The sequence below is a fragment of the Panicum virgatum genome, chromosome 2K (genome assembly GCF_016808335.1).
Source record: "Panicum virgatum strain AP13 chromosome 2K, P.virgatum_v5, whole genome shotgun sequence".
In the NCBI taxonomy this organism is placed as follows: Eukaryota; Viridiplantae; Streptophyta; class Magnoliopsida; order Poales; family Poaceae; genus Panicum; species Panicum virgatum.
This window is the reverse complement of record NC_053137.1, coordinates 34181117-34252884: the sequence shown is the minus strand read 5'-3', so window position 1 is coordinate 34252884 and position 71768 is coordinate 34181117. Positions and strand designations below refer to the sequence as shown.

The window sequence follows — 71768 nt, the reverse complement described above, 5'->3', positions numbered from 1 at the left end:
AAATCCTAGCTTTTCCAACCCCATCTGCTATTCTTCTTGTGTCTCTACGGTGTTTGAGGGTGTCTTGGGTGGCCTGCCGACCTCAAGACAACCCTAGATCTGCAAGCTCCGACGGGGTCCCTCCCGAGCTTGCGGTTCTAGGTTTTCGCGGCGTCTCTGACCGGTGGGTGCAGCCGGTCTGACCGGTCTACGTGAGGCTTCACTGGTGAAGATCGATTCCGATCTATGCGTGCTAGTGCATTCGTGTGTTGACCGGATTTGCGTCAACATATTTTGGCGACTCCGCTGGGGAAGAAGAAATCACCATCGGCGAGTATGGCCGCTGAAGATCAAGACAAGTTCAAGGTCGACCCCGAGAACGGCGACAATGTCGAGTACGACGATCTGCCTGAGGAGCAACGCCAGGCATTTGAGATTCAGCTCAAGCAGTGGGAAGAGGAAGCCAGAAGGAAGCTGATCTCATGCTGCGAGAGGACTCCGCAAGGCGTGACGTGACTGAGAAGGAGAAATCTGTTATGCCAATTCTCTCATCTACTACTTCATCTACCTCTATGAGCAATGTAAGTGATCTACCTTCTGATTTTGTTGGTAAACTGTTTGCCTTAGTTAAGAAATATGAGGAGTCACAACAGTTTACATGCAACATGCTCATTGGTATTGGTGAAAAAAATTCAATCTTTAGAAAAAGGCAAAGGGGAAGATAATAGTTATTCTACTCAAACCCTTAACTTTAGTTCATCGGCAACACCCACATCTATATCACAATCATTGTATAGTGTGACGTCAAACTATTTTGCCAAGCAGTCACCGCCGCCATGTTCGGCCCTAACAGGCATGGCTGAACTGTCAAACCAGTCCAACTGACCGGTCAGACCGGTGCGATGGTGGCCAGCCCAGCAGCATCAACACCGATTGTGAAAACTGTTTCTTCGGCTAGTCTTAGCCGAACGAATGAATTGGCAAATTGTGGTAGAACCGCCAAAATTAATCCGGCTAAAGTGCGCTAAACCTAACTATTATAGAAGAAACAACTAATACGCACTTCAAACGGAGTAATATGACAATCTATCGAGTAAAATCCCGATAACACCACTGAATATCGGATCGTAACAACATACCTCACTCGAAGGTGAGCCCAGAGATTACAATAATCATAATTTTTATAACACAAACTTTAATAGTAAATATTGTTACAACGAATTTGAGGATTAAACCAGAGTATCTTAGAAATTTGAAAGAAGATAAGTTCTTCAGAGTTTATAAACAGCGGAAAAGATAACGATATCTAACGATGATATATGGCATCATGATAAAGCCTGTACATGACGTCAATCTCACCAAGCATTCCAAAAAGTTACCTGAAAACAATGTTAAAAGCAAGACTGAGTATACTAATACTCAGCAAGGCTGACCCGACTAAGGGTATATAACATCCCTTTAACTAGACATGCAAAGCTTGTGAAGGCTCTGGAGTTTATTTTGCTGAAAAACAATAAAGAGTAGGTCCTTAATTTCAAGTTTTAGCTTTCAGATTCTAGTTGCATTAATTATTCTAGGTTTGCACCTATCTATATTAGCATGGTATAGAAAATTACTTGCGTCCAACAAGATTGAGTATCACCTTTGTTTCACTTCTTACTCTATGTGGCAAAGAGATTAAGCAGTCTCAATATACGTGAGAGGCGGAACTGTTCAAACCGAATTTCAATCCTTGCAATGTAAACCTAACACACACGCTTGGAGCATCGTTGAGTCACTCCCAAGCAACCGTTTGCTTCTCATTCTGGTTCATGGATCAGGGCCACACTCCCCGAGTACAGCGAACAGTCCACATCCTGTACTCGTAGTGATGCATCATAATTTAATTTCCAACATAATTTAACTTCCTATCTCTAAGAGAGAGTGGGGTAAAGTCCACTTGCCGGGCCGATCAGTTGCTAGGCTTGCCGCGTACCATATTTACGACATGTGGCTAGGACTTTCAAACACTTAATCAACACTACCACAACACTGCGGCCTTATCAAATTTTAGCAACACAAATGGATTTCCACCATGAAACTTGTAACCCAATCCGTCCATGGTCCTTATAGTGATTGCAGAAAGTAAACAATCAACTCCTATAAAGCTCGCGAGTGACAGGCAATCACTCGACTTTTATCAGTTCTATTAGCATAGCAGCTATTTCGAACTCAAGTTCTAGTGTTCAAACAATAGGTAACTAAGATTATGCATCTAGGGTGTTCATTCAATTCCAATAACGTAAATGCACAAGTAAATAAATTGTATAATTTAAAATACTGGGATTATGCACCAGGGCTTGCCTTTAGGAAGGTTTATAGAGTCAGTAAGCGTTAACTCTTCCGAATCTGGATTCGGGGCTTCAGTTAATTCTGCGATGTTGGTTGGACTTTATGCAGTTCACTCTCAGACTTCGGGTTCATGTTCAGGTCTTCATTATCTTCCGTAATGTTGACTTGGACTTCAGAAGTATCCTCGTCTTGTTCCTGGAATAGTTCGTACGTTCCGTCGACTAGCGATATTATTTCTATATGCAATGCAGTACTGTAGCGAAAATGGCCTCTCATGCCATATTTCAATATAATGTTTTGGCGATTGATGACACACACAACACTTGGACTAATATATGTGTTAAGATGATCATTATCAGGCTTATAGGTCCAAGGGATGAAAAGATACAAAACCCCGAAGAAATTAGGTCGAAAGGACCAAGACAGAGGTAATTTGCACTCACTGGTTAAACCGACGTGAGGCAAATTACACTCACCGGTGCAATGGGCTCAGAGAAGACTCAGTTAGCAGAGTGCACCGGTTGAACCAACACTGAAGAAAGTTGAATACGTCGGTGCAATGGATCCAGAAGCTAAGGCAAGGTCTATACACTGGATGAACCGACGATTGGATCTTGGTGAACGTCGGTGCAGTTGTCCAGAGAGTTGGTTTTTCAGAGTTCACAGGACAACTACACTCACCGGTTAAACTGACGCAGCATCGGTTGATTGCCCGTACACGTAACGGCTAGTTTTTGAGGCGAGCATTTTAGTATCACCGGTTGAACCAACGATGGCTATTGGAGGAGCGTTGGATTAACCGGTGTTAGCGGCTTTTCAGGCATCTTTTCCCCAACGGCTATATTTGCTTGTGCTGCCCATATATACCCCCTTGACCGGTTGTCACTTATGGTTGGAAGCCTCAAGAGCTAAAGAAAGTGCTACCCAAGCAAAGATCCATCACCAACCATCCTAGAAGTGCTTAGTGTCATATCTAGCTTGTGAGAAGCTTTGAGAGAGTGCTTTGTGCACTTGTATAGGCTTAGTTCTTGAGAGAGCTAGCTTAAGAGAAGTCTTGCTGAGGCAAGCAAAGCATTCCCGTCGACGACCCTCCGACTTGGTGTGGAGCGGTGCCGACACTTTGTACGGGGGAAGAGGAGACCCCCTCCTTGGTGGAGAAGCTCCATAGTGGATTTCGGCCGGGTGACCGAGAGAGACGGTGGCGGTGCACGAGACTCGGTGTCTTGTGAGCACTTGCCTTTGCTTGCCGGTACGCCTTGGTGGCCTAGTGCAAGACGGTGATCGGAAGAGCCTCGGTGTCCCGTGGACGTAGGCGTTTGAGCCGAACCACGTTACATGACTGTGTGTATTTGGGAGTTTGCATCCCTCTTGCACTTACCTCTTTACTTACCGCATTACGTTTCCGCACTTACTCTATCTTGCGTGCCTTTACTTTCCTAGTTAGTTTGATTAGGATTGGTTATACGTTGTAAGTCTTTTGGGGTAAGTAGAGAGTAGCATAGATAAACCTTAGTCATAACTAGCATGTGTAGGACTTGTTAGGTTTATCTTATGCAAGTAGATTGAGCCCTAGGTTAGAAAGCAAATTAGCGACCCTATTCACCCCTCCCCCTCTAGGGTCGGACACCCCGACGATCCTTACAAGTACTCGAAATTAGTGAAGTGCTTAAGTATAGCTTTCCTTCACTAAAAAGTTGTTATCCAATAAAGTAGACATTTAAGACCAAGCTTAAAAGTGTTACTTTACTGGGCAATCACTTATAGAGTAAAAGTAAACACAAGGAACTTCATAAAATAACAAAATTAGTTACACTAAGAAAGCATGGTTTGGAATCAAGGAAAAGCAAGGGTAGTTCTAATCAGGAACATGGGGTGAGTTGAATTCAAATCTAAAATTTGAATTCAAAAGAAAATTCAACAACTAGGGTTTCAAATTAAATAGGGCATGATCTCATAGAATAGCAAAGCAATCTATACTTAAACAAAAAGGATGATATTCTAAATCAAACATAAAATGCAAAACTCAAACTAAACAGTGCTAAAAATTCTCCTAAAACTTATCATAACCTACTTGTGATCAGTAGAGCTCATGATAAAAAGAACACCCTAAGAAATTACTAAAAACATGCTTTAATAAATAAAACAAGTGTATATGCTAGAAATAAACAAAACACATGAAATAATGAGCAAAAGTCAAGCATTTGAGCCATAAATTTTATATAAGACTACTCATGGCAAAAGGAGACTAGGTTTCAAAAATCAAGTATAACGAAGCTATGGTTAAAAATATATAAATAAATTACTCATTTGCAAACAATTAAACTTGAGCACACAATATAAAGTTTCATGGAAACTTTAGTAGCTAAAGTTATAGATCTAGTTTAGAGGAACACAACAAAATTAATTTGGCATTTTTCTTATTTTTCTACATTTTTCTAGGATTTTTCAAAGTTCACAACAAAAGGAAAAACAAAACTTTGCAGAAAAGACCCTGAAAAGAACTTAAGCATTGCAATCGGGTCCCTGGCGCCATTGACAGCCATGGGGAGCTCTGCTCCGACCGGATTCCGGCGAGAGGGTTGGTTGGCGGCGAGAGCTATGGGGTGGAGGAGTTAGAGGGGGCCAAGACGCACCTGTGGGTGCCTGAGATTTGGGTCGGGGTGGCCGAGAAGTGGGTCGCCAGCGAGGAGGTGCGGGCGGCAGTGGACTGAACCGCGGCGGCCAGTAATCCGGCGATGTGTGGGGAAGATGGCTGGGCTTGGAAGGTTCCAGGGGAAGAGGGGTTGCGGTTCAAAGCTTATTTGGGGCAATGGAGGCTCGGGGTGGTGGCTCCACGGTGGCCGGGCGGCGGTGGTTGTTGAGAAAGGGGGCTCGGCCGGGGCTCTTTATAGGCCTTAGAAGAGGGATAAGCGAAGGGGAAACATGGGGTAAGCTTCGCTGAGGCCATGGGCAGTTCCCAGTGGTGGGGCAAGCTTCCCAGCAGCGGACCGGCGGCGTGGCGCGACGGGATGTTGTCGGGGCGGCGTGGCACGCGTGAAAAGGGCCAGCGAATGCGGTGGATAGCGGCGGGATGCTCGTGCACGACGCGTGGGGGGGCGCGGGGCAGCTGGCTGGGGGAAACCGGCAGTGGCCCAAAACCACGGCGACGGCGGTGCCCTTTTTCTTCGGTGAGAGAAGTAGAGAGGAAGAAGAAGGGTGGTTTTGCAATTTCAAAAATTCTAGGGGTTTAACTGAAAAGTAAAAATTTCCCATTGATTTAGGGCTCAAATGAAAACGTGTTCAACATGAAAGTTGTGTAACTTTTCAAGATCTACAACTTTCTTGTTGGGCAAATTTTCACTAGATCAAAGGATTTTGAAATATTTTAAAATCCGTCAAATCTTTTAAAATGCAAAAGAACACAACTTATTTTTAAAATTGCAAGGGTAGCCTTAGGCATAAATACATCTTTTTATGAGGGTAAAAAAATGAAAAACAAAATATACATTTTAACCCCTCATAAATTTTGAAATTTTGCCTTTTGCAAAACTATTTTGTAAAAAGAACTTTGCATTTTTCCAAAATAACAAAAATACCCTTGCTCTGGAAATCATGGTTTAATTTTTTTTAAATCAACACAAAAATTATATATATATATTAACCCCTAAAAACCTAGATTGTCACACAAATCTTGATTCTTCATATAATACTATAGTGTGCAGTGTGCTGCCTATTCCTCTGCAAGGATCGGGTGTCCATCATGGGCCGATTCCGAACAATGTGCATAATGATTTGTTAAGGCGCACACCCGTTAGTTCTGTACAGACGATGGCGCAAACTGATCCTATCACACATCGTCTAGCTTCTAACGTGGAAGCATCGACAAGTAGTAACTACAAAACCGATCTTGCTAGGATGAAAACAGATTTGAACATACTGCTTGGTACTAAGCTTAGTTAATTAGGTATAAATCCTAATAAAAATTGGCCACATCAACGACTGTATCCCGATGCTTTTGAGTTGGTTCCTTATCCTACAGGGTGGCGCATTCCCAATTTTATTAAATTTAGTGGGGATGACAATCGGTCAACTTGGGAGCCCATTAATCAGTATGTTGCTCAACTTGGTGAGGCTAGTTCCAGTGATTCTTTGCGCGTTCGATTGTTTTCTTTATCTTTGGCTGGAACTGCCTTTTCTTTGTTTTCTTCATTACCCCCTAATTCGGACCGCTCCTGGAACGAATTGGAACAAAAATTCCACGATCACTTTTATAGTGGGGAGAATGAAGCTAAATTGATAGAATTGACATTGGTTAGACAAGGCAGGGACGAATCTGTTTTTGATTATTTTAAAAGATTTAAAGAAATTAAAAACCGATGTTTCAGTTTGTCAATTTCTGATAAGGACTCGATAGATATTGCTCTTGGTGGTTTGCATTCATATCTTAAGGAAAAACTTGAAGGTTTTAATTATGACAACCTTAATGATTTACAACTTCGAGTTATGAACCAAGAGTACAAATTTAGGAAGGCCAAAGAGGATTGTGAATCTCATCAGTCCAGCACACATGATGAGTGTGAATCTAATGGTTCGGACGATGAGAGAAAGGAAGTTTATGTGGCTGAGTTTGTATGGCCATCTGAAGCTATGCCATGTTCTTGTCCATCGCTTAAGCCGATTACAAAGAATCGGCGAGAAGAAGCTCGTTTCACATTTGATGTTTCTAAGTGTGATCGCATATTTGATGAATTGCTTAGAAGTGGGAATATCAAGTTATCTCATGTCATACCGCCACTTGAAGAATTGAAGCGGCGTTGCAAATGGCATAATTCATTTTCTCATGCAACTAATGATTGCAATGTGTTTTGTCGACATGTACAATCGGCCGTTAATGAAGGACGATTGACTTTGCCTGAGTTGCAGATTAATGAAGCTCCTTTCTCTGTCCACACCATTGATTTGAATAACGCTAAGGTACTCATTCGGCCTGAACAAGCCGAAGGAGCGAAAGGAAAAAATGTGATCATTGGTGAGTCAAGGCCGAAGAATGTCGATGACACAATTCTGGCTAGGGAAGTGACGCTGAAAAAAACTCTTGATGGTAGGGAGTCGTTGAAAATCACTGTTAAAGCATCAAGACCCGAGGGGCAAGAAATTTCCTCGCGAAACATGAGTCGGCCTGTTGCCCAGGCACGACCGGTCAAACCGGCTTCTTCAACCGGTCAGACCGGTTAGGCACAGAGCCGATCCAGAATTGCCAAGCCTAAGACCCAAGAAGTGCGTACTTGCAAGGTGAATGATTCAAGGGTGCATGAAAGAGTTTTAAGACAGAAATCCACCTTTGATCAGTTGCTGAACAAGTACAAAAAGGCCGTTCCGAAAGATCGGCCAGTAAAAAAGATATCGAAGTCACCTTTGTGTCAAGGCAAACCTTCTTCTCCTAGGGGAGGATCCAGCACGCGTAGAGGTGATGTCACTACAAAGTTTCCTCCTCAAAGCTTGTATATCGACATGTCAAGGGTGTCATCGGCCTCGGATTCTTTTTGCCCAACATGGGGGCATGAAGGAGTTTGGATGCAATGCTATCCGATGCCGCATCCACCATCTCACCAGAGTGGAGGATACTTCAGGAGACCTGTGTTTGATAGGTTTTCACGACCGGCTCACTACCGATTGTAACCACGCCAATCTGGTTAGCAGCAGCATGCTGCACCAGTCAGACCGGTCTCAGCAGAGACCGGCTCAGTCTCATCCACCGAAGCAAGAGTATCGCATCAAGAAGAAGGAGGGTGAAGCTCAGCTCATGCAGGTTGATTTTGGGAAGACTACAACCAGTGATGTCATACAAATTAGCGATGTCAACATGGTTGTCAAGGACATTGAGAAAAGACCGATGATTTTTGATAAATCGGTCGATCCTCGCAACCAGAAGCTTGTCATGACTAATAACCATGAAGCCAGCAGCAGCTCCACGGATAAATATTCTCAACCCAGGTGGTGTCCACCAGGGTTAACTCATACACAAAAGAGGAGGTTGCAGCGCATGCGACGTCAAGAGCAAAAGGAGCAGGAGGCTGAAAGGTTGAGGGATGAGAAATTCAACAAGTACATGCCCATCATCCCTCAGGGCAAAGTATAGAGGGTTAAAATAGCTAACCATCCAGCACGATCGGTCGAACCGCTTTGGGCAACCGGTCAGACCGGTACAGCTGACCGGTCTGACCGCCCCGAGCAACCGGTCAAACCGATTGAACCTTCCGTTCAGCAGAAAGCCGAATCAAAAGTACCCGTTTCGGCTCCTTGCGATGAAGAAACATCACTGGTGCCTTCAATACAAGATTATGAGGAGCTAGTGGATAATGAGGCTATGTCAAGAACGCTACAATGTGGAGCTCAACAAGACTTTAGTACTCGGGGGACAAAAAATCGGCGAATGGTAATTTACCTCATGAAGCTTTTAAATCGGTTTGCAAAGGGATCTCAAAGTTTTGATTGTGTTTTGAGGTCTTGAGCCGATTGAAAATTTTGACATTAGCAAATAAAGCTGAATTGTATATACTTTTTCAATTCGAGCTATAAATTGATATTCCGATGGCTAGATGCTGAAGATATTTAGACATGAAGGTGAAGGATTGATACTCTAAACTAGTGGGCATCAGGTCACCCTGTGCGAAAGATATTCTTTTCAAAGACCGATGCTTTGCAACACTGGGGGGCATATCCTGGACAAACCGGTCTAACCATCATTGACATCGATATGACTAGTAGAACTATTGCTTCGGCTATTGACTTGTTGAGGCTGAAGTTAGTAGTTAGAAAGCTTGTTGTTGGATATTTGCATTATCCATGACGCGTTGAAAGATCTGGTGAATGCAAACAAGAGGGGTTCAAGAGTAATCTGGTCATTATTAAATCTAGAATGAAAGTAAGAATATTGAGCTGAATCGAATGACATGACCGATATACAATATCACCCTTGAAGGCAAGGCAGTTTTGGGCTATGAGAGATGTTTCTTGGTACGCAAGCTCTACCAAGAAATAGGGGGGTGTTGACGGTCACTAAATGACCCATTTTGACCGTCAACTATTGTGCGAAAGTCGAGCATCAGAAGAAATAAATGTTAGCATAGGATGATTATTTGACAAATTCCACAGATGCTGGTATGAGAATGTGTGCAGGTAAATTTGGGTCAAAACTGCATGTAACAAGCATATTATCCAAGGTGTAAATTCCTAGGCCAAGCACAAGGAAGCCCACACGCGTGACACGTCATCGATCCGAAGCAATTCCACCACGACCAATCAGACGCGAGCAAGAAGATCCATGGACCCACCAGGGCATGCAACCGACATAGTTTCGGCCAAGTCACCAAGAACCGACCTAAGGGCCCACTCATCAGTCGCGTGTCCAAATTTGGGGGCAAAAGGCGGTGGCCAGAGGTTGGCCGACCTCTTGGTCGGCCGACCTGGCACTGGGCCCTCTCGCCTCCAGCTTCCACGTGTCACTTCCCTATTGGCTCTAGAAGGCGGTTTGAGGAGGATTGGCTGCATTCCCGGGGTGGCTCCCTCCTATAAATACAAGAGGAGGGGGTGAGAATAGGAACACACACACAACTCACCCTCTCAACTCACCTTTCTCCCTTTCAGCTTGAGGCCTTCATCCTAGATGCTTAGGTAGACTAGGAGATGTAGAAGAAGAGGAGGAGAGTGAGGAGGAGTCGGGGGAAGTGACGGATCTGTCGGCACTCTTCTCCGCTTGTATCTCGACGGATGCTTATTCGGTTGTAAGTGTTTGATACTTTTTTGTTTGTTTATTTGGAATTAGAGTTTAGATCGCAAGTTATCATCTCTGCCTTATATTAGTTGATGTGTATGCTAGCGAGTAGCATTTGATCTTAGCTTAAGACCCCGGATAGAAAAGGGTAGTCTTGGCCAGGGCTAAGGTTAGTAGGGAAAGGCATAGACGTGGTGTCTAGGCTGGACTATACCACTCAGTCGTCTGATAGTCCCACGGTTTGTAGAGGTAGCCGGCAGGTGGTGACAGCCTTGTTCGAGCCCTAGTAATCCTCCACATTCGGATATGGGATAGAGCACCATATTGGAGCTATCGGCTTGTATAAGCCGGTCGATACCTTTAGATCAAAGTATAACGGCGACGTGATCTCTTCTTCTAAGCATAGATTCTAGATATAGAAAGTACTCTCTTCTGTCTTCTCCACACCGGCGTGTGTGTCCTTGGATGAGCCTGAACCTGTAGATAGTGTACTCACGTTCCTTAGTGGATACGATACCCTGGAATACTATTGGGTGAAAGCTACAGCGGTATCCGTGCGCTTGCAGATTTTATTTGTGACGTTGCGAAATACCAACAGGGGGCATATGTTGACACCCAAAATTGGCAAATACTAATGTTTGCTGGACAATCTGGGCAAACCGGTCAGACCGGTCATGTAAACCGGTCAGACCGGTCTGGGTAACTTTGTCAAAATGCCAATTCAACTACACCATTGCGTAGATCTCGTCGAGACGATCGAAATGCATATGTGGAACGTCCAATTTGGAGTCCGGATGAGGAAGTTATGCCTCCCGGAAGACCTGTACCCCGGTCTGATTGGTCAGACTGGTCTAGGGGCGGTCAGATGGTCCAGATACCGGTCAGACCGGTCTGAAATGCATAATCCGAGTCAGGAGTTGTATTTTGACACGAGATTTATTAGGGTTTCGACTCCTAATGGGTACAGACACCAAATGATAAGGCCGGCCCAGGTGGGGTTGGATGAAAAGCCCGATGCACCGATCCGGATTCCGCGAAACCAGCAATCTTAGCACCGGCATCCGATCTGGCCTACAACGCCACTAGGACCTCTTGTTGTGCCTCGACAATTTTAGCACCGCACACCGGCGCATCCACTCAGGGAAAGGCCCAATATCCTTAAAAGACTAGTCTGATAGGGGAAGGGTGGCTCTCTCTTTTAAGGTGACTTCCTCCTCCCAAGCTAAGCAAGGTGGGATTATTCAGAGGCTCACACGGTAGCCGCCCGACTACAACTGAGCCACTTGGCCCATTTTTTGTTGCGTCTTTGCCAGCGGGTAATAGTGGAGGATGTCCTCATCACTAGAATAGAAGCTGCTGCTCTAGCTACTCTCTCTTTCTCTCTCACACACACACCTGCCGCTTTGAAACCCATAGCCTCAAATATTCTATCCTCATCAACTGTAGCATGAGCTTTACCATCTTGCTCAGCCTCATGAATAGTGAGTACTCCAGTCCACAACAAATTATGTCTGCTGAGACTCTTCTTGGGATGTGAATGTGTCACTGCATCTTCAGCATATTTAGGAAAACCTGCTGCACTTGTCACACAAGAAGTGCCAGCTAACCTAGTATTGTTGTGCATCTGCTGGTAGCTTGCCTTATCAACTGCTTCAACCATAAGATTAGTCCACTCTCTCATCCAATCTAGTAGACCAACTCATCTTCTCAAAGTGGTTATTTTTTCTAATCTTCCATTCAACAGCACTATCAGTATCCACTTACCACACCGAAAGAGTTTGAATGGTACTCCATATTATCTTTCTGGCCATATTATTCATAAAATTATCAAGATTGTACCCGGCTCATATCAACCACAAATCATGCCACTGTTTATCCATGTGTACAACACCATATTCCAAATTGGCTTTAAATTTTTCACATTTAACAACTAGTCTAAAAGCATTTCCAGGATCAATCCTAGAACAATCATGAACATAAAACTAGTGTAGAGTTAGAAATTTGCAACCACAATGACTCGACAACTACATTAGACAACAACAATAGTTAGGAGATGTTGCACAAACTTACCAAGGAGGACAATCACTAGGCTCCATCCTTGAACGCTCCAAGCAACCAAACCTCTCGAGCCTACGATTCAAATAACACTTTAGATCCCAATCCTCCTTGTGCAGATCTCCCCAAACCCTATGAGTGAAATGAATGAGAGAATCACAATATCTTACCTTTGATGCAAATCTCCCTTAGATGCCATCTGTCGCTACCATTGCCGAGGACAGCTAGGGTTCCATGGAGCTCGGTTGAGGGAGGGCGAAAGTAGAGCTGGGAGGGATCGGGGTCGGCGGTGGTAAAAAGATAGTGCAGGGACACGAAGGTCTTTTCACATGCTCCCTCCACGCTGGCTGGATGAATCCGTGTGCCACATCATTAAAATTGATAAATAGTTAGTCCCGCATGAAGAGGAGTGACAAATTTGTTTGAGCCAAAATAAGAATGGCTTTCGAAGGAGCGCCATCCGTAAGGATGGCAAATAGTTAAATATCTCGATGGACACTCACAGAGAGTTGAGAAGCATCATTGTGCTATTTCATAGAAGAAATACTGTATATAACTTTGGTGGAATCATGATGAACAAAGTCGAAATTAGAGATGACTCGAAAGAGGCTTAGGTACTTATTAATATGTTGTCTAAAATGTAAATTAATTATGTAAGTATCTTAATGATTTAATATAAAAACCATAAAACTAAAAAGTTGTAGGTCTCATTGAGTACAACAATTTTTATATGCAAAATCATTTTCAACATAGTTTATATAAATATATATATATTTTCTAAGTTGAGAGCTTGTTACACCGGTGTGACAAGTTTTGACATGTGAAATATATGTGGGCAATCCACCCCGCGCGCTGCAATGTGGCACACCCTGTCATGCTAGTGACAGTGTGCTTTTATAATGCCATGCAGATCAAGGTGATCGCTTAGATTTGCAAATATTTGTCCACGGCATTATTTTTAAAATAAAAATAAAAATAATTATAGATAACAAAATTGGTTGGCACAAAGGGAAATATTTCCCTCGGTAGATATATACACTCATTTTGAACATACTTTTGTAATAGCCACGTATATTTTGTAGATCAAAAAATAAATATTTAAATTTATGATTAGATAGCATAATAAGAAACTACTTCATTATTCTAGAAATGCAGTAAAAACGCGAACGTTCACAAACACGTACGCATCTCATCTCTATGAATACATGCACATAACGCTTCCCCTATGATCACCTTCGAGAGGCTGCACTCAAATCCTTCAAGAGTCTGAGCTCAAATCTTCGAGATTGATGAAGTCACTGTAGAAATCTTTTCTGTCAACTGACATGTCGTCTACCACTAAAAAATAACATTATTTTTAAAATATAGATTAAAAATAATAAAAGATAAATAAAATTGGTTCGCACAAAAGAAAATATTTCCCTGGGTAAGATACACTCATTTTGAACATAGTTTTGTAATATTCACATATATTATGTAGGTTGAAAAATAACTATTAACATTTATTATTAGATAGTGTACGGAAAATACTATTTCATTATTCTAGAAATATAGTACAGATGCAGACGCTCACAAACATGCATACACACTCACCCTTTACAAATACATGCATATAACACTTTCTCTATGGACAGATGCAGACTGAGCTCAAATTCTCAAGATTGATGAAATCACCATAAGAGCCTTACTATTGATGGACACGTTGCCTATCATTGAAAGAATAGAGTCAGTTAAATCCTGGAATAAATTCAGGAAAATGGGGGCACCCAGGTCAAGCCTAGGATTCAAACCCATGTGGGCAGGTCAACACAAGGAACCTTAGCAGCTGAGCTATGCTTAGTTCACAATTACTTCATGTTGATAATATGTATTCTTGTTGATAATTTAAATATAAGAATTTCATTTGATGCTTGTAAGCCTCGTTCACGGCTAGGGCTGGACCCCGAGCCAGCTGGGCTCGGTCTAGCTCGTCAGCCTAATGAGCTAGACCGGCTTGGATTGTTAACAAGAAATGAGCAAAAACAACGGTTCGGCTCGGCTCGTTAATAGCTCGAGCCGGCTCGTTATTAGGAGTTGATATAAATTTAGGATTACCATTTTGATATAGGTGAAATATAAAAGGTATAGCAATCATAAATTCTAAAACTTCTAAAATCCATCATACATCATCGAGCATGCACAAATCGCAACCGATCAAAAGTCTTCTAATTCTATTTATTCTAATTATCTAACTTTAATGATAGAATGATAAAATCATAGAACATGAGTTTTAGCTTAAAACCTTAGATGAACAATATTTTGGAGGACGAGCGGATTGGACAGTTTCAGCTCAGCTTTCTTGATCCCTCTAACTTTGGTTAACTCATGAGCACATCGCGAGCTGCCCTCCCCCCCCCCCCCCCCCCCCTCCTTTTTTTTTGGAACAGAGTAGAGCCCGCTTGTTAAAAAAAAAATCCAACAACGAGTCGAGTCGCGAGTTGAGCCGAGCCAGCTTCACGGGTTTTTAGATTGTCGTCCAGCCCTAGTTCGGGGGCTTCCGGCCCATAACCGGCCCCGACAGCAAGCCCTCCACATCCAGGACTCTCCAACCGCCTTCTTCCACCACTTCTCATACAGCGCCGCGCCCGTGCCGGCGAATCCGCCCCCCCCCCCCCCCCGGCTACCCACGGCCGCATGCCTGCGCGCTGCACCGGAGGAGCCTCCTCGCTAGTGCGCGCCGTCGTCGTGGACCTCCTCGCCTTCGCCTTCCACCTGGCCCCTGATCGCCGTGCGGTGTAGATCCGTCCGGTCCCGGGATTCGATTCCCCTTCTCGGTAAGGAGGAAGAACCCTAGCTCTCTTTAAGAATCTGGGTTTTACCCCCAAGGCCCCAACCAAACAATTCCCTCTTTCTCCAACGACCCACTAGTCGCTCGCCGTTTTCTCCGCTAATCTCCGCATGGTGCGGCAGTTAATTCTCCAAGAAATTCGGGGACGCTGACCTGAGGCCGCACAGAACATGGCAGCAGCGGCCGCCATGTTGATGTCCGATGACGACGACGCGGAGCCGCAGGTCAACGCGGTGGAGAACTACCACCTTGTTGACTCCCAGAAGCACCCTGCCTGCTTCTCCACACTGCCGCTCTGGCACGACGATACCAAAGATGTTCCTGAATGCAAGAAGAGGCTGGTGCTGTGGGGGACAGCAGATCCGGGCGTCACAGTATACAGGGAGGTGGTGGCCTGGAGGCTGGTTCTTGAGGGTAAGCAGCCTGAGATTGCGGTGCTTGCTGTGGATGGTAATGGGTGGATACGCCTTGTGAAGCCCAAGAACAGCTATGAGGAGGTGATCAGTAAGGTGCTGATCACAGCACAGATGCTGCATTTCCTCAGGAGGAAGCCTGATGAGCCAGAAAAGAACTTGTGGAGTCACCTTCGGAAAGTCTTCGGGTACTTTCCTTGCATGCTCTATGTTGTGTTAGTCGTTTTTGTTATGTGGTGAACTCTTGAGGCTTACAGAGTTGGCTCTGTTATTCTGCAGCAAGTTTGATGTTAGACCCTCAGAGGTGGACTTCAGGAACCACCGCTCACTGATGAAGCATTTTGCAGAGAAAGATCCTGTCTTAGCAAAATCAGAGGTATTTATCTTGTCCTTAATCATGCTTATGAGGTTTTAACTGGATACTCACACTTGCCTTGACCTGCATGCAATAAACAACATATTTAAGATTATAACTTTCTTGGCATGTCTGTAATCTTTTAGCTGTTGTTCTTGTACCATTGGAGTTGTAGTATTTGATACCTTGGTTTGGACTGCCATTGTTTGATGTTGCTTTGTGATGCATGCAATCTTAGATGATAATGACCTGTATGTGGATTGAGTTGAACATGATGCCAACCATGGGTCCTTTCTTCCTTCCTCTAACTCCCTAATTAATCTAAGTGATTTTTATTTTGTTTGATTGATGTTATTTGTTATGATGATTATTAGAAAGTTTTTTTCTGTGATGATTATTTGACAGATTTTGCGAATATTTGTTGAAGGACAGTCTAGGAAAAATATCAGTGAGGTATGCTGGTTTTGCAATTTCTTGAAAGTTTTTGAAGAGACATTAATCACAAATTAATTGCTTCTCTTAATATAATTTCGACTAGGTTGTTGCACATAATATTGAGATTAAGCAGCCATTCATTGCTGATGATGATGACATAGATGAGATGGTTGCTGAGGATGCTCATAGTGAATCTGATGAAGATGAAGATGAAGATTTGTTTGATTCGATATGTGCCATTTGTGACAATGGTGGGGACATATTATGGTGGGTGCAATCCTTGATAAGATTTAGTAGCTACATGAAAATCTTCTCTTTCCTTGAGAATCTTGGAAGTTTGGTGTTCAGTTAGCTCTTAGTTGTTCATGTCTTCGATTCAACAGTCACACACAATATTACTATAATCAGATTTATTATGCCTGGTTTATTAGCCCCTAGTAGTATCATGAAAAAGGTCCATGAAAGTAGATGTCAAAGGAGGCATTTAGCTTCTATATATAAATGAGATGCCGTGCAGCTTTGGCTAATCAAACAAGTTACCCCATCATAGTTGCTATCTCAACTTAATCTGGGTTTCTCTAGCTGTAAGCCCCTGTTTGACCGCTGCTGGTCAGCTGGTGACACATGCACCCACTGGAAATTTGGTCACAACATCCATTGAACGTAATGGTGGTTATTTTATTGCATGTGTTTTTATCCCTTGAAAAAGCCTTTTGAATAAATGAAATTTCTTATGTGATTGTGTTATAAATTTTGTAGTAACTCTTATTGTTATTACATTGCTTGATACCACTTTGCGAAATCTGGTTTTATCCATTCCCTGCGAATGACCCTCTAGCTGACTTGGTTAGAGGGCTCAAGTAGCACCTCCCCATTACGTGGGTTCAACTCCTCGTGGGAGCGAATTTCAGGCTGGGGTTAGAAAAATCACTTCGCCTACCACCACGCGAAAGCACATGGAGGTTCGGCCTGCTGTCAGAAGGGGAACGGCAACCCCTCTGTAAAGGTGGTATTGAGTTGCATGCACCGACCAGTTCAATCCAAAAGCTTAAGCTGATGGAGAGAGGTGGGCAATTCACTTATATTCCAACACTGCCCCTCACGTGGAGGCTCCCTCAGACCTCAGACGTGGAATAGGAGCGAGCTGCAATTATTTTATTTAATTGCGCTAACTAGGATTCGAACTCGAGACCTCTGGCTTTGATACCATATTGAGTTGCATGCACCGACCAGTTCAATCCAAAAGCTTAAGCTGCTGGAGAGAGGTGGGCAATTCACTTATATTCCAATAAATAGGTGGGGCAGGGGTTCGGGGGTTTTCTCGGTTTTGCGTGGGAAGACCTTCTTCTTACATTAATGCTTGGGGGGCGGCTTGCCCCTCGCAGGCCGAGTTTTTTTTTGTCCCCTGCAATTGGTGTTTGTTCTTATATACAGGGTCAGTATTATGATGTTTTCCCCTGTTGTCTAAGTTCTTCTTATCTACTGTATCTGTGTTCACCTTGTGCTTACCAATCTTCTAGCCATCTATTGCCAATATTCTTATCTTTTTCTTTCCTTGGCCTACTTGTTTTATTTTTCTATTAGCTGTGATGGCCCATGTATGCGCTCCTTTCATGCAAAAAAAGGAAGTGGTGAAGACTCCTATTGTGATACCCTTGGATACACTGAGGCACAAGTTGAGGTATCTGTTAAACTTCTGAGAGATGATAAGATTAAGGGCTTGAATTTCTTGTTAGAATTTTCTATATTTAAATGTCTTTCTATTTTGTAGGCGATGAAAATATTTCTGTGCAAGAACTGTGAGTATAAGCAGCACCAATGTTTTATATGTGGAGTGTTGGAGCCTTCAGATGGAGAAGCAGCTAAGGTATGTTGGCATTGCAAAAAAGAAAAGAATTTATGTATAAGAGTTTTCACAAGTCGGGATCTTACTTGAAGCACACAAAATTTTCACTAGTTTTAGACCTGCAAGGATCCGTGGTAATAGTCTATATCCAAGGGATGGGATGTGAAGGGATGTCAGCTGTTTCCTCGAGTCATGCGTGCAGCGATTGAGGGATTATGCAACAAAACTTGGGTTAATAAGTGGATCACTGGGAATGATTTACCTTTTTAGAAGGGAGAGCCATTGTAGCTGTCAAGCCTTCTTTCTCTCCTTCCCTCTGCCACATGCTGCCTCCCACTACAGCCACTTCCTTGCACAGCTTACTCCAATGCCGGTCACCGACTATCACCTATTTTCCCCCAGGTCACCTAAAATCTTTAATCTAAATCCAGACACACAATAGTTGGCTTATTTGAAAATTTTAGGAGCTTCTAAAAGTTCCGGATGGGGTTTTGTTCATAAAATTAAAGCCATGTCTTGTGGAACAAAAATCAAATCCAAATTCTTTGCATAATTGAGCCATTGGAAGAAAAAAACCTTTTAAGTTGGGCAGAAAATGTTGCAGCATTTTTAAAAATGAATTGTACAAAAATCAAATCCAAATTCTCTGCAAAATTGAGCCATTGGAAGAAAAAAAATCTTTTTAAATTGGGCAGAAAATGTTGTAGCACTTTTAAAAAATGAATTTGTTGATTGTTGATTTTATTCAATGGCTGATTGATCATTGGCCCTCATGCTGACCTTTGATAAGCTGATGGCAGTGAGTTTGGACAATAAGCATAGGAAATTAATTTCTCTTTCCTGGTGAACATTCCAGATCGAGTAATGTTATTGTTCTAGCAGTTAGGAAGTGCTTCACTGCATCTCATGAACCACCACTGCTGATCACTTATTTCTCTACAATTTCGATGTGGCTCCTTTGATTTTCTAATTGTTGCACCATTCAGGTATTTCTGTGTAACAATGCTACATGCGGACACTTTTACCACCCCAAATGTGTTGCAAAGCGACTTCACCCTAACAACAGAAATGAAGCCACAGAATTGGAGAAGAATATATCGGAAGGATTTTCATTTACATGCCCCATTCACTGGTGCTTTCGTTGTAAAGGTTTGGAGGATAGAACACAAGAACCTTTGCAATTTGCTGTTTGCCGACGCTGTCCGAAGTCATATCATCGAAAGTGTTTGCCAAGGTGGTATTACAGGATTTGCTCACTATCTTGTTTTAATTTTATTACTTAGTCCATTTCAAAATGTAAATGGTTATAGTTTTGTCCTAAGTCAAACCTCTTACATTTCGGAATGGAGTGTATAATCTCTTATTTCTCATACATGGAATTATTTTGCAGAGAAATTTCCTTTCAAGATATTGAAGAGGAGGATATCATCACACGAGCTTGGGAGTTATCGAAAAGAATTTTGATATACTGCCTGTATGTAACCTTACCAGTCGTTAAATTCCATGTATATATAGCTCAGACCATTAACTTCTCAAGTTCTCATAAATTGTTACAGGGACCATGAGATTGATAGTGAAATTGATACACCAGTGAGGGATCATATAAAGTTTCCAAAGGTTGAAAAACCAGCTCAGCTTTTTAAGAAGGGAGATAAGTTGCTAGTTAAGAAGAAAAAGAGGACTTTCAGTGAGGCAGTTCTTGATCAACCTTCGAAAAATACTGGAAAAATGGAAGGCATGGTCCATGTGCAGAAAAGCGAACAAACCAGCAGAGAAGTTCCTACGAAGAGTTACACCAAGGACCTTGTTTTTGAGCCTGAAAAGAAAAAAGCCAAGTTCTTGAAAGAGAAAATACAGCCAGAACCACGTGTGGCCAAGGATCCTTCTGTAAGCAGTCCAAAACCTGTAAAAGAGCAAGAACAAGAGTTGGTAGTTTTGCCTTCTTCTGCTACAAGGAAGATTCCTCTGAGTTCATTTCCTGTAGTGGATACTGAAGCTGAAAAGAGGTGAGTCACTTGGCTATATACTTGGGGAATGAAGTCTCTAGTTCACATATTATACGACTATGTGTCAAATTTATGAGCCTGCATTAGTTCCCTACAAGACTGTCCGACCTGGTCAGGGCGTTGAAGTTTTGTTTATCTTGTCATAGATTACTCTCCTGTATTATGATTAGTGTGAGATGATTTCTTATTTTAGTTTCATGTATGTGCATTTATAGTAGATGATGAAACAATGTCTGAAGTCCACACTGTTCAATGAGATCATTCACTTGCAGAGTCATTGCCATACTGAGAAATGCAGCCTCAAATTTGACACTGAAAGATGTTACAAGAAAGTGCAGTGTGCCATCAACTCATGTATACTCTGGCAAACAGATAGACAAGATTGCGCTGGGCAAGATTGAGCGTTCTGTTCAGGTGCTTTTATATTTTCATCATAAAACAATTACAAATTACGAAATTATAATTTTGTGCTTGGCATTATTTTTATTGACATCTTGGGGATGGTCTTTAGGCTGTAGGAGCAGCTTTAAAAAAGCTGGAAAATGGAGGTAATGTCAATGATGCTAAAGCTGTATGTGAACCTGATGTTTTGAGACAGCTTGCAAAATGGCATGTAAGTAAATGCTACTATCTCTGTTCCTAAATATATGATGTTTAGGATAAGAAAATTAGTTCATCTTTGAAGTAATTTTCTTGTCCTAAACGTCATATATTTGTTCTAAACATCATATATTCGCTCTAAACGTCATATATTTGAGAATAGATATTTATCCACTTTTTGGTTATACTGTTTTATGACATGTACTGCAGTACCGCCGTTACTAGATTGAAATTTTTTCCTGTACTGTTTCTGTGTACATGAAGTAAATTTGTAAGAAATGTGCTGAAACAGTTCGTTTTTCCATGTTAATATATATTGTCCTCATGTTTCAATCAGTACTTGGCTTGTTATTTCGTTGTTCATCGTCGTCATCATCACTATATATCTATTTTAGCTAAATGTTGTCCTCCCAGTGCTAGTGCATGGTATGTGGATGGCAAGTTGTAAGTGTCCTCTTCTATTTTAATGGAAATGGTTGAAACCTTCTGTACTTGTCATTTCTGATTGGAGACATGGTTGAACATATTTGAGTAATGGTTGTAGACTTATGATATGTTGCGATCACAAATTTCTCCTCTGTATTATAGCATTCTCTTTGAGTAGTTTGCAGTAATATATTCTCTGACTAAGTTAGTAGCCAATCAATTTACTAACTTATATTTCATTTTCTCTTACCAGAGTAAGTTCAGAGTGTATCTATCACCTTTCATTCATGGCACACGCTACAGTTCTTTTGGTCGACATTTTACAAAAGTGGAAAAGCTTGTTGAGGTATATTGAAATCTGCATATTATGTTGAGATAACATGTATAGTTAGGTGGTTGAATATGAAAAGGTTGATTATATCACTTTTTAAACTGTAAAATTTTATACATCTTGTGAGATTTTGAAATTTACTTGAGCAACCAAGCTTGAGATTTTTTTGAACCTTTCATAACAAATCCCTGTTATAATTTTTTTTTTGAAACGGCCCTGTTATACTTCTTGATCGTGAATTTGTGATGGATCCTCGAAACACATACCTCGAAACGGCCCTGTTATACTTGTGTATTTTAACAGTTTGTGTTTGCTTTCTGCCTCTTGAATTATGATCATGTGCACTTTATGGAGAAGTGGTATCATCGTAGAAATAATCTGCAGACCTTCGAATAAGAATGTGGTCCTTGTGTTTGTTTATGCACTTTGTACAGATTTTCCACTGTTCATTATACAAGTAAAAGGAGTGGGCAGATGTGAAAATATTGAAATGAGAAAAACTATGGAAAAAGAAGCTAAATTTTCTTTGTATGTAATTGCTCCCGTTCATAACCTCTATGCACTGTTATCTGTTATTTCTGCTTACTGAATGATTCGGCTGCCCAAGTTATGTTCATTTCTAACTTAATCACTTACGCAAGTTTTTGAAACTTCTAAAGAATGCAACCCATTTTTTAAAAAAACTAGAGCATAAAGTTCAATCGCAGAAAAATGTGGAGGTCGAAAGGAAAACATACTTAAAAAAGAAAAATAGCAGGAAAAAAACTTGTTCTAAAATGCACCTGCAGAATATAGTGATGAGAGGAGAAATGAGTGGGATTATGGCAATGTTAGAGGGATGTGGAGCTGTATTGGGAATTGAGGATAGGTGATGGAGGTGGGACATGGGAGGAGTGTAAAGTTATTGATTTTTAGTATCTATAGTATGGTGTGTGTACCATAGTCACCCCCTTGAATATTTATTATATATTCCATCTTCATCATTAACTTGCTTGGTTCTTCTTACAGATTGTTGATAAACTTCACTGGTATGTGGAACCTGGTGACACGGTATGTTTCTTTTCTTAGTATGAGCAGCAGTGCAGCACACTGTATCTCTAGTGTAGACATCGACAAGGGTGACAGGTTCCGTTTGGAGCACACTCCTGTCCTGCATTCTCGGCCAGCCTTTTTGGTCAAATTGCAATTTGCTTCCTGTTCCTTCCCTGTTTTGTCGTGTCACAACTTCCCTCTCTTTTCTTTCCCGTGATCTCCTTTTATTTCCTCATTTCTTTTTCCTTTTCTGCCCTGCCTATATCAGATATGTTATGGGCGATGGGCCGATGGCTTCCCTCATTTATGAACTCCATAGATTTATCGCCCTGAGTCCTCCTGCCTTCCTGTTCGACAACACCATGGTTTAATAAACATGTCTTTTTCCAATAGTCTTCCACCATATAACTTGTCCATTTAAACAGGCTCCCATTGCCTTCCCCAGTATCAACAAGAACACTTCTATTATTGATTTTATTATATGATAACAACTTATGTACGAATTGTGTATCAACTTAAATGAATATCAGGCACCAAATTATCTATAGTAACTTAAACTTTACTATGATTTTGAAGTACAGATTTTTGCTAAGCATTAGAATTTACTATGACTTGGTAGCAACTTCAGCTAATATTTTTTATATAGAGATCGTGTTATGTTCCAAACTCGAATTCTAACTGTAGCATTCTTTTGTGAGGACCGTGTGCCAACTTTAGTGACAGTTTGGTATCAGGTTGCATGGAGTATCATGTAACAACTTTAATAAATTTGTATTGGTAATTCATGCAGCTAACAATGTATAGTAAGTGTACTGTAACAACTTTGGTGCATGTTTATAGCAAGTTACAGTGAGGGAGCAACTTTGAATACAGTGTAGTAACTTATGTGGTGATTCTGTAACTAGGGTAACTATGTTAGTTAAACGGGAAAGCTAAATCATGCGCGGGCATTTCTATCCTCACACCCGTTTTTCTGTCCTCTCCATCTCCGGCGAGGTTAGGGTTCAGGGTTGGGGTTTGGGGCTCCGGTGATCTCCATTACCGGACTTAGAGGAAGGTTGGGGGTGGCAGGCCGGCTCGTTGGAGGTTGCAGGCATGGGGGCGGTGAGGCCGGCGGCTCCACCGGGGTTGGGGTTTGGGGCTCCGACAATCTCCATTGCCAGGCTTAGAGCAAGGCTGAGGGTGGCAGGCCGGCTCGGCAGAGGTTGCGGGCGCGTGTGCGAGGAGGCCGGTTGGGTTAGGCCGGGGCGGGGGCAACGACGGCAGGAGGGCAAGCGGAAGAGCTGCGGGCGCGGGAGGCTCGGGCCATGGTGGGGGTGGTGGCGACGGGAGGGGCAAGCGGAGGAGCCGCGGGCACGAGAGGGTCTCCGGCAAGACCCTCCCACGCCCGCGGGGGGGGCGGCGGTGGAAGAAGGTTGAGGGAAGAAGATGAACAGTGAAAAGAGAACCACCGTAAGATCTGGATCCAATGGTGAAAAAATTCGGGTATGGGGAAGGGAAAAAAAAACGCCCAGGTGTGATATAGACAGCCCCATAACTAGCTGGTGCCTATCAAGTCTCTGAAACATATCTAATATGGAACTGATTTTTTAGTGGTCATGATATGATATTTTTCAGTAGTGCAAATGGAATGGAAAACCATCACCACAGGGAAGGATATGACCGTTAAGAGTTACTAATGGTTCGAGACAAATGTACCTATTCAATTCTCCTTGCTTCGGCATCAAAATAACCTTCGCATGTGCTCACATAGCCTACCGTTCAGCCTAGGTGTGAATAAAATAATCTAGGCGAATCACTCCTCCCTAGGCATTATCGTGTGGTCCTGTGTTGAGTACGGAGCACCACTGATCACAGAAGCAAACTTTTCTATCTAATATTGCCATCCTTTGAAGTACTTATTGTTAGTGCGCCCCACCTAGCCAACCCGACCATAAAACCCAGGTGTTATAGTGGGAGGGGTGGGGGCTTTTATCCATAGTCCATCATTCCCCCTACGGCGTGCGAGCCCGGCGTAGCCCGCAGCAGGTCTCAGCACACGAGAGGCGCAGGGGAAATCGCGCAGCGGAAATGCGTGGCCGGGTGGGTTCGAACCCGGGACCTCGGCTCTGGTACCATGTTAGCGCGCCCCACCTAGCCAACCCGACCATAAAACCCAGGTGTTATAGTGGGAGGGGTGGGGGCTTTTATCCATAGTCCATCACTTATTATCTGTTTCAAAAACTCTAAACAAATCCTCAATAGAGAAAAAGGACCTTTAATGTAACAAAAAAAAAAGCTGTACTGATGCCCCATGTTCTTGACCCGTTATTTTGTATGTCCTATGCCTATGAATGATTGTAGTGGAACTGAGGTATTGTTGGATGTTAACATGGATTATACATTTGACATATCATTATAGAGGTCAATTAAATTGCAACTATTGTTCTTATGCTTATCAGTTGCTACAAATAATATAGAGCATTTTTATTAAGAAAACCAGGTGTGAAATTGAAGGTTCTTGATGAAGTTATTGCCTGAATCGTTTTGTATAAATATTTTATAGTGTGGGGGTTTCCAGTTTCCTTTATGAATGCCAGTAAAACTGGTTCCAATGTTGTTTGTTGCACAAGTTTATGATCATCTTAAACTCCAATGATCTTGCAGATAGTGGATTTCTGCTGTGGCGCAAACGATTTCAGCCGGCTGATGAAAGAAAAACTTGACAAAGTTCCGAAGAAGTGCCATTTTAAGAATTATGATCTTATCCAACCAAAGGTGGAACTTAAGACAATTGAATCCTTTTTTCTTTGTTTGATTTTTCTTTTTAAATCATTGTTTCAGTGATCCAATCAGATGTCATTACATTCTTTTAATCAAATGGAACTTTAAAGTTGCACTGCTATTGGTCATCTTTGTTATTTTATGACCAGAAAGTACCTTTACTGACTTCCAGTTCCTTGTTATTGATTACAATTTAATTTATGATCATACTATCCATTCAAAGTTGCAGTTTGAAAGGTTTCAGGCTTATAACTGTTGATCATGCTTAGTTCTTTAAAGTTTGAGGCTTCGTGTAACTTGTATGTGCTTTCTACATTGCAGAATCACTTCGGCTTTGAAAAGAGGGATTGGATGACTGTCAAGCCGAATGAGCTGCCTTGTGGATCTCAACTAGTATGTTCTAATTGGACTTTATCAGACACAATTTAGAGTATCTTCACTAGTTATAACTTTTCATTGTTTGTTGATTAGATTATGGGGCTTAATCCTCCATTTGGGGTCAAAGCAAGTCTTGCAAACAAATTTATCGACAAAGCATTGTCTTTCAAGCCTAAGCTCGTTGTACTAATTGTCCCAAAAGAAACTAAAAGGTATGCACCATATTCCTGTCGGCAGAATATTTTGTTGACAATCTCCGTCTCACATTTCCTTTTGGGAATTTTTTTTTCCTTTGTGCTTTCATTGTCTGGTTATCCAGGTTAGATCAAAAGAAGATACCTTATGATTTGATTTGGGAGGATAGTGAATGTCTTGCTGGAAAGGTAATAAACTTTGATGCATTTTATTGAAACTCGTTGTCCTTCTCACTCTCTAGCTGTTTTGGATTAACATCTTTTTTGTAATTGTGACAGGCATTCTATTTGCCTGGTTCTGTGGATCTTAATGACAAAACAGTTGAAGGGTGGAATGCATCTGCACCACCCCTCTACTTGTGGAGTCATCCTGATTGGACAAAGAAGCACATGAAAATAGCTGAGGAGCATAGTCACACCAACACGGGGAAAATAGCTTGCCCTGTTGACTATCCATCAGATGACCCTGTGAGGGAAGAAGCCGAACCGTCTGACATTATAAAAGCTAGATCATCAGGGAAAGAAAAAGAGATTACAAAGACATCTTGTCATACCAAAGAGGATAATCTATCAGAAGATCTACTGATGATGAAACAAGCTGAGGCTACCAACAAATGGGAGTCCAGGTCAGGGAAAGAGAGAGAGAAAGACAAGACTGCATGCAATGACAGAGAGGCCAATCTACCTGATGACCATACTGCCAAGAAGCAAGCTAGACTTGAAGACAAGAGAGGATCTCAAGGGAAGATTGCAGTCAATGTGAAAGAGGCCAATATGTCATATAACCTTCCAGTTAAGAAACAAACTGAACCAACCAGCAAAGTCATCACAGGAAAACAGAGAGAGAATGTCAGTTACGAAAGCAGACCTGATAACAGTAGGAAGTGGACACCTGATTATATAGAGAGCCTCCCTCCTGAAAAGCAAGTGGAAGTTGCATATGAGGAAACAAAAGTTACTATTCCTAGAAAAGACAGTATTCAGAATGAACACAGAGGTGCTTGCCACGGAAATAGAAGAAATTCTAGTGGAGAGGAAATGAAGAGCACTCGGCACAACTATGAGCAAACAGCAGGAGGGATGAACATCAAGTCCATGGATGGACGGAACTCTGACATGAGTATCTCATCCCCTGATAGCAGTAATGCTCAAAGTAAATCCAGAAGCTATTCCCCTGCTTTACCAACTGAACACGCTTCTGATAGGATAATCCACCCAGATAGTTATCATCCCTCGAAAGAACTTCATGACCCTATGAATAGGGCTACTTATAAGGGAGGTTATTCAGCAAACAATGATGAATACTTTGATGCACACAAGTATGCTGACATTGACAATAGCTCAAGGATGAGGGGCTCCAGCATTGACGAAATAACCAGGCCCTATTTTGCTGCGCCAGCCAGTCTGCACAGCATGCATTCTAGAGATGATGGCAGCTTGTACAGGCATCCAAGCTCAGAATATTTGAACACTACTACTTCTGGGAGGAGCCTAGTTGATGATGTGGCTAAGCAAGGACAGGGCATGAGATATGATGGCCAAATTGGTGACAGTTACCAATCTAGTAGGATCCCGCTAACCACAGGTTCACATAGTTATCTAAGTATGCCTGGTGGTACCAGTGTGGATTACCCGTTGGCAACATACTCCCATGGATCTTTTGGTGCTAGATTTAGCCAGCCTGCTTCATCTACTCCCTCTTTCGGGCTCTCAGGTGCAGGCTTACAACGAGGCTCAGTGATGGACAAGTATGCGTGCGGGCCCTCATTTCCAAGTGGGCCACAGAGTTCCGTTATGGATAAATATTCTCTCTCCTTCGATGGAAGAAACAACACAAGGCCGGAGAGCTCCTTGCATCAACAGCACCCATTCGGACGACCTGGTTCTTATGGTGGTGGGTAGCCGCAGAACTAACTAGAGTTTGAGGTAATGAAGGATATGCAGCCTGAGGATCTGCTGACATGCCTTTTAGCAGTCCTTTTCATTCGAGGCATGGTAATACTGATTGTACAGAAGGTGCAAACCCCCGCCTTGTTTAATCACTCACGTTTAGAAATCTTTTTAGCAGTCTGTTTGACACTGGGGGAAGTAGAATGCCTACTGTAAATGCTGGGTTCGAAAATGTGATTGATGGCATCAGTCAGTTGGGTTCGAAAATGTGAATCAATGATATGTAACGTAACGCATGGTGCCATCTGCACAGAACGAACGACTGAGGTGCAGACGAAACTTCAGAAGGCCTGACAGGCTTCTTTTGTATCGCCGACCTGCTCTGCTCGCTGGCGGCGATGCCGACGGGTGTGTTGAGCAGGACACGGCCGGAGCAGCAGCGACAAGCATTTGATTGCACTAGAACATAACGCGCGCTTTGCGCGCCGTATCATCAGTTTCTTAATTTAAAATAAAACAGATTAATATACATAAGTAAATAGCATAAGATAGCAAATTTAAATATATAAATATAGTAACCTATATAGCAGCAGAAATTGAAAAGAAGCTTACCAACACCAAGCATAAATTAGGAACCGAGCGTAGCAACATTTTTGAACAACAAGCAAGTTTATGAGAATTTTTTAGTATAGTAATATTTTTAAACAGCGAGCAAATTGCATTGCATTGTCTATCGGCAAAAACCAACAGCTCGTGCAAAAATCTATAGTGCCCAACTGCTCCCTGATTTGATTGGATGAGTGAATCTCAGCTTTCACTGTTCCAGGTTTTTTTGATACGAAGATCACACTATACAGCCATCGCGTTGGAGGTGGCCAGGAGCGGGGGTGGCGCTAGCCCCAGTCGCCGCTGCACCATTCGCTTCGAGCCGGGCGAAGCCCGAGTAGCGCATGGGATACCCTATTCCCATCCATGGCGGTTGGAGGCAGGGAGATCAGGGGAAAACGGTGGCTGGAGGTATTGTTGGAAGGGCGGGGCGGCAGCCAGAGGTGCAGATGGCAGGGGGAGCTGGGACTGGCGGCTCGGGGTTCCTAGTCGCCTAGCCTGGCCAGGGAGTTGGCGGTGCAACGGCAGCCGCACGGTAGTCGGATGCGATGACCGGGAAAGGTCGCTTATTTTTCTTCCGCGCATGATAGGAAGGAAATTGGTATCTGCCCTTTTGATTGCTATATTTTGGTTTGGAAGAGAGAAATTAAGGTTGAGATCTAAAAATTTCAGGTATTATATAGTCATCCATATATCATATGCTGTTGGAGTAATTTTTGTTGAGGTTTAGGTGTTCTGAGTTTTTAGGTATATGTATTAGGTATTGTGTTTAGGGGGGCGTTTGTTTCCCTTAGAACTTATTACATTTAGTCCCATCATATAGTCTAATGAGAAAATAATCTAATGAGAAAATAAATTCCATAACCCCTAAAATTTTTCACGAGAGGAATCTATAAAACCTCATGTGATGCTATAGTAGACATATGCTAATTATGGATTAATTAGATTTAATGAATTCATCTCGTGTTTAAACCCTAGATTTATGCAGTTAGTTTACAAATTAGCTTATGCTTAGTCTTTCTAATTGATATCAAAATACTCTTGTGAGACACGGTTTAAAATAACCAAACACCCCATTAGATATGCTGCTGAAGTTGCTCAGATATATTTTCCACACTTCCCACCTCAAGCACCTCGATGGTCTCATTTCACGTTAAATGGCCACATCGACATTAAGGCCAATCTCAGTGGAAGGGTCATGGAAGTATCATAAGCATTAAATTTGCTGATGTGGCATAAGAGAGAAGGGGGAGTGTCATAGAACATGACATTCCTCCGGCTCGGTTACCTAGTTCACAGTCTAGGGTCTTGTTTGGTTAGTTCTTGTGCTAGGAATAGTAATATTTTGACCGCTAATTACGGTGTCAAACAAAGCTAGTTTGCAAAAGCAACTCTAGAACCCCTGCGCTAGGAACCCTGAAGAATCTAATGAGGCTTTTGACCGCGTGATTAGAGGATGGTTACTGTAATATCACTGTAGTCAATTATCGAGTAATTACTATCATTAGATTCGTCACGAAAAGTTATATCTATCACTGAAAAGGTTTTGAAAATAGGCTTCATTTAGTGCTCCATACATGCGAGATTCTCTTTTCGGGAAACATGCGCACTAGGATCGTAGCGCAATCGTCAATTAATTACCGTCATTAGATTCGTCGTGAAAAATTACATATATTTCTGAAAAGGTTTTACAAATTGACTTCATTTAGTATTCCATGCATGCGAGATTCCCTTTTTGAAAAATGTGTAGTGTTTCTCTCACCAAGGAGGTAGCGGCGTGGCTCAAGCGGAGGCAAAGCAGAAGCGTGATTTGCGGACGTGCGTGGAGGAGGCACCTCCTTTTAAGAAACCCGATATCTATGCTCGATTTTACTGTGCATGTTATTGGCTTGTGGCGTTTTTACGTGCTGCCGTACGGCTCGTGCCAGGCATTCAGCGAGCTTACGGATCTGTGTTGCATAATATCAGACGATGTTTGCGAGAACTTTGTGCCTAAATTCTTTTTGAAAAAAAGTCTAAATTACTCTCACTATAGCTAAAGTGCGGATAACCTTCTAAATTATCATTTGGTTCATTTTACCTCCTCCCAAACTATGCTCTTAGGTTCAAATTTTAGGACTGCACATATCATATAGGGAATTTTCACAATGAAATTTTACTTTGTAGAGAGTTACTGGATTTTAGATGGGCCACTTATATCCTAGCTTAGCTCGCGAGCAGTGCAGTACTTTTTTTTAAGAAACAGGTGAAAGAATTATGGTTCCTGTGCATCGTGTCAAAAGTGACACAATCACACAAAGACTAGGCCCAGATCATAAAAATTATGAAATCCAACTTTGATAAAAAAATCTAATATTGTGATCCAGCTTTTTATAATCCAATAATCCATGAATCCAAGGTTGTAGAATCCCACAAGGTGTTTCATCCTGGGCGATACAACCACGTCATAACTTAGGGATTCAATTAATCCGGCTTTTAAGAACAAAGGGTATGCAGAAACATGAAATCCAACTTTCCGAAAGAAGTTTGTACAATTCTTTATTTTCTACCTATATGGCTGATTGAAACATTAATTGAGCTTGTACAATTGCTTGTGGGACACTGATGTATACACTTGCGACAAAAAGCCCTTTATTATCCCTTCTTACATACAATAGCACTGAAGCTCCAGATACTCTGGTCCATCTTCTTCGGCCCTGTTTGTTTCCGATTATAATCGGCTTAAGCGATAATCCCTCAAATGCCTCGCTTATTTTCGCTTCTCTGGTAATCCGCTTCAAAGATTTGAACTACAAGAAGCGAGAAGCGAGAGAATCTTCGCTTCTCTCGGCCCACACTTAGATTATAAGCTAAGCGAAAACAAACAGGGCCTTCATCTTTGTTGATAATCTACCTTCTTTGGAACTTAAGGTACTTGATGCCAGGACAAAACACAACACCGAAAAGTGTACTCATTGCAATGTGTAGAGTTGTAACTAAGGTGAAGTAGTCGTCTTGCAGGCCTAAGTATTCCTTCAAGAACTCACTCACTGGCTGGTCCGGTTGCCCTGGAACACGGATGAGCTCCACGCGGTCGCCAAGTTGAGACGACATGAGTCCGTAGATGGTCCATGCCGCTGGGTCTGCCCAGTACATCCACCTCCACCAAACAGGTATCATCTGCAAGTAGATAGTAGTGGAAGGTACTAGTTTAGAATTTCTATTGCATTCATAAATAAAAAATTCATGTGCTGCCGCCCAAAGTCCCCAAATGTATGGAGACCAATGATCCATAGTGCTGAGGGGATTGGAAAATGAGTTACCTTTCTTGGGACGATGAAGCCAGCGAAAGTATTCCATATCATGAAGATGAAGAAGGACAGGACAGCAGCTATCTCTTCGTTGGGTGTAAGGGCAACCACCATCATCCCAAAGAGTGTAAAGTCTATGAAGCTCAGTGTCATGTATAGAACAAACCAAAACAATTTTGTGACAGTCAGTTCGAATCCAGCCATTGGGTACACAATCGCTGAGAAAACCAACACTTGGACAAACATATAAGGGATTTCAACTGCTATCTGCACACACGATTCCAACATGGATCGATGTTATTTTTTCTTTCTTTCCAAGCCTGATAAGTAATTGAATCTTTTTACCTGAGCAATGACATGCCATGGAGGAGTACATTCCAGAAAATTTTTCGCGGTAGAATATGACTCTCTCCATTGCTATAGTAGGCTGAATAGTGGCACAGTTCATGTATCCTAGGAACAGCGCCGATGTGTATGCAGTTCCCAGTATGTTGAGCACATCCTGTTCGTCCTCGCTTTTTGTGCCAAAAAAGGGAAAAGATGAGTTTTTCTTACCAAAAATGGTAAAGTAACATTTACGAAATTGACACTGCTGAGTGCTGAGGACTCATCCATACTTACATGGTTGAACCAACTTGCCAGAAGACCATGCCAAATGTGATCGAGACACCAAGTAGGCAAAGAAAGCGGGTGACATTTAGTTCAGGGTTTTTCCAGAAAGAGCAATTCTGCTTCCATAGACATGCTATGCACTGTGCCTTAAAGTTCGGCCAATATCTGGGTGGAAAATGCAAATATCTCGTGCCTGCTCGTGGCTTGCTTAATTCTGCAACTAGATCCATGTTCTCCCTGCAAATACCAATTTAATCAAGTGGCATGATTAATTATACATAGTTTATCTGAAAACATCATCGCTGCATCTGGTTTACCTGTGCAGTGATGAGTTTCGGTAAATTTCAGAATAGTCCACTCCAATTGCATATTCCATGGCATGTGAACTGATGTCTAGTGCCCATGCCGCTGGGTTCTGACCCTCCTTGATGCTGGGCACTCCTGGAATGGCCTAATATAAAAAGAAAGTAATTAGTTTTTGCCCCATGTTAAGTTTGAAAGTGTGACCTCAAGAATGTCTCACCTCAAAGTAGTTAATCATACTGCTAGATAGTGGGCCTAGCGGCCCACTATAAATGGGCTGACCCCCTCTCTTCATAAGTAGCATCTACAATTGATAAAAGGAAATTAACTCGATTGTTTACAGTCAAGGATAATAATACATAAGCCTTTTTTTTTGCAGAACATGGATTCAGATTTTCGTTGAGAAACTTAGTGATTTGAGTACAAGCATAATAGAAACTTGTGGCTAGAAATCGAGCTTCCTCTTTTAAATTTTAAATACAAACGTCATACCTCATCGAAAGATTCGAAAATCTCAATGCTTGGCTGATGAATTGTGCAAACCACCGTGCGCCCTGTGTTCACTGTCTTTCTTACTGTGCGCATGACAATTGCGGCAGCACGGGCATCCAAACCAGTTGTTGGTTCATCCATGAAAATTATGGAAGGGCTAGCAACTAGTTCCACCGCTATAGTAAGTCTTTTTCGTTGCTCAGCTGATAGTCCAGTTACTCCAGGAATGCCCACCATAGCATTCCTCAAGTCAGTTAGCTCTACCAGTCCCATAACTTCTTCTACAAACATCTGAAACATGGCAGGAAATATTGTCAGACACCATGGGCTGGGTCCTGTTACTTCTTCAAAAAATAGTTTAACTATTATGCATACATCTCTTTTGTGTGAATTAACTTCTGTAGGCAAGCGAAGGTATGCAGAAAATTGGAGGGACTCATAGACTGTGAGGTAAGGAGAGTGAATGTCCGTCTGCTCGCAGTAACCTGAGATCCTTGAGAATGTCTCTTGCCTCTTCGGGTAGCCCTCTATGCTAATAGTTCCTTCAATGTATCCTCCAGTTTTCCGTCCTGCCAAAACATCAAGCAATGTTGTTTTCCCAGCACCAGTGACCCCCATCAGTGCTGTTAGCACTCCTGGCCTGAATGCACCAGTGACCCCCATCAGTGCTGTTAGCACTCCTGGCCTGAATGCACCACTAACATCACGTAATAGTTGAAGTCTCTCTTCGGTTGCTCCATGCTTTCTCATTTCCTATCATCATTTTTGCATTTGTTAGACCAAGTGATAGAAAAGAAATGAAACTTGTATTTTTTTTAAAAAAAAGAAGTAATAATGCAGAGAGTTTACTCTTGGCATGTCAATAAAATAGCTGATTTGACTAAACACAAGTGATAAGGGTTGGAATGGAAGATTGCCCATAGTCACAAAGTTTCTGGGTCGACCGGGTCGAGGAACGGGGTCGAGGGTCGTCACTTTATAAAATTATGGTACGAAGGGGGTATACATCTATGGAACGATAAATTATTATGTGGGACGCGACCCTGATTCATCGGGGTCGATATCTTCGGGTCGATAAAGACAAAAACTATATATATGCTACTAATGAAGAAACTAATCTGCACAAGCATATAAGAAACATATAAAAGAGTATATTTAGACCATGCTACACGTACTAAGCTCATTGTCTAACAAAAACCATACCAATCCACTGTCCTTAACCTCCTTATCCCAATTAAATCTGCTAGCAATGGGGCTGCGACCCTTTTCAAACCGGGACACGATCCAACCTTGAATGGGACACTGACCCACTTCGACCCCGACCCTTGAATCGGAACGACGTTCCCGGGTCGAGGGACGAGACATCGACCCCGAATTCTGTGACTATGAGATTGCCTCGATCAGTTGAGTCCCTCCAACCTCCACAAACTTGATCTTTGCACTCTATATCCTGAACCTTTCGTGGTTTGGCTTTTAGATGATGTTCTTTTGGAGCTACAAATGATTGGGAATCAGGACAATTGTCTCGCTTACTTTTGTGAAAATGAATAGGATCGAGCTTGTTAGATGCACATACAGTTCAGCAATGCCAAAGCAAATATACTAAGGACGTTGAAGATTAAGGAGAAGCCAAATAAAACAGCAACACAGACCCAATACCAGTGCCACTCATTTATTAATCCCCTGACCTTCAGAACTGCCTCTCCGGTGGTATTAACATTTTCGAAATGAAAAACCTGTCATGCAATTGACCATAGCTTATAATGTGCAGAACTTAAATGTATATTGTCAATATGATAATGTCGAGGAAATGAAAAGTTACCGTAGCCCATCTCTTATCAAAAAATCCATTCAGAGCGACAGCATTAAGAGCATAGGTGAATGGGGAGGCCCAATAACCCCAGTGCAGCCAATGGTTGGAGGTCATCTGATAGTCAAGTTTGAAATGGAAAGCAGGTGTTATTGCATTCATGACTTTAATGTAATCGTAATCTCCATGCACTCCTCTTGATGCAATGATACTCAGCTCTCCTGCATATTCGAGAAAGAAAAAAAAATCTCCTTGCACCGTTATGCTGTTGAGCAATTTGGTGGCAGTAATCTTACCTTTGGATATGATGAAGCCTCCAAGTATTAAAATTGCTATAAGAGTTTGAATTCCTAGCATGTTTGTCATTGCCTGTGTTCTTCCAATGGATGCTATCAAGTGATAAAGACTCATTGACATTTGATGCATCGCGAATAGGACCAGGAACTGCTGGAAAAACCTACATCAAGCATCAGGGCTTTTCTTGATTAGCATTTTTCAATTTCTGAGCACTTCAGTATAATGGCACTATTTTTAAAAAAATCAATGATACCTCATAGGTGAAGGGGCATAGCCAATGGAGTAATAAGTTGAGCAGGTCCAAAGGCCTGTCTCCATCAGTGACATGGGTATGTTGACTAGAAAAATTGAGCATAGGATAGCCCAGCGTGGCAATCCTAGCACTTCCCTTTGCTTATAGAATGTTGGGAGCCTCTTTATGATAATTGCAAGTTCTGTCATGCCATTGAAGTTTACCACAGCAATACCCATAAAGAAGGATCCCATAAACTTATTCCCATCAAACACTGTATTATGGTTCATCTCTGTTCTAAAGAAAATTGTTGCAAGCACAAAGGAGAGAAAAATGATCTGTATGGCCTTGAAAATATGAACAGCAAAATTTCTTTTTACTAGGAGTACTTCTCTCAAGAAACAAGCTTTAAAAATGTTCCATTTTGTAATGATTTTGCTGTCAGCTGCTTCAGATGCCTTGCTGTCTTGTTGGTTATCTGTGTGGTACTTTTTGTCTTCCAGAAGTTGAGGGAGATTGTAGGCTCTGAAGCATTTTTCAAAACTTTCAATGGAGTGATATTGATACTCCCTTTCAGCACCTGCCCAATACTGCTGTTGATCCCGTTTTGAAGTTACCTATCCAATGTGAAGAATCGATCTTTCATATTGATGATTTCAGAAGTTTCATTCAGTTATTTTGATGGTCGCATTGCTGCATTAATGGACACTCTGAATAATCCTATACAGAACACTTTTGATAACTTAATGTGCTATTACTTGGTCAACGTTTTGAGAAAATTTCGTTAGACAACAATCATTTCCACACATAACTACAATTAATTTGATACTTGATATTTTGACACTTGGTATTGTGGAAATAGTACTAGTTTTTTGAGAAGGTTGTAGTTCAGAAGAGTTATAAGCGCCTAGAGGTATCTTCTTGTGTTTCTTTTATTTATTACTTGAGATGGATGCCAAAGGATCAATATGTCCGTAGAAAAAGATATACATGTTCTACTTTATCATTTTTCAATTGGCTAGTCCTTGCAGTGAGTAACCTTTTGTTCTCGGTTTGAGGTATCAGCTTATATACTAGATGATTTTCTTGCATTATGCCAAGTTAATAAAAAAGAAGGTCGAATAGACTAAAATGAAAATGACATTTGATCGGTAACAAAGCCTTTTTGCATACAGGACCTAATACAAGTAAAGTAAAACAAGGTTATGTTGGAAACATGGGCTAGATTACTTCAATAAGGAAGCAAGGTGACTTCTTACGTATCCACCTAATTTTAGGTTGTTTGGTCTAGTCCTGGTCTTGTTCAGCGCACACACACACACACACACACACACACACACACAGAGAGAGAGAGAGAGAGAGAGAGAGAGAGAGAGAGACTTTGTGTGATTTAGGGAGTGTTACAGTCCCTTTATATCTGTAACCCCTTGGGGGTACCCCTTCTTTCTTCTTAAATATAATAATGTGCAGTTCTCCTATGCTTTCGATCCACAAATTGGGGTCCGGGCTATAAGATCTCACTTTGGTTCAATATTTAAGTCACGTGAGTCTTACAATATGTATTCTACCATTTCAAGACACTTTAATTTCTTAGTGAATGGAGGAAGTCTCTTTTTTAACTGAACTTTACAACAAAGATCTACTTGCAAATGTCATGAAATTATATTGATATGGTTTACTTCAAATCTTGACGAATATAGAGATCAATATTCCAAAAATGAATTGCCTTTTCATATTTTGGTACGTTTCAGTGTTCTACTCTGTAAGTTCATGAATCGCTTCCAGAAATTAGAATAATTTTGAAAATGTGAGATTTAAATAGTATTGATTTATATGATATCTAAGTTTAAATGGCTCACCTCTTGGAGGAAGTCTGCTACATTTTTCCTGCTAGGACATGTAAAGCCAATGGTGTTGAAGAAACTAACAACATTTTCCCGAGGACCATAATAAATAATCCGACCCTCACATAGAAGAATTATGTCATCAAATAATTCAAACGTTTCTGGAGCTGGTTGGAGCAACGAAATAACCATTGTAAGATCCATAAGATAGGTCATTTGTTGGAGAAATGTCATAATCTCAAATGTGGTAGAGCTGTCCAGGCCTGTTGATACATCATCCATAAAGAAACATTTTGCACGACCAACTAGCATCTCCCCTGAATTTTTTGAACAATGATAGCAGAAAGTAAGTATTGGGAACACATAAATAAAATAATTCTTCAATCAGTGCACTTTTGTAGGAGTACATGTGTATGAGAAAATTATCCCTAACCATAATAAACTCATATGAATATTTGATAATAAAGTGGCAGTAAATGGGTAGGTGAAATATTAGTACTTTTTTTTCCTGAAAGGAATTTACTTACCAATTGTTGTTCGCTTTTTCTGCCCCCCCGGAAATTCCTCTAAGGAGCGCATCCCCTACTATAGTGTCAGCACAGTCAGACAAGCCAAGAATCTGTATCCAGTCAATTAACCTTTAAGGATCAGGGAAATATTTATGCAATAAGGAACAAAGTTACATTGAATTCTTTTTTCATATATGATACCTTGATAATATAATTAGTTTTTAGGTTCCTTCCCTTGCTTCCAAGCTTGGTTGCCTACAAGAAAGGCATCTTAGATATCGTTAAACCTAAACAAGCTTAACTTTATAGAATAATATGACTAAGTAGCACCTTGGAAAAAAGTTCCTTGTACACTTTATTAGTATCTGTATTTCTTTCTATTGCACCTCCCAGTATCTCTATGCAGCAAAAAAGTAAGTTTGCGTTAGTATACACGGATTCATCCAATTGTTTGAGGATGAATATTGAGGTTTGGGCCTTTGTGTCCCATTTATCCTTTAAACTTCAGAAGGCAGTCATGCCATCTACCTTAGAAAATAGGAAGTACGCTTTTTATTATACCAAAAAAATACAAGAAGAATAATATCATACCAAACTCATTGTTTGATCCAAGCAGGTTGGAAGAGAAATTAATTATCTCTCTCACTGTCATCTCAGCGTGATGGAGATCATGTTGACTGACATAAGAACAAAGGTAGTGTGGTGTAGAAGGTCTTGATTTCCCATTGTAGAATACCTTTCCCTGCAACTGTAAGCAAGAAATAACATGATACCAATGATATGCACACATGGTTTTCATTATCAATGTTATATATATGTGTGTCACCATCTGTTACTTGTTCTGCTATTTACACTGATTTTCAGGAATGAAGTTGCTGCAAAATTCGATTTACCTTCAAAGAAGAATCTAATTTTCCTGCCAGTGCCCTTAAGAAGGTCGTCTTTCCAGATCCAGGTGCTCCAAGAACAAGTGTCATTCTGGTCAGAACAGGAGAAAGAACTCGCTGCTATCAATTTCGACATAACCCACATCAATGCTTGCCTGTGCAGAAATATTTCTTGCTATGTGCCATTTTAATGTTTAAACACAGTGTATATTATATTTGAAAAGAAATTTTGATAGTGGATCATGTAATTATACCTGGATGGTCTTATTGTTCCACTCACTTCATTTATTATCTTGAATGTTCCTTTTTGCGTTGCACACGTGTTCATAGAATCTACTATAGCCTGCACAAGAAAATAGCTTTTAGTTTTGCACATACACATATGTTTCTAAATGCCCCGGTGATTAATTAGTTATTTGAACTTCTAAAGTAATTAAACATGCGAATGCATTTCTATTTAACTGTCATGCATACATAAAGCTTTGTTTTGAGTGATATCTCTTGTCTTCATTGTTAATTTCGGATATTTGTGTTTTTTTCCTATAATTTAAAGTCCAGATTACTCCCGTAAAGTTTAGTTGAAATCCGGATGACCCTCTAAACTATTTCTTGTGTCATTTTACCTTCTTAATTATTTCTTGGTTCAATTTATCCTTAACTAAATGACATAGTTTAGGGGCAAAATTGAACCAAGAGATAGATAATGGGGTTATCCGGACTTTGGCCTTACTTAAAGGGAGTAATTTGCACTTATTTTAACTTTGCGATTTTAACTTTACTATTCACAAGTCAATGCTATTTTATCCCTTTTCGATGGTCAAAATATGGGCAAATGTGCAGACTAAGAGAAAAATTGCGTTGACTTGTGAAAAGTAAGATGAAAAATCACAAAGTTAAACAATAAGGAAAAAACAACAATTGCACTCCAAACTAGAGGCAAAGATAAAAAAAACTATTTTTTCAATTTATTTTATCTGCCATTTTTTTCACTAATCCTAAGAGGTATCCAAATTTAGGACAGCAACCGTCACAAATTGCTGCAACTTTTAACCTTCCATATGTTAACCGTCTCAAACTGATGCAACCATTCAAAATTCTAACAGCTCCGGACATGAAAATTTTCCCCGTACATACGGAGAGTTGCATGCACCAACCAGTCGGAGTCTCAAACTGATGCAAGCATTCAAAATTCTAATAGCTCCGGGTATGAAAATTTTCCTCATACATATGGACCAAATATATTGAGTTGCATGCACCAACCAGTTCAACAAAAAGTTTAAGCTCATAGGGAGAGGTAGACAATTCACTTATATTCCAACACACCCCTCACGTGGAGGCTCCCTCGGGCCTCAGACGAGGAATAGGAACGAGCAGCAATTATATTTTATTTAATTGCGCTAACTAGGATTTGAACTTGAGACCTTTAGCTTTGATACCATATTGATGAGATGGACAATTCACTTATATTCCAACAAAATAAAATAGGGAATTGGACACTCTGGTCTGACATAAAGATTTTTCTTTTGTCCAGGTGAATGGTGCTTTCCACATCCGTCCACTTCCTCTGCTCTTCCTCCAAACCTTCTTCTCTGCCCTTTGGTCGATCCAGCTTGCTCCTGCTTCCCCAACAAGTCTGCTCTTACCGTTGACGGTCCGTTTCCATCGCCCTTCCATCCATATTTGCTGTTTTTTTTCTATAACCATATGCGCTCGTTTTGGTTCCCAGTTATCCCGCTACTTGTTCACATCACGGTGGTAAAAATATGAACATATAAAAATAGCCGAAGGTTTTTCCGCTCATCCTGCAGAATTTTCGGTTTTCCAATCAAATTTTGTTGCAGATGTTGTTCTGGATTCTTGTAACCGCAGTGAAAGGATGCTGCGATGCCTTAGGCCATAGATATATTTTATCCTCATTTTATTTGCTGATTTCTACAAAATCTTTTGTTACTATGTCGAGTTTCTTTATCTCATAAAATTCGGCCAAGTCTGAATCTGGACGGTTTTTTGGGAGAAATTTTGCCGGATGATGTACACCTGCAAATGGTCTTTTTCTGAAAAATGGAGGCGTCGTTGGCAAGTGCGTGCATACTCTACGACAGAGTGCCTCACGTACCTTGACGGCGTTGAAGACGGCGTTCGGCAGCGTTGGCAGCGCCCTCCGACCGACGCGCTCCTCGGCCTCGACGCTCACGCCGTCGAACACGACCTCCACCTTCTCCGGAGGCTCTCGCCCCACCCTGCACGCCCATGGCCGTGGGAGAGCTCCGTAACTAGCTCATATCTAGCTCTGTTCAGAAAGATGCACGGCCACCACAGTACCATTGCCTGACGTCCCTAAGGACGCGAAGGAACTCTTCGTTCTCCGCGTGCGTCAATGGAGGAGCCTCCTCGCGGACGATGGCAGCCATGGCCAGCAACCTCGCTCGCTCGACAGCTGCAGAGGCGCACAAGAATACAAAGCTAGCTTGGTATTGTCTGCTGTCAATACACGGATATATATGAGGCTCATTGATCTGGGGCTACGCATTGTTGGCTGCCATATTTATACAAGGGAGCAGGCCGGGAAGCCCTCTCTGGATCGAGGGTAGTTTGGTAATTCAACAAGACAGGCCGCCATCACGTCTGTATTGTCACAATGTCACGTTGATCATCATGAAAGTGGACATTGATCCTACATTGTATATATAGAGAGCTCCAAATTCTTGTGATCAAGGGTTGTTTTTTGAAATTAGTTTTCCTAAGGGTTCGTTTGTAAGAAACTGTTTTAGAAAAGTACCAAATTGCAAAAAATGTATAGTATTCGGTCCTAAAAGGAACCAGTGTCATTTATTATGTACAGTATGAGCACAAGCTATAGGGTTACCTTCATAATTGTTGTAAAGAAACAACGGTTTTTCTATTCATCTCTCGAGTGTTTTCTTGTTTCTTTTTCACTCAGATTTATGTGGCTGTGATTTAGTCAAGATCTGTGCATTAGGTTGTGTGAGATACTATGTTTTGCATTGCAGATTGTGACCTCTGGTTGGTTTTCAGCAGGAGCGCTGCACCTCGGTCGTTTAAGACATGAGTAGTTAGCACATCTGTGCCTGTGTCTATGTGTTTGTTCCGCCTGTTTTACGTTTACTTGTAACCTAAACTGTCTTTGCGGATGTCCATCCTTTTCTTCTTCTTAATACAAAGATGCATAGGCACCCTAAGGGATGTGTATTTTCTTTAAAAAAATACAAAGATGCGTAGCTCTCCTGCGTATTTTAGAGAAAAAATATTCCTTCCGGTGGGGATCGTTCCTAGTCATTTTGGGTTCCCTACAGTTTTTGGATATGTTAGAGCTTATTGTTTATTACATCATATAAGAGTCACAAACTCAGATTGATGTTTGATTCCATTTTGCCCCTTAATCTTATAGACCTTTTCTTGTCTTTTTTTTTTCATGCATTGGCAAGAGCTCTTACTCCCTTCATCCTAAAAAGATTGTTCTTATAGAAATTTTAGACACATTACTCATCTTAAGAAATGATCTTGCTGCTTCTGTATATTTGGTTTTCTAGATTCTCAATAAATGCATATGCATTGGAGCTAGAAAAGTAGAATTTACTAAGCATTTGATTCGTTTTTATACAATTTTTTCTTGGTGCTTGGCATTACATTAATTGGATGGATTACTCTTTGTGGGATAAAGATTTAAAGGCTAAAACAACAATCATTTTAGGGCGAAAGGAGTATACTGTAATTGTTAGCAATGCAAAACAATCTAAACCTCATCAATCCATATAATGCTGATATTTTTTTAAACCTTTTTCTTCTTCAGCGACATGTGGTTTCTTTGACGGCCATGGCTGGTTTTTGGGCACAGCTCGTCGGCAAGATGTTGAGGGAGCACCTCCCCTTCATGAATCTCAGCACTAGAACGTGCTCTTCCTAAGTGCGCTCCAGCGATCACGAGCCAGCGTTCAGCAGCATGTTGTTGTCGTTGGCAGCGGTGGCCGCTCCTCGTCACTGTCGTCATTGGCGCAGCTGCTGATGGATCGGAGTGGCGGGACGCCCTTGCCACCTAGTTTGAGTCCATACTCCATAGACATGGAGTTCAAGCTCCATGCTTACTTGGACTGCAACCAGGGGCAAAGCCAGTTGGGAACGACATCGGGGTCGGCAACAATAGAACCATATATGGTGTCAAATTTATAAATGACTAAAAAATATGCCCATGCGTCGCCATGGTCAGAATATCTGTACAGGTCGCGGTAGGTTTTTTTTTTCTTTGATGGGTTTTTCGATGCAAATTTTGTTGTATTTTTAGGTTTGTCGGTACCCTGTAACAGGGATACCCACTCTTACTGCAGCAAGACAGGACCCGCGTAGTTATCCGTAGCTGCGCGGGAAAGACGGAGTAGCCAGGCCCCACAGGTCAGGCTCTTCCCTCACTAGGCCAACGGCCCCGGACCCGCTCCCCGCCTGGGGATGGGTCCGGAGACGCCACGTGTCTCTAAAGAAGGGAAGCTCCGAGCTGACCGCCGAGGCCCGGACCCCCATAGGGGTCCGGGACCTCCTGCGCCCGTCCGGACTACCCTCACCGTGTAGGGGTCCGGAACCGCCACGTGTCCCGAGGGCGCGGGATCGTGCGCGAGTCTTCTGCAGAGGGACTCGCCCACCCACCGCATTTAATGTGGTGGACAAGGCGTGCTCTGCCGCCGCGGTACGCAAGACAGCCTTTGTCAGGCCTCGCTGAGCACCGCGTATTACCAAGGAGCACAGTGCAGCCGCCTGTGCCACACCCGCGCAGAGCCCGCCTGCAGCATTAAATGGATACGACAGCACGGCACTTTTCCATCATGCCGCCTACACCGCAAGCTACACCACCCGCTTAAGCAATGTGGCGGGCGGTGCCACTAGCTACGACAGGCCCGACCTGACAAGACAACGACAGGACATGATGGACGAAGGGCTCCGGGAGCAGGCGAGGGAATCCAAGAAGAGAGATCTCCTTTGCCTGCGACGCCATAATGTATGAACAGTACATTATTTTATACTGCATCGTTGGACCCACCTGTCGGGGACCCAACGGCTGTGTACGCGCCCCCTTGAGATATAAAAGGGAGGCGCTCGCTGTGCACAGGGACATCCAGACAGACTCAAGCTCTCGCAACCTTCTCACTCTCGTGGGAAGGCAATACAACACACAGTGGACGTAGGGTATTACGCTCTGGCGGCCCGAACCACTCTAAATCCTGCTGTGTTCATCGTGTTCTTGAGTGAGATCGATCTAAGACTAGCTAACCCCTGAGTACACACCCTCTGTGCTAGGGCGGGTGCCTTCCGCCACCCGGCTGTGGTTTGCAGCACCACGACATTTGGCGCGCCAGGTAGGGGCACTAGCTGGTCGCATTTCATCATCTTCTTCGTTCCCATGGTTCGTGTGGACGACGTGGAGATGACGGAGGGGGTGGCGTCCTCCACGCCACATGTCTCTCGCGTTCCTGCTCCAGGGGCAACTGTGCCTGCGGAGCAGCCACCGTTGGCGGCGATGCGCGCCGCTCGCCGGCAAGAGTCAGGGCGCCCATCAAGGGCCCCTTCACAGGCTGCGAGCGGCGGAGCGCTGGCAGCGGCTAGGGAGTTGCTTCGCAACCCCCCGGCTGAGGCAGCCTCGCCAGACGCCCTGAGGCAGTGGCGGGATGACGTCGACCGTCTCCTCGACCTGGCTCAGGCCTCCCCCAGTTCAGCAAGGACTGAGCAACGACCTCCGCCCGGCAACGCGGTGGTACCTTACCGCCAGCGTCATGGCGGTGCATCGGCATCCGTGCGCTCCCCTACTATGAGGGGTGCACGAACAGAAGACCTGCGGGCGGAGCTCAACCGCCGGCGCGCGGGAGAGGATGCCCGCATCTCCGTCGAGAGAGCGCGAGAGCGCCGTCTCAACATTGAGGGTCGCAACCTCAATGTTGATCTGGACGCGGCGGCACCCAGGCCTCCGGTGAACGCCCGGATTCAATCAGGCGCACCGGTAGCTGGGGTGGGCTGTGCTGTGCTTGCAGAGCACCTCCGCGCCGTGGCGTGGCCACCCAAGTTCCGCCCCCACCTGCCAGAAAAGTACGACGGTACTACTAACCCGTCGGAATTCCTGCAGGTGTACGTTACCGCCATCACAGCGGCTGGTGGTAACGGCGCCGTCATGGCAAGCTACTTTCATGTAGCCTTGTCTGGGCCAGCCCGGACCTGGCTCATGAATCTCACACCTGGGATGATCCAGTCCTGGGAAGAGCTCTGTGCAAGGTTCACAGCGAACTTCGCCAGCGCTTACCAGCAGCATGGTGTGGAGGCACACCTTCATGCCGTGAGGCAAAAACCCGGGGAAACGCTTCGGGCTTTCATCTCGCGCTTCACCAAGGTACGGGGTACCATTCCTCATATCTCAGATGCATCTATTATTACTGCTTTCCGCCAGGGGGTACGTGATGAGAAGATGCTCGAGAAGCTGGCGATGCACGAGGTGGAAAGCGTCACTACGCTTTTCTCCCTGGCAGACAAGTGTGCCAGGGCCGCTGAGGGCCGTGCGTGGCACTCAGCCCCCCAAGACGGAGACACCAAGGCTGGTGGCTCCAGTGCTACCGCTCAGGGCGGTGGCAAGAAGAAGAAGAAGAAGAACCGGGGTCGCGGGGAGCCGCATTCTGGCGGACCAGTCGTTGCAGCAGCAGCGCCAGCAGCGGCGCCGGCTGCGGCGGCAGCGGCTGGAGGCCAGAATGCACACGGCAAACGCCCTCGCCCGCAAAGTGGAAGCGGAGGTTCATGCCCAGTGCATCCCACCGCTCGCCACAGCGCCGCTGACTGCCGCGAGATCCAAAAGCTCGCGAAGCGTGTCAGTGGGCGGCGTGAGCAGTCCTCTAAGGATGGCTCACCCCCTCCTCGCCAGCGGGCCGGCAAGGAGAAGGCCTCTGACAGCGGAGCCGCGGCCGGGGAGAAGGAGCTGGGGTACCAATCCCCCGCTCGAGAGCTGAAGGGCGTCTATCACGACGACGACTCCGACTCCGACAACGGCGACCGCCGCAAGAAGCTGTACGTAATGTATGGCGGAAGCTGGGAGCTTGTCTCCCGGCGGGACGTGAAGACCCTTCGCCGGGAGGTCCTTTCGGTGAAACCGGGGGTCCCGAAGGCGGAGCCGCACCAGAGGTGGATGAACACCACCATCTCTTTCGGGCCATCCGACTGCCCGGAGAATATGGCTGGAGCTGGTGTGCTACCTTTAGTCACTGCTCCTGTCATATCCAACGTGAGGCTCTACCACGTACTGATTGACGGAGAGGCTGGCCTCAACGTCATCAGTTATGCAGCATTTAAGCAGCTGCAGATCCCAGAGTCCAAGCTGACTCCCTCTCGCCCATTCTCCGGAGTGGGCCCACACCCGGTGTTCCCTCTGGGGAGCATCACATTGCCGGTCACGTTCGGGACCGAGGAGAACTTCCGCACAGAGAGCGTCATGTTCGATGTTGCGGAGGTGAACCTCCCGTTCAACGCCATCACTGGCCGACCGGCACTCTACCGCTTCATGGCCATTGCCCACTATGGGTATTTGGTCTTGAAGATGCCTTCCCCTGCCGGAGTCCTCACCATGCAGGGCGACCGCACCGCTGCCGTCGCTGCAGTTGAGAGACTGCATACTCTGGCGGCAGAGGCTGCACGCTCCGAGGAGGATCCGTCCACCTCGCAACCCAGGGCGCCTGCAAAGGCTCCCAAGGTCCAACCGTCTGATCCGGACCAAGTCCCCGTGAAGACGGTACAGATTGGAGCAGACTCCACCAGGACCACCCGCATCGCGGGGAACCTGGAAGAGAAATAGGAAGACTGCGCTCATCGCTTTCCTCCGGGCAAATGTCGACGTGTTCGCCTGGGAACCGTCACAGATGCCCGGGATCCCCAGGGAAGTGATCGAGCACAATCTGAGGATCTACCCTGACGCCACGCCGGTGCGCCAGAAGCCTCGGAAGCAGTCCGTGGAGCGGCAGAACTTCATCCGCGAAGAAGTCCGCAAGCTCCTACACGCCGGCTTCATCGAGGAGGTCCACCACCCCGAGTGGTTGGCCAATCCGGTCGTCGTCCCAAAGGCCAACGGGAAGCTTCGGATGTGCATCGACTACACCAGCCTCAACAAGGCATGTCCAAGAGACCCCTATCCTCTTCCGCGTATCGATCAGATCGTGGACTCCACCTCCGGGTGTGACCTTTTGTCTTTCCTAGATGCATACTCTGGTTTCCACCAGATTCAGATGTCTAGAGAGGATAGGAAGCATACTGCCTTTGTAACAGTGGATGGGCTTTATTGCTACATTGTCATGCCGTATGGTCTGAGGAATGCCTTACCCACGTTTGTACGAGCTATGAACAAAACCTTCTGTAATCTAATTAGAGATATTGTTGAGGTTTATGTCGATGACATTGTGGTCAAGACTAAGGTAGGGTCAACACTAGTGGAGGACCTGTCCCTCGTCTTCGACCGACTCCGCGCCACGCGCACGAAGCTGAACCCAGAGAAGTGTATCTTCGGCGTCTCAGCGGGGAAGCTGTTGGGTTTCCTGGTCTCACATCGAGGCATCGAGGCAAACCCAGCCAAGATCAAGGCGATCGAAGCAATGAGGCCTCCTGGCCGCATCAAGGACGTCCAAAAGCTTACTGGATCTCTCGCTGCTCTTGGCCAAGGATGGTGAGCCGGGCCCCGGGCACGGGGGCCCGTCAGCCTCACCCCAGCTTGAAGGTCCGGATCCCGCACAGGCAGGTCCGGAGGAGCCTCATCCTAGTGGGAACCCAGAACCACTGGGAGCCCAAGGACCAGATGTGGTGGACAAGGGCGAGCCGGACCCGGGAACTAGGGTCCGGACCGTCCAAAAGCCAGTCTACTACGTCAGTGAAGTCCTCCACGAGGCAAAGGCCAGGTATCTTGAGATGCATAAGCTTATCTATGCAATACTTATTGCGTCCAGGAAACTGCGCCACTACTTTCAAGCACACCGAGTTGTTGTAGTGACCTCTTACCCATTAAGAGCGATCCTGCACAACTCCAACGCCACAGGCAATATCGCCAAGTGTGCAGCAGAGCTGGCAGAGTTCCAACTGGATTTCCAGCCACGCCATGCGGTCAAGAGCCAGATCCTGGCTGATTTCATAGCGGAGTGGACTCCTTCCCCAAGCAACCCTGGGGGTCCGGTCATAAATGCGGGACCCCCGGAGCCGGAAATCAGGACACCGGTCTTCACCGAGCCTCACTGGACACTCTTCTTTGATGGGTCCGCCCGCGAGAAGTGGGCCGGGGCTGGTGTGGTCCTCATCAACCCAAACGGAGATCAGCTGAAGTACATGGTGCACCTTGAGTTCAAGGCCACCAACAACATGGCGGAATACGAAGCTCTGATCTTCGGCCTGGCGCAAGCCCTCTCATTGGGGGTCCGACAGCTTCTGGTGAAGGGGGACTCCCAGCTAATCATCAAGCAGGTCCAAGGGGATTGCAACTGCAACAATCCCCAGCTCGCGGCATACCTCATGCACGTGAGGAAGCTCGAGAAGGACTTCGACGCCTTGGAACTGCAACACGTTCCCCGCGAGCACAACTCAGCAGCAGATGATCTCTCTGCGAGAGCATCTACCTGGGCATCTGTGCCCAAGGGTGTCTTTGAAAGACGGCTGTTGAAACCTACCGCCCAGCCTGCCGAGCTGGGTGAGGGGGATCAAGCTGGCACCTCGAGGCTAGCGGTCCCGGCAGCATTCCACCTATGGTGCCCGACCTGGGCTGTGTGTTCTGTTGAGGAACCTGGTGACCTCACAGAGCCACCCCCACCTGCTCTAGGAGCTCCCGATGCATGGATCTCCGAGATCCGGGACTACCTGAAGGATAACATCCTCCCTGATGACGATGTGTCCGCTGAGCGCATAGTCTGATTGGCTAAACGTTACGCGGTGGTAGAAGGGGATCTCTACCGCCGTGGCGCCAACGGTGTCCTCATGCGGTGCATTTCCCGGGGAGAGGGTCGCGAATTGCTCGCGGAGATCCATGGAGGCGAGTGCGGAAGTCATTCATCCTCTCGCACGCTTGTTGGCAAGGCCTTTCGGCATGGCTTCTACTGGCCAACAGGACTCCAGGATGCGGCTGAGCTGGTAAGGTCCTGCGAAGCATGCCAGTTCCATGCAAAACAAATACACACCCCAGCTCAATCTCTGCAGATGATTCCACCCTCATGGCCATTCGCTGTGTGGGGTGTGGATATCCTGGGGCCTTTCCCCCGGGCTGTCGGCGGATACCGGTTCCTCTATGTCGCCATCGACAAGTTCACCAAGTGGCCGGAAGTTACTCCTGTGGTGAATATTACTAAGAAATCAGCAGTCGCATTCCTCAGGTCCATTGTGTGCAGATTTGGCGTCCCAAACCGCATCATCGCGGACAACGGGACCCAATTCAAAAGCAGACTCTTCCAAGAGTACTGTGAGGACATCGGCATCCAGCTATGTTTTGCGTCCGTAGCACATCCCCGCAGTAATGGACAGGTTGAGAGAGCGAATGCAGAGATCCTCAGGGGACTCAAGACCCGCACCTACAACTGCTTGAAGAAGCATGGTGCCAAATGGGTTGACGAGCTTCCGTGTGTACTATGGGGCAACCGGACCACACCCAGCCGAGCCACCGGGGAGACTCCGTTCTTCCTGGTCTACGGGGCTGAAGCATGCCTTCCCCCAGAAATTCACCTGGGCACACCACGGGTCCAGGCCTTTGACGAATCCATGCAGGAGCAGCTGCGGTGCGACGACGTGGACTTCGTTGATGAGCGAAGGTGGCGAGCAGCAATCCGAAATGCACGCTACAACCAGGCGCTCCGGCGCTATCATCAACGGTTCGTGCACAGTAGGGAGCTCCGGGCTGGCGACCTCGTCCTCAGACGGATCCTGAACCGAGCGGGGCTCCACAAACTCTCCCCCAGCTGGGAGGGGCCCTTCAAGGTTACAGAGGTATGCCGGCCCGGATGCGTTCGCCTCGCCACAGAAGATGGAGTGCCGCTGCCCAACCCATGGAACATAGAGCATCTGCGTAAGTTTTACACCTAGGCAGGGCAAGGAAATAACTTTTCCTTTGTAATAAGATAGAGTTAGCGTGCGGCCCAGAGCGGTTGGGGGCTACCCTCGTAAACCCGACCTCTGGCATCCATCGCACTAGCGGCTAACGCGCGGCTCAGAGCGGTAGAGGTCCGACCTCGTAAACCCGGCCTCTGGCATCCATCGCGCAAGCCATGTACATCGAGATTGCAAAGGAAAGATTTTCTCCTAGTTCTGTCTTTGTGTCAAGGTTAAATTACGCATTTCGATTCTCGGAATTTTCGCTTTTTCTAACCCCCGCGGGACCTCTACTCTTGTTGCTGCAACTAAGATCTGCATTGAGCTGCTGGACTGCCGTACAGATCCGGACCCTCTTGCTGCTGGAGAGGGGTCCGGGCCCCTAGGGACCTACTCTAGGGAGCGGGTACTTGTTTCCTGGGGAGGTTCGGAGCCCAGTGTAGCCGCTTAGCTGGTTCCGTACCCAAAAGCCTGCACACTCCACCACCCTGTAACGAGTGCCCTAGTACCTGGAGCCGGGTAATTGGGGGCCCGGATCTTGCCCCAGCTCAAGAGCTGACTTCCTAAGTCCAACACGGCATGTCCAGCACTATATCTCAAAGGATCGAGCACAGCAAGGTGACCTCACCCACTGCTGCGAAGGGTCTGGGACGATGAAGCCAGGTCCGGAAAGATCGTGCTGTTTCCTGGAATGGTCCGGAGCCCTGCGTAGCGCCTTAGCCTGGTTCCGACCCTAAGCCTACGCACTCCCCCACTCTGTAACAAGCACAGAGCTACCTGGGCCTGCGCATCTAGAGTCCTGGACCTGGTACTAGCCTGGGATTGGTCAAGAATAAGTCCCGCGGGTCTGCTACTAAGCTATAACTTTGAAGTGGTACACAGGTTAAAGCCTGGTTAGTGGTAGTCAGTTTCAAACCATTGAGCCTACCTACCAGGGGGTCCGAGTATCTGCTTCAAAGCTTTCATGCAGGATAAGAGCCAGTTTCGATGGTAGACAGACTCATAGCAACTGAGTCTCTCTCCCAGGGGGCCCAGGGCATCCGCTTTGTCCCAGACATCATGGATGAATTCTGCATGCGTCAAATAGCTAAGATGCAGTATCGTTGCTACTATATAAGCGAACTTGATTCTTCTATCTGTACTCCTGTATACTACACAGGGAACAAGGCGCTTGATCGTCTTGCAGGCTATGCAGCCCTATGCCAAGGAGGTCCGGAGTATCTTCTACGGCTCAGATGGCAGACAGGTCGAAGCAACTGAACCTATCTGCCAGGGGGCCAGGGCGCCGGGGTGCTGCATATTGCAAATCAACAACTAACAAACAGCTAAGTTGAAGTTTTTTTCTGCTTCAAAAATTTCAGCTAGTACAAAGTTTGTTACATAATGCAAAAGGAAAAAGATACAATGCCCAGCTCAAGGGTCTGCAGGCTCTCGCTTGAAGTAGGCGGCGACGAAGTCAACGACCTCCTGCACGCTGTCCCGAGCGGCGGCCTCCGTCTCCGCTATAGGGCCATCCACCACGGGCGCCAGAGAGATGGTCGGATCGTGGCTCTGGAGGCAGGTCAGGATGTGCTCCGCCACCAGCCGGATCAACTCGCGGCCCTCGGTTTCAAGCTGTCCAGCAAGGACTGGCCCCAGGCGCTGAAGCCTATCCGAAGCAGAACTCAGCACCGGGAGGGCGTCAGCTATTGAAGCTGGCGGCTCCGTCACCTGGATCGGGCTCAGACCAAGTGGCACCAGCGCCAGGATCGCTTCGGTTGCCCAGTCAGCAATCCGCTGGGCCTCAACGCGCTGGTCTTCCTGGTGCTTCCGGACCGCCTCCCGGACCGCCTCTTGCACCCGGGTGTCCAGAGCCGCCTTGGCCACCTCCACCTCGCGGGACCTCTCCTCGAGCTCGCGGGATCTCTCCTCGAGTTCGCGGGACCGCTCCTCCAGCTTGGTCTCCCTCTGCTCCGCATATACCTTCCGCTTCTTGAGCGACTCTCGCTGGCGCCCAAGCTCCTTCTCTATGCCGGTGGCGTGAGCCTCCCGCTTGGCGAGAGACTTCCAGCCCTCCTCCAAATCCGCCTCGTCGGCAGTCAGCTGGCGGGCTCTCTCCTGCAGTTGTTCACGCCATCCCTGCAGAGTCGCAGAGAAGACGTCGAGCTCCTGCCTCCGGACCTCGAGGTCCTCGCTGCGAGTCTCCAGCTCTGACTGCTGGGCTGCGAGGTGGGCCTCGAGGTCGGACCATTGAGCAGCGAAGCCAACAACTTCCAGGGTGAAGTCCCGCTCCCGCTGCGCCAAGGATTTCTCTCGGTTTGACACCGCGAACTCTCGATCAAACACCTTCCTAAGGTTGGCTCGGTAGGCCTCTTGGTCCGCCTTGAGCTTTGACCGAGTTTCCGCGGCGTGGGAGGCTTCAGCCTTCGTGTGCGCCTCCAGGCGGGTGTGCCAGTTAGAGAGGCGCTGACGCTCGCTCTCCAGAGCAGACCACTCCCGCCGGAAGGCCTCCTCGGCGGAGGAGGTTGCCTCCTCGATCGAACGCCGAACTTGCAACAGCACCTGAGGAAGCGGAGTCGCATCCTCCTCCGGGAGTTGAAGCTGCAGGAGCCGCCTGCCAAAGACCACCTCCAACTCCTCCTCACAACAGGACCGGAGCTGGAGGTAGGGGCTACTGCTGCGGCACTTGTCTCCGGCGCCTCCGTTGCCGCCGAATCGGGCGCGGCCGGGCCCAGCTCCGGCGCCTCCGTTGCCGCCGTGTCGGGCGCGGCCGGGCCCAGCTCCGGCGCCTCCGCTGCCGCCGAGTCAGGCGCGGCCGGGCCCAGCTCCGGCGCCTCCGCTGTCGCCGAGTCGGGCGCGGCCGGGCCCAGCTCCGGCGCCCCCGCTGCCGCCGAGTCGGGCGCGGCCGGGCCCAGCTCCGGCGCCCCTGCTGCCGCCGTGGCGGACGCGGCCGCGTCGAGTGCGGTTGCGGCCGCCGCGTCGGGTGCCCCCGCCACCGATACGTCAGGTGCGGCTGCGCCCTGCACCGGCACCTCCACCACCGTGTCGGGTGCGGCTGCGCCCAGCACTCGCGCCTCTGCCGCTGCGGCGTCGGGGGCCGTGGCGCCCAGCACTCGCGCCTCCGCTGCTGCGGCGTCGGGGGCCGTGGCGCCCAGCACTCGCGCCTCCGCCGCTGCGGCGTCGGGGGCCGTGGCGCCCAGCACTCGCGCCTCCGCCGCTGCGGCGTCGGGGGCCGAGGCGCCCAGAGCCGGCTTTTCAGCCACCACGGCATCGGGCGCGGCTGCACCCAGTACCGGCGTTTCCGCCGCCGTTGTGTCGGGTGCGGCTGCGTTCAGTATCGGCGCCTCCACCGTCGACGCGTCGGGCGCGGCTGCACCCAGCACCGGCGCTACCGCCGCCGCCGCACTGAGCACTGCAGAGTCTAAAAATGGCACACCAGTCAGCATCACGTCACGCACCATGGGGTTGGCACAGGACGCCGTACCTGAGGGTCCCGCACCTGCTGCCGCCGTCGTTGTCGACGCCAGGGCCGCTACCGCCTGGGCACCTGCCAATGTGCCAGCGATGGTAGAGGAACCGCTGGGGCGGGAAGCCCTGGTTGCAAAGCAGAAAAGCCATCAAAAAAAAAAAACAGAGCACCGGCACAAAGGAGGAGAGAAGAATGACACTTACCCGGAAGTACCGGGTACCCAGCGTCCCCGGAGCCCGGGCCTCTTCTCCTGCGGCTGCTGCTGTTGCTGCTGCTACCCCTGCAGCTGCGATGCAGGCGCGACCCGGGCTTGCTCCCGCTGCTGCTGTCCCTGTGGCTGTGGCATGGGCGCAACCCGTGGTCGCACCTGTTGCTGCTGTTGCCGCCCGCGTGCCTGCTGCCGCTGCTCTTGCGGCTGCTCTTGCTGCTGCTGCTCTTGCTGCCGGCGGGAAGAATTCCTTGGCGGCGATGGTGGTGGTCCAGTTGCGCCAGAGGACCCATGGGGGCCGGCAGCCCGGGAGCTACCCTGGCCAGCGCCCTCAGAAGACCTCTGGCGCTTCGCGGCGGGCTCCGAGACCAGGGTCCCGTCGCCCCGGAGTAGCCTCTGCCGGCCTGCGTCTCCCGACGACGCACCGGAGCTGCTCTGTGCCCGGCTGGAGCCGGCCGCGACCGCACTGCTAGCCGCGGCCCGCTTCCCCTTCGTGGTGGCACCGAACCCCGCAGCGCTCAGCGTAGCCTGATCCCCGGACGCGCCAGGGATCCGGAGCCCACGGTTCGGGTCACCTCCGGTCTGCCGTGGGGCCAGTCCCCCGTCGTCCAGGGTTGGTAGGGTAGCCAGCACCGCCACCCTCGCCGGGTCCTCGCAGAGGGGGACTATGCTCTGCGGAAGGATCAGGTTCTCCGGGATGAAGGTGTCTCCCGTCACGTTCCGCACCAGGACCTCCAAGGCCTCCTGGGTCAGGTCGCTTCCCTCCCCGCGGTGGGTCCTGCTGCAATCGTTGAGGCCGGTGAAGCTCCACGCCGGTCGCGGCCGCTGCTTCAGGGGGGTGATCCGACGCTTCACGAAGTCGCCGAGCACGTGCCACGAGGTGAGGCCGCTCTCTGCCAGCGACCTGATCTTATCCAGCACGGAGTCGAACTCCGGCTGCAGCGACGGCTTGGCCCTCCAGGATGCTTTGTCGGAGGCGGGCCCCGGGGTTGGCAGGGCAAGGCGCTCGTTGGCTTCGGTGGTGGCGATCACCCAATCCCTGCGCCACTCCTCCCACCTTCCGCCAGCAAGGCCGGGAATGTAAGGAGTCGGCAGGTCGCTCCTTATTTGGAAGTAGTACCCTCCCACTTCGTCCCTGCTCCTTCCGGACCTCACCAGGATGAAGAAGTAGCAGAAGAGGATGACACAGGGACGCACTCCCACGAACATCTCGCATAAATGCACGAAGATGGACGCTAGGAGGAGGGAGTGGGGCGTCAGATGCTGAAGCTGGAGGCCGAAGTCTTCCAGCAGCAGCAGCAAGAATGAAGAAATCGGCAGTCCCACGCCGGCGGAGACGTGCGAGGTGAATAGCACGAACTCCCCGGCGCGGAGGTTGCCAAGGGGAACCGAGCCTGCTCGCACCCCCCAGCCGGTCCCCTGAGCACTCCACCCAAGCAGGCGGCGCACTGTGTTCAGCTCTCCCTCGGTCTGAAAGCGACGGGGATGAACAAGGGATGCCATCTCTTGGTGGAGTGAGAAGGGAGCCTGTGTAGGGGGGAGAGAAGGCAAAGGGGCGCAAAGGCTGGAGGAAGAAGACGAATGCGGGAAAGCAACCGCGGGATGCGGTGCACCCCGTTATAAAGCCTGACTCAACCAGCGCGCCCCGGAACCGTCGCCGAAACTCAAGCGACGCCCGCGCCTAGAGTTAACCGCCCAGTCCATGACGTGGGGGCCCAGGCCCACCTGTCAGGGAGAGCGGGTAATCAACGGAGGTGTGAAAAGGCGGGATCCGAACCGTCGCCCGCGCGCGTGGAGCAAGGCGGAAGCTGAGCTGACGTGCGCGCATTAATCGCAGGCGTGGCCGAGCTTTTCGGGAGCTGCGCCGGTGGTAAATGATCCGTTTACTCCGGCCGCAACAATGCCGAACGTCGCGCGTGTGACTAGATGAACCACTGATCGTGGGGCCCATAGTCAGTAATCCGTTGCGATGTGATGAGGCAGCAACCAACCCGACGGGTAGTCAAAGCCGGTCAAGACCCCTGCAGAAAGGAACTTCAAGCTATACAGAGCCAAATCGCAGAAGTGGCCCCACCTGTGGGTTCGTACATCCCCCAAGGTGGGCCCGGGGGCCACTGTCGGTACCCTGTAACAGGGATACCCATTCTTACTGCAGCAAGGCAGGACCCGCGTAGTTATCCGTAGCTGCGCGGGAAAGACGGAGTAGCCAGGCCCCACAGGTCAGGCTCTTCCCTCACTAGGCTAACGGCCCCGGACCCGCTCCCCGCCTGGGGATGGGTCCGGAGACGCCACGTGTCTCTAAAGAAGGGAAGCTCCGATCTGACCGCCGAGGCCCGGACCCCCATAGGGGTCCGGGACCTCCTGCGCCCGTCCGGACTACCCTCACCGTGTAGGGGTCCGGAACCGCCACGTGTCCCGAGGGCGCGGGATCGTGCGCGAGTCTTCTGCAGAGGGACTCGCCCACCCACCGCATTTAATGTGGTGGACAAGGCGTGCTCTGCCGCCGCGGTACGCGAGACAGCCTTTGTCAGGCCTCGCTGAGCACCGCGTATTACCAAGGAGCACAGTGCAGCCGCCTGTGCCGCACCCGCGCAGAGCCCACCTGCAGCATTAAATGGATACGACAGCATGGCACTTTTCCATCATGCCGCCTACGCCGCAAGCTACACCACCCGCTTAAGCAATGTGGCGGGCGGTGCCACTAGCTACGACAGGCCCGACCTGACAAGACAACGACAGGACATGATGGACGAAGGGCTCCGGGAGCAGGCGAGGGAATCCAAGAAGAGAGATCTCCTTTGCCTGCGACGCCATAATGTATGAACAGTACGTTATTTTATACTGCATCGTTGGACCCACCTGTCGGGGACCCAACGGCTGTGTACGCGCCCCCTTGAGATATAAAAGGGAGGCGCTCGCTGTGCACAGGGACATCCAGACAGACTCAAGCTCTCGCAACCTTCTCACTCTCGTGGGAAGGCAATACAACACACAGTGGACGTAGGGTATTACGTTCCGGCGGCCCGAACCACTCTAAATCCTGCTGTGTTCATCGTGTTCTTGAGTGAGATCGATCTAAGACTAGCTAACCCCTGAGTACACACCCTCTGGGCTAGGGTGGGTGCCTTCCGCCACCCGGCTGTGGTTTGCAGCACCACGACAAGGTTCTTATTATATTCGAATCCGTTTTGGTTATAATTAGTGTTGTTGTTTGGTTCTTATTGTATACACTTGGGACTCACCCGTCGATGATATACGTTGGATCAAACCAAAATTTTCGGTGGAAACGTTAGATGATACTTAGCTAAGAAATTGCAGGATTTTATCAGGGTCAGTTCACCCTGATAAAAGTCTCTAGATCCACTCCAACTTCAGTGGCACCACCGCTATCTGCATAAGGATCCAATCACTCGGAGATTTCTTTGGTTGAGACCAAGTCTGGGTCACGTGAATAGAAACGTTCCATAACATCTAACCAGATGGGATCTCAAAATTTGAGTGATTTCTTTATTGGTTATCACTCATTTTTATTCTTTTTTCCTTGTTTCTTGATGTGTCACTTAGTTTTCATTTTACTTATTCATTTGATGTGCTATTATCTCATTGATCTAAAAAGTGATTGACAACAGAGAATAAACCTGAATGATGTGTAGACACTCCCCAAAACAATGCACATACACTTGGCAGGTGAATCATATACTAAATGCATATATTTAGAGGAGGCATGCTTTGATTTTTTTTATATTTTGGCGACTAACATATTTGCAACCTCATCCTTTGCAATCTGTCTATGGTATATTCCTTTTGATGGCATTGTACGAAGAGAATGTTGTTAGCTCTAACAACTCTACGATGTATTGATGTTGAGATTTCGAAATTGATAAAGTCACCATAGACGCCTCATCGATAGATCTCAAGATTGTCGAATGTTGGGTTCGACTCCCCATGGGAGCAAATATTCTGGGATTTAACATCGTTGTGCATTCAGTGGTAGGCGACGTTCTCGTCGACAGCGATGCGCCTGTGGTGACTTCGTCAATCTCGAGGATTTGTCGGCTCAGTCTTCGAAGATGCTCATAGGGGTAGGATTTGCGTACGTGTGTTCATAGGGGTGAGTGTGCGTGCGTTGTGAGTGTCTGAGTTGTACTGTGTAATCTAAAAAAAATCCTGAAAAAAGATTTCTATTAACTCAGAATCTGGATGAATTGGTTCCACCATAAGAGCATCTCCAGCAGTTTGGCAAATCGAGTTGCTATCTTTGATTTTTGGTAAAAATGTTAAAAATACTCCTCCAACAGTTTGGCAAAAGACTTGGCAATTTTTGGCAACTTGGGAAAAACCAGCCTCCAGCGCGTAAATATACGCGCGCGGCGCGCGGTTGGCATCGTGGTTTCTAGTCAGGTGGGAGGGTGAAAAAAGAAATAAATAACAGAGAAGGGTTCCTGATTTAAGTTTTCAAGAGGTGGAAGGGCATAAATATAATTTTGTTTCTCCCTCAGGGTTCCTGATGTAAGTTAGATCTGGATTTGGCAAGTGAATTATGCCAAACTGTTGGAGATAAGCTCTTTTTTTACTTGGTATATCTTTTTAGAAGTTGGCAAAACACAAGATATGCCAAGTAAAATATGGCAAACTCTTGGAGATGCTCTAACAAACCATACCAACAGAATCCCTAAGGCACCTTTTTTCATTCACGTACGCATGTCATTCCTGAAAGGAGATAATAAAGGCCTTTTTCAGCTATAAAATAAAATCTGGGATCTTCAATGACGGGTTGCTATATATGGATGAAAAAGGCGATCTCATTGAATGCTAATAAAATCAGAATGTTGGCCTAGTAATGGCTATTTAGTGACCACTGACGAGATTCTTTAGAGATTGAGTGGTTAATCTGTCGCTGCTTATGCTTATTATACGATTCCCCTCCAAAGTCTTTATTTTTGCATTGTCCCTTCTCTATCCGCGACTGATGCGAACTGCTGAGACATGGGTTCAGAGACAATGTAATCTATAGATTGTTCGTATAACTATGTGGATATATATTATTTCCTTAATCGGTGGCTAGAATAGGCCAACGTCACACTATTCCAAAATAAAACAAAGAAAACATCCTATTCATTCAGTGACACATAATTGAGCAGTGTCACCTATGTGATATTGTTGACCCTTCGTAACCAGACACGTCGTCTATATGTTTGCTTCCCGAATAAAATACGTCGTCACTGATTTGCGTATATCGTAGACACGGTTTATAAAAACGTGTCACCAATGTCCACACCACCCATAGGTGTCGCGTTCTGTTCATCAGCATCACGGTTGTATAACAATATAGATGATGCGTTTGAATTAAAATTCATCACCTATGTTAAGCATAATATTGGTGACACTTACTGTCCATCTGCATCACCTATATCAGTACCCTTTGGTGACGCGGATCCGGTAAATGCGTCCCTGACGAGTTTTGGACCCAAACATTTTATAAAATATGATGGAGAGTCCTGTCACATCCTCTCTCTCCCTCTCTCCCGCCGCCGCCTTTCTCGCCCTTCGCACCACCAGCTGGGCAGCTCATTCGATCCCTGCTCTCACATTTCTCAGATCTCCCCCATTCCTCCCCTCCTTCTCCCTGTTGGCTCAAATACCAACACCCGAGAGCACTACCACATGCAGCGAGCAGAGGCACGCGTTGCCGCGCCACCGCTCAAGTCCGGTCAGACTAGTCAGGAAGTCTGGTCAGACTGGTCTTCGTCGAGAGGCTGTCAAAGATCCAACGAACACACCCAGGAAGGATCCTATCTAGGCAAGTGCATGTAGGGTTGTTCTAGAGTTGGCAGGCCACCTACAACGCCTTCAAGCATCCTTGAGACGAAGGAAGAACAATAGATATGGGGTTGGAAGAGCAAGGATTTGAAAAAGAAAAAAAGTGATGAAAACAAATAGATTGATAAGTTTTTTGATCGATTAGATGCCCTCAATCGGCTGTACCCTTTATATTTATAGGGATGAAAGATTTTGCCCCATTAGAGAGCAAACCCTAATTAATATCATATCAAAATACAAGTCTTAACTCGGACTGGGTTGTCTGGACCGGTCTGACCGCCCTAGCCAACCAGTCTGATTGGTCTAGGTCTGGGTCAAGTCTTCCCGAAGTCACAACTCTCTCATCCGATATCTAAATTGGGCGTTCCATATATGCATTTTGATTATCTCGATAAGAGCTATACAATGGTGAAGTAAAATATATATTTTGATTATGTCACACAAAACAAACCGGTCCAGTCAGACCAGTGTGCATAGCCGTGCTAATTTTGGTCGTCAACATATGACCCCTACTTTTTGACAAAGATTGCATGCCAAAAAAAAAACCTTTGGACCAAAATTGACTAAGGACGATGATGATCAATTCATCGGCCATATATTTGTTTTAAGGCCGACAGATATTATCAGCCATACAACTTGATTTTGCTCATGTTGATGCTAAAATTGCCCTTTTTTTTGGCCTCCACTCTTTCCTGACTAGTGCAGATCTTGCTGGTTTTGTATCAGATTGATTCCCCAATGATTCTCGCTTGTGCAATCATTGCAACTTTCTTTTTTTGAGTATGAGATAAGTCTGAGGGACCCTAAACTCGACTGTAAATATTTTGAATTATGCTTCGCTCTTCTCACCCGCTTTACTGTCAACAAGCTCAGTTTTTACCAGATTATTATTAGCAATAACCGGCCTTTGTGAGGAATCACAATTTGGATATGTAGAAAGATATTGAATGATATATGGTTGCATATGCATTCTACGATAATCCAACAGTCAATAATAGCAAGGATATGACCAAAATCTTAGAATAACTGATCCAAACAATGAGTATTGTGGCACTATTACTTTGATGTAGGTAAGAATCAGGTTGCTCTCGAGGTTTTGGTGACGACTTTGTGCTTTTAACTGTATTTGGCTGATTCTTTTGCTTAGCAATAGCCCTTTTCTTCTCATATTTGGCCATGTGTTCTTCGAAACTCGGCTTTACTGTATTCTTACATTGGGATTTGTTTTTAGCATTCCTAGGGTGACTGGTCAGACCGGTCCTACAACCAGTCAGACTGGTTCGTGTAGAACCGGCACCTTTGTTTCTGTCTTGCCTCCCGAGTATCGAAGTCTTTAATGACGATTGAGGGGTCTTTCCTGGTGATACTTTTGTAAATTTCTCTAAATTCGTAGGCCATTCTTCACCAATTATCACATTTTTCCTTTGGCTTTATCTGCTTGGTCCAGCTGAATCAACACTTTTGGATTCATCAACTCAAGTGTATGCATGGAAAAGAATCTTTATCAACTTGCATTGTAGGAACAACCCAATCGTCCTTCAGTTATGGTTGATTGTATTTGTCTGCACGAAGAATATTGCAATCCTTAGTAGCATGAGAGAAGGTATTATAAAATTTACAATAAGCACGCCATTTCAACTCATCCATTTATGGAATTGTGTGAGAAAATTTAATCTTCCCAAGCCTTGCTAACTAATCAAAGATCCTATCACACTTAGACATATCAAAAGTAAATTTAACTTCATCATGCCGATTTTTGGGAATCGGCTTTAGAGAAACACTAGTGCCTGGCTTATCGTTAGATGACCATACGAATCTAGCAGCATAAACATCATTACTCTTATCGTCTGAAGAATCACCATGTAGAACATGCATACCAAGATGATCAATTTTAGGTTTAGAATCTTTACTTTAGCTTTCTTGAGCCAAAGCCCTTTGCAGCACTTGGTTAATGGTTAGGAACTCATACCCTTCTAGTTTTTTTTAATCAAAGAGCTAATTCAGCAACATCCTTTTCAAAAATAATCAAGCTATAACATTGGTTTTTTGTATCTCTAAACCTTTTAATGTATTCGGCAATAGGCTCATCAAGCTTTTGCTTAAGCGATGCTAAATGACATAGCCTCAATTCATTATCACCATTGTAAAAATGCTCATGAAATTTACACTATAATTAATATCATGTATGTATACAATTAGGAGATAATGCTGAAAACCATGAGAAAGCAAACCAGACAATGACAAAGGGAATATTCTAATTTTTGGATGATCAAGACTACCGTGAATACCCATTTGGGCATTAAAATGGCTAACATGCTCCCATACCATGAATACCTTAAAATTGTGAGGATATGGTATAGCATCAAAACTCTTAGAATAAGGTTTTTGACACACAAGAGTTTTGTCTTTAAGTTCTACGCCGAAAGTTTCTTTAAACATAATAGCCAAATCTCTCTTATGTTTTCCAAGAATTTGGTTATAATAAGGATCATTTGGCTTTTGTGCAACAAAGTTAGAATTATTCGGCGTATCATGTGGTGCATGGTTTGGCTGTATATACTATGATTGCTGCAAATAACTATTGTTTGGCACTGCACCGTATGAAAAACCTGAACTTTGGGGGCGCATGGATATGCATTACATGTCATAGCAATAACGTATGGAGGAACACAATAACCAGTAAATCCATTTGTTCATCTAAGATCAGCCCGAACAAGAGGTATACTAGCAATTGGTTCAGGAGACGATTGATATGCAACCAAAAGCACCAGAAGCAGTCAGACCGGTTAAAGCAGTCCCTCATAACCGGCCCAACTGTTCTATTCGCATTGTATTGTTCTGGAGTTTTTTGACCTTCGCTTCATCGGCACGTTATATTGAGCTGTAGGTGTTGACGATGGCTTGGGAGGCATAGCATTATGTTGTGAAGTACTAGCAACATTAGACTTAGGAGCATTACTATTATCGGCCAAGGGTTGCTTTCCTAATGATCTATCAATCATGCTCTGAATAGTAGCAAGCATTTTTTTCCTAAACACTAACTAATAAATGACAAACTTGCTCCAAAGTAACATATGATGCTACAGTACTCACATTGGTGTTTTCCTTGGCTTGCTCATCATCTGCTCAAAGAATGACCACCTCCTTGGAACGCCTTCAAACACCCTCGAGATGAAGGAAGAATCGTAGATATGAGGGTTGGAATAGCTAGGGTTTGGAAAAGACAAAAAGTAGTAAAAAGTAATAGATCGATAAGTTTTTGATCAATTGGGTGCTATGAATCGGCCATGGCTCTTTATATTTATAGGGAGGAGAGGTCTTGCCTCATTAGGAGTTGAAATCCTAATTAATTTTGTGTCAAAATACAACTTCTAACTCAAATTGGATTGTCTGAACCGGTTTGACCACCCTAGCCAACCGGTCTGACCGGTCCGGGTCTGGGTCAAGTCTTCCCAACGTCATAACTCACTCATCCAAAGTCCAAGTCGGATGTTCTATATATATGCATTTTATCGTCTCGACAAGAGATACGCAATGGTGAAGTCAAATTTGCATTTTGACAATGTCATCTAAACTGGATTGACCCATCTGACCGGTTTGTACGTACCAATCTGCACAACCGTGCCAATTTTGATCGTCAACACCCCATCCCCAAACCCTATCTCTCAGCCTCGCCGGATCTGTTGTGATCCGGGACCCCGTGACATGAGGGAGGAGGAGCGGTCGACAAGGCCCCAGCGCCGTCGGCCCTCACATCGAGGGGAGGGGACCTCTCTGCCTGGCCACCATCGTCAGGGAGGCTCCGCCGGCCGGGCGGCCGGCCTAGGGCCTCGCACCGGTCTTGCTCAGACACCATCTCCTGCCCAGTTATCTTCTCTGCGACCGTCATCCTCCGTCTGCTGCTCTCCCACCTGCACCGCTGTTGACGCAAAAATCAACACACTGGAATCCGAGGGCAAGTGTTCGCCAAGCTCCAAAAAGTCAACAAAGCGTGCCAGTCAATTTGACAAGTGATAAAACAAAGTCAAATTCGAGAGCGTATCAGCTGGGATTTCGAATATCTCTCACACAAATGTATCAGCAAGCTTTGCCGATACAGAAAACGACAAAGGATTAAATGCGGGTGCGTAATAAACGAGCGTGTCGGCAGGATCAGCCGATGCAGAAAACGACAAAATCAGCTTAGGATAGCCAATTGCGCGTGTATAGCAAGATCTAAGCTATGAATGTGTAACTCAGATGATGCAAGCTTGAAATAGATCTAAACCAGCTTTTAAGATAACAGAGTGTTATTGCAAAACCTAAAGCCGATCTAATATGCTTCTAAGCAGACAGATATGATAATGGCAAAAAACATAGGAAAAATCTATAAATCTGGCCGATATCGATAAATTGTGAATAAATCTAGACGAGAAAACAGCGATGCACCTGAGATCAAAGCCTAGATAAACTCGATAACTTTTGAATAGATTTGAGCGAAGCCACAGCGATACGCCCGGTAGCTAAAGTTCAAATATACTCGGTAAAACAAAAACTCACCAGCAAACCAAGTCGCTCGAATGTGAGGCGTCCTTGATCAACTTGAAAGAACTCGTCGAAAAGAAAAGAAGAAAGGCGAAGTCACCGAAAAAGTACAAAGGAATTGTAAAGTGTTTGTTGTATTGGATGTGTATCAAGTTTTTCCAGTCCCGTACAACTGATATTTATAGTCTATGCTAACAAGTCCTAACCGATTACGACAAACATATTACTTGACCTAAAAGATAGAAAACCTCCTAATTTAAACTATATTAAAATATTACAACCGAATCATCAGAATCCTCATAGATTTCGACTTCTTCTTTCTTCCTTCTGACTCATCGGCAACTCTTATCAGCCGATCACCAAACCGCGCGGATCAGCATCTTTGCAGAATATTCATTCTGGCCCATCGGCTGCACTCCATCGGCCGATTCTGATCCTGTGCATCTTTTGGCTTCTTTCAAATCGGCAACCTTTCCTTCTTCAAACCACCTTCCTTGACACATGTCAAAAAAGGTGTCAACACATGCCCCCCAGTTTCGGAGGAATTTATTTTGCTCCGAAATTAATTTCAATCATGATTGCCAACATTCGAAGAGATCTCTGTTCTCCAAACGATTCATCAAATTCCCATTCTGCCCTTGGAACCAAGGCTATAAATATCTCCACCTTCTCCTTCACTGGCACATTTCCTGTAGCACCTCTCTGCCTCCTTTCTCATTCAAGAACACACCGGCACCGCCGCCACCTGCACTAGGGTTTGAAGACTCAAGTTCGAGAATCACCGGTTTCAGCAATGGCGTCCATCTCTGAGATCCCAGAGGTACATTCAACTTCTTCTCCCTCACTTTTGCTTTTAATTCCTCCTCCGATTTCCTCATACGGATCTCTTATTTCCGCCTCTGTTTCCAGAATCTTCGGGGTAATGTAATCATTTCGCTGGAAAACTAATTTAGCATGGTTTGCTTTGGTCCTATGGGTAACCCAGATCCTATCAGCATAATCAACCTAGAGACTAGGAGAATCCCTCTCAAGTCTTCCAATATGAATCTGGATTGGTCTCAAGCTTTTAGATCTTGGCCGAGTGTTACTCCGGGATGGAGGAACTGGTTCCGCAGGATAGCCTCCCCCCAAAGAACCAACTGGGAACAGTATGATATCAGCCAGTGCCTTAATTTATCCTTATCTGAGATGGTTAGGAAAGATCCGATGCTCATATTGGCTTCTTACTTTTGGTCCGATGCGATCAATGCCTTCATGTTCAACCATGGACCAATGACATCCACTCTGATGGATGTCATGATGCTTACTGGTTTGAACATTCACGCTTCCGATAGGCCTTTCCGCCTCCAAAAAAAAAGCTTCTTTCGAGATTGAAACAAAGAGCATTGGTGGATGGAAAGGGTACATCGGCAAGAATATGAACACTGGATCAGTGTCTGCCATGGAACACATAGCTTTTCTCAACATGTGGCTTGAGAAATTTGTCTTTTGTGGCAAAGCTGTTGGCCCAACAAGCAACAATCTCAAGCTGGCAGAAACTTTGGCCAATGGAAATTTTATCCCTCTTGGCAAGCATCTCCTGGGATCAGTTTATCATCTACTCCATCAAGTGTCGACCAGGCTCAGAAATAATCAGCCAATCACCAACCTTGGAGGCCCTTAGTGGTTTATTCAGTTGTGGCTGCACATGTGTATGCACAAAACCATGGTAGTCGATTTATCAGAAATGCAATTTCCATCAGAAGAATCCTCTTAAGTGGAGAAAACAATTACTCGCCGATGCACATCATTCAGCGAAGCAGCCATAATGATCGCTAATGACCCTAAGACTTTGAGCATTACTGACTTCTTCAAATGCTTCTATCAAGGATTTGCTGAAGATTCTACCATCTGGTTTGCATACCATGATGAAAGTACCAGCTATGACAATCCCTTCAAATTCCAGCTTGATACTTGGAAGACTGATGAAGATGCTACAAAGAGCATGAAGGAAATGATTTCCCCAAGAATCTTGCTAACCAATTTCACATCTGGCAAAGAAATTTCTAGTTATGAATTCTATAACCCTTCAATAGTAGCCAGACAATTGGGATTTGGCCAAGTGCCATCCTTCCCCATCTTTGCAGGCAAAGTTCAGTTTAGGGGAACTATCAGCAATGCTCTTTCGTATGATCGGTTGAAAGATCTGGAGCCCAGTGTTGACATGGCACTCCTAGCCGATTGGCAAATTGCCTCATTTGTTACCACCCCTTTTACTCAATGGTGGTCCGAATGGCAAGAGCATCTTTTCTGTAGAGCTGTCAACCTATACAGCACTATTCTGAATAACAACTATCAGACAAGCGAGAATGAGGTACAAACCAAATCAATCTTCACAACTTTTCTTAGTATCTTCTGTTTGCATCTTTTAATCATCACTCATTGTAGGATGATGATCAAGATCCTCCAACAATCAATAGAAGCGGTCATCCGATCAACTATGCTCTGCCGGCCGATAAGCCTAACATCGGCCACAATGCTCCATCTCTTACAGATGTGACCACTGGGAGAAAACGCAAGTTACCGATTACCAAGGTAACAAGCCGCAAGAAGAAGAAATCTCCAGGCCAATCTTCAGCAGCAGCAACATCTCAGATAGATAACCTGGCAAATCTCCCTTCTTCTTCCTTAGAAGGTAACTCTCTGGATCCTCTTTATGCCTGCATTTATCTTGATACTAATCACATTATCCATCCCAATCATCAACGCACACCCAAAGATCAATCTGAAGGAGAAGAAGAAAATCTCCAAAGCACACTTCCTCCTTCATCATCTACCATTCAGTTACAAATCTATTCTTTCAACCAGTACTTAAACTTCTCCACGATTCTGGATCTGACATCCTCTTTGACCTGATTAGGTGCAGCACTCACCTCCGGCTCCCAGGAAACCCAGGGCAGATTCTCCATTGATCCAGGTATGATCCCAGAATTTATTTATAAAAGTATTTTGCGCACTACTAATAATTACCTTTCAGCTTGCCGATCATGCATTGACTGAATCATCTAACCAGCCGAAGATCATTACTCTGGCTTCCACATCTATGCCTCCTATTCCTGCTGGCTCTAATTTTGATGAGATAAACTTGAAATAGGTAAGCACCTCTTTTCTCAGCCGATTTCACAACATCTCTTGCCCCCATCGGCATCCTAACTCTTGTTCTCTTCTTAGGCACAAGAGTCTCCAGACAACAGCCTGTTTTCCTTTCAGATTGGAGCCATTTCCCAAGAGGAAGGAGAAGAAGCAGAATCGGCCGAATCGGTTGCATTATCTGACAAAATCAAGGCCAAACTTGAGGAAACACTCTAGTTTCTGAATCAAGGCATCGGCCAACTAGTTAAAGATGCTAAGCCGATTCATGCCATTCTAGAAGATCTGGAAGGCAAACTCCCAGAAGTGATCGAAGAGGCACTAACTCCTGTGGCCTTCATTGAGAGCCATCGAGTACAAGTTCTCAAGGCTCAGAAATAACTCGCCGATCGTCTTCAGCAAGAGGAGATCATGGGCCAAAGAGACAAATCAAAAGCCCTTGTAGATTCAGTCTGTGGCGAAATCAAGTCCATGAATAATACCCAGGCTGCCATCCGTAGGAACAAGGCTGAATTGGAGGCCAAGTGCGATCGTCTTCTGCAGGAGCTCACAGCTTCACAAGAGTCTACGGCCAATCCCTGGCTCATCGGCAGACGATAATCAAGTAATTGAAAACGTTGATCAGATTTGCCTGCGTGCGATAAAAGTAATCCGAGAGGCCCTATGATTACTGTAAGAACTTCCTTTAACATTCCAATCTTTAGAAATCGCTGTAAGGATCGATGGACCAAGAGGGGGGGTGAATTGGGCCTTTTTCAATTTCTAAAACGAAGTAAAGCAACCTTAACCTATGCAAAGCTAGTAAGGCACCAATTCACCAACCGGATAACTAAGCTACTTACACAAGCTAAGAGAGATAAAATGAGAAGTACAGCCTAGCAAGGTAGAGCTAAGTTATGATCTCTAAGTCAAGCACATCAATAAATTGCATGAAAGAAAATGCTTGAATAAAGAGAGTGGACAAGAGACGACCGGATTTTTTCCCGTGGTATCGATGTGTTGGCACACACCCCTAATCCACGTTGTGACACTCACAAAGAGTCTTGTCACCTCCCAAGTCACCGAGACGAGGGTGCTCACTAAGAGTCTCCGTTCACCATCCCGGCGTGGTGGAGATCAAGCCACGTACAATCTTCTTCTCCGGGCTCCCACAATCCTTGGCAAGCTCCGCGAGAAACACCTCGATCACCAAGATCGCCTAGGTGATGCCAATCACCAAGAGTAACAAGCTAAGGCCTTCACTTGAGCAAGAACCGATCACCAAGAACGGATGCACACAAGCTTCTCTCTACTCAAGTCCTTAATCTTGCTTCTTGATTGATTGAATGCACAAGTATGTGAATGATGAAGCTCAAGGTGGCTCTTGACTATAGTATGAGTGTTTGGATGTTTCCTGGTGTCAAGAGTAGCAAAATGACCCATTGGAGGGGTATATATAGGCAGCTCACACGAATAGAGCCGTTGGAGAAAAGCTGCCAGAAAACTACGTAGCGCCGGTTAATCCGACGTCCCTCCAATAGTTATCGTCGCTTTAACCGGTGAATGTAAACCGCCCCTTCTGAAAACTAGCCGTTACAACTTGGGCAGATTAACCGACGTATCATCGGTTTAACCGGTGAATGTAGTTGTCCACTGATCAACTGAAAAACCAAGTCTCTGGACAACTGCACCGACGTTAACTCAATCCTATCGTCGGTTTAACCGGTGAGTATAAGTTCTGAAAACCTTTTTGAAAAACCATCTCACTGGTCAATTGCACCGACGTCTTGATTCAAACATCGTCGGTTTAACTGGTGTATAGAACTTGAAATACCCTGGAAAAACCAACTCTGGACTAATGCACCGACGTTAAATTCAAACACGTCGGTTTAACCGGTGTATTGAATTTGTCCAGACTCTGCTGGCTTTGTTTAACCGACGTATAGAAAATTGAGAGCGTCGGTTAAACCGGTGTATAGACTTTTTCTGATTTTGTCTTTTCTGATTTGAGTCTTGAATGAAATCCAAATATTCTTGAGATATAGTTTGAGAACCACTTATTTGAACTTCTAGAAACCTGAGTGACCATAGTGTGCATCCATTTTCAAATGACCATGTTCATGCTCAAGTTACTTAGCCTTAACCCCTCTTAATAGTGCGATCACTACAAAACTATAAAACCTATACTAACCTAAGTGTCCTTCTCAACCTTGTGACACTTAGGACTAGAAAGATCCTTAGCCTTGACATATATAAGTTGAAAACCGAGATTGCCTTTTTGAATAACCGAAATTTAGGGGCCTCTTTTGACATATGACCAAATGAGCGATAATGATCTATTAAGCTGCGCAAACTCATTAGTCACAATAATGGTTGTCATTAATCACCGAAACATACCTTGAGGGCCTAGATGCTTACAATCTCCCCCTTTTTGGTGATTGATGACAACACAAACATAAATAAACGAGAGAGCGAGAAAGATAAAACAGGATAAACACAAGCAAACTCGAAAAAGGACCAAAGAGCTCAACGGCTCAAACGAAATCCATAGATATGTCTCAAAGAACGGCATACTCAAGCGACAAATGTACATATCCATGAATTAACACCAAATGTGATACAAAGAAGATAAGCAAGGTCCTGAAACTACGAACTCTCTCTAGCTCTACCCTCCCCCTAACTCTGTGGCTCCCCCTAACACCTCTCCCCCTTTGGCATCAAAGCACCAAAAGGCGAGCTACGGGTCGTGCTGTCGTGGTACGGCGAGGAAGCGGTCCGGGTCGTCGTCGTCGTCGGACGGAGAACCCTCACCCTCGGTGATAGACGGAAGCTGCTGGTCTGGGTCTGAGCTCACTGGGGGAGTGACTGTTGTGGAGGCTCTCGTGCTGGCACTGCCTGGTAGAGGATCCGTAGAAGTCGTAACCGGGTCAGCAGAAGAAGTATCAACATCTGAAGAAGTGACCGCTGAGGCTGCCGGCTGCGTCGACTATGGAAGCAGGGACTCCTCTACTGCTCCTCCCCCTGAAGGTGCTGCCTGAAGTGAGGTAGGGAGGGCGACCGACTGAACCGCTGACGGTGAGTCCTGAAAGAGTGTGGTCGCTGGCAGTGGTGAAAAGAGCGGACGACCGGCAGATCCAAAGAGTGCGGACATCGAGAACGTGGTCTCCGGTGTCGCTGTAGTAGCTGGAGCTGCAGTAGGGGCTGGAGGAGGAGGAGCTGGTGTGACTGCAAGCTGAGGTGCTCCAACACCCTGAAGTCCGGGCTGCTGCTGCTGTGGGGCGAGTCCGGTGTGAGAGTAAAGCTGGGAGATCATCCCGAACATCGCCATCATGCCCTGCTGCATCTGCTGGAACTGAGCGTCTGTCCTCTGTGAAACTCTGTCAATGAGGCCGACAAAATGCTCCTCTGTCGCTGCACGCTCTCGGGCTGCCTCTCTCTGAATAGCTGCAATCTGAGCCTCATGGGCTCTCCTGGCCTCCTCCTGAGCAAGTCGGTCCTCCCTCTGCTGAGTCATGAGCTGCTGTAGTAGTGCAGTGAGCTCGGACGGTTGAGTCACCTGGGACTCAGAGACTGTAGCAGCTGCTGAAGTCGGAGGAGCTGGCTCTCCGGACCCTCCTGCCTCGTGGTCGTGACTGGCTGGGGCAGCTGGAGGAAAGTACTCTACGTCCTCGGAGGAGTCTGACTCAAGCTCAGACCAGTGAATCTCATCATCTCCCCCGGGAAGCTGTGCCTCCGCTGCCAGGAGTGCCTCATCCTCCTCTGCCACTCGTGCCTGAACCTCCGGTGACAGTTGTGCCATCGCAGCTCTATCTGCGTGTCTGCCCCTCCTCCTGTCCTGTGGAGCTGTGGGTCGGTAGACAGGGAACCTGGGAGCCTCGTCGTGACAGTAAGGGGTGCTGATGGGTGACTCTGCTGGCACTATCATGGAGCATATGTAACTGATCCAGTGCGCATAAGGAAACTGTCGCACCACACCCATCCCATCAGTGATCACATCCTCGATCTCAGCCAGAATAAAGTCAACTATATCAAATGGCTCGTGAGTGAGGATGTGTAGGAGCAAAAGCTGCTGCAAACCTGTGAACCCCTCTGGGTAGCCACTCCTCGGTAACAGAGTCCTCCGGAGTGCCATGTGAACAGCGTATGCCTCTGGAGTCAGCAAGCTCGGCACTCTGGCATAAGAGGCTGGGAACGGCTGGCGGAAGCACTGAGAGATCGCCTCGTGAGAAGGAGCAATCCCGCCAACCATCGCCCTGCGGGGTGGATCTGAGTCCCCGTAAACCCTCTCGTGCAGCGAGACGTCGACCAGGTCAACTCCAAGTATACCAGCAATGGTCGCCCTCGACAAACCAAAGTCCTGCCCTCCAAACATGAAGTGCACGGCTCTGCGCTCGGGTGCTATCCAAGCTGTGGCGTAGAACACTCTGACCCAGTCCTCGACATAACGGTTCTGCTCCATCTCTAGCAGCCTGGGCAGTCCTCTGAAGTGAGCGAAGTGTGCTCTCACGTCTGTTCCCCCTGCGGCTGTCCTCAGTGAGACCCAGTCAAGAACCCTGTGCGGGAAGATCCGGTGGCCCCTCCGCTGGTAAGTCTCGTAGAAGCTGGCCTGTAGCAGAGTCCAGAACCTCCTGTCGACTCTGCTGTCTTGGGTCACTGGGAACCAGACCTCCTCCTCAACACTCCACCTGAGCCTCTTGACCTTGGCCGCATTGGCTCGGGTCAAGTTCTGGAGCATCACACCTGGCTCCAGACGCACAATAGTGTCCATACGGAACACTGCGCGCTCGGCCTCTAGGGCCTCGGCTTTGCGAGCTGATGCTGCTGCTGCTGCGGACCTGCGGGGCTCCTGTGGCTGGTGTCCTCCCCGAGTCCTCGGTCCAGTGCGACGCTTTGTCGCTGGCGGGGAACCTCCCTCAGACGACTGCTGTGGAGAATTCTGCCCCTCTGACTGTGCTGCCTCAGAATCAGAACCATCTGAATCTGTCGCTGCTGCTGCTGCTATCGCGGCTCTGGTGGCCCTGGCACCTCTGACTCTGCCCATACCCCTGCCTCTGCCTCTGCCTCTGGGGTCTTCCCTGA

At 45.9% G+C, this 71768-nt stretch overlaps 2 protein-coding genes and 1 pseudogene across 3 annotated transcripts; 1 reads left to right on the top strand and 2 right to left on the bottom strand.

Moving 5' to 3' along the window:
• Positions 1 to 14747: 14747 nt before the first annotated feature.
• Positions 14748 to 27984, top strand: LOC120674021 (protein ENHANCED DOWNY MILDEW 2-like). Of its 2 annotated transcripts, XM_039955082.1 has the most exons (19): positions 14761 to 14931; positions 15068 to 15546; positions 15638 to 15734; positions 16119 to 16166; positions 16252 to 16415; positions 17733 to 17829; positions 17920 to 18015; positions 18981 to 19228; positions 19385 to 19468; positions 19551 to 20000; positions 20273 to 20414; positions 20512 to 20613; positions 21280 to 21372; positions 22366 to 22407; positions 25036 to 25146; positions 25474 to 25545; positions 25624 to 25742; positions 25850 to 25913; positions 26004 to 27984. In XM_039955082.1, the coding sequence occupies exons 2-19, from the start codon at positions 15116 to 15118 to the stop codon at positions 27624 to 27626; spliced, it is 4083 nt and encodes a 1360-aa protein (XP_039811016.1). In that variant the 5' UTR covers positions 14761 to 14931; positions 15068 to 15115; the 3' UTR covers positions 27627 to 27984. The 2 variants fall into 2 exon arrangements, with proteins under 2 accessions (XP_039811025.1, XP_039811016.1); XM_039955091.1 differs by having other exon boundaries at positions 14748 to 15546; positions 16119 to 16167; positions 16262 to 16415.
• A 2680-nt stretch (positions 27985 to 30664) lies between these two features.
• On the bottom strand, positions 30665 to 37863 carry LOC120674004 (annotated as a pseudogene).
• Positions 37864 to 39864: 2001 nt separating this feature from the next.
• Positions 39865 to 41216, bottom strand: LOC120673992 (ABC transporter G family member 43-like). Its single transcript, XM_039955058.1, has 3 exons — positions 40819 to 41216; positions 40613 to 40736; positions 39865 to 40298 (listed from the first exon to the last, which is right to left on the bottom strand). The coding sequence occupies exons 1-3, from the start codon at positions 40905 to 40907 to the stop codon at positions 40239 to 40241; spliced, it is 273 nt and encodes a 90-aa protein (XP_039810992.1). The 5' UTR covers positions 40908 to 41216; the 3' UTR covers positions 39865 to 40238.
• Positions 41217 to 71768: the final 30552 nt, after the last annotated feature.

Coding starts and splice junctions, on each gene's coding strand:
- LOC120673992 (XM_039955058.1), bottom strand. CDS start 40,907: ATGGCTGCCATCGTCCGCGAGGAGGCTCCTCCATTGACGCACGCGGAG. Junction 40,737..40,818: donor CTTAGGGACGTCAGGCAATG/GTACTGTGGTGG, acceptor ATGGGCGTGCAG/GGTGGGGCGAGAGCCTCCGG. Junction 40,299..40,612: donor CCGTCTTCAACGCCGTCAAG/GTACGTGAGGCA, acceptor AAAATTCTGCAG/GATGAGCGGAAAAACCTTCG.
- LOC120674021 (XM_039955082.1), top strand. CDS start 15,116: ATGGCAGCAGCGGCCGCCATGTTGATGTCCGATGACGACGACGCGGAG. Junction 15,735..16,118: donor CTGTCTTAGCAAAATCAGAG/GTATTTATCTTG, acceptor ATTATTTGACAG/ATTTTGCGAATATTTGTTGA. Junction 18,016..18,980: donor CAGATGGAGAAGCAGCTAAG/GTATGTTGGCAT, acceptor TGCACCATTCAG/GTATTTCTGTGTAACAATGC.